Below are 72,089 nucleotides of genomic sequence, written 5' to 3'. Positions count from 1 at the left end.
TCTTCTAGTTCTCGGAATGTGCCTTTTTTGGGGCACAAGTTCCTTGAGTTATTTGGAAACTTGTGATGAAGTTGGTTTTTTGATTTTAGATGCCGATCCCAATGTCAAATTTTGACCCGATTTTGGTTCCATTTGTAATTATAGCAATATTGGTATTGTTGGTCTTATTTTGATGTGTTCATCTATAATTTGATAGAGTGGCATCGTTTGGAGGTGGCCAGAAAAGGAAAGACGCAAGTTTAGCGGTTCTGGTGCGGTTTCGTCTTTGAGGAAGTCTATGGCTTACTCTTGTTAGACTTGGCTTGGTTAGAATTGGTATATTTTGAGTAGTAATGCATGATTGGGATGACGATTTAGGTGTTGATATTCCATTGAGATTTTTGGAAACGATGATCATTGTTAGTGTCTAGTTTGGTGTTTAATTATTGGATCGTTAGTCTAAGTGATTTCTTGACTTGTTTATATCGTTTAGGGTCCTTAGAAGTTTCTCCTAGGAGATTTGAACTTACGATGCCTCTTTCCTGACTTGTTTGGTGTCGGTTGGTCACTTTTTATGATTTTTGGCTCATTTTTACGCCTTGGTTGCTTATGATATTTATATATTTTGTCCGAGGCCGTGCTTTTGGCACACCGGAGTCTCAGGTGAGTAATATATGGTCTTGACATACTACTTATATTGATTTGCCTCGCCGATGTTAAAGTCCCCTTTTAAAGAAAGAATTAAAAAAATGGAAGTTTCTATATTTTTGGTTGATGAATAAGTTTAATGATTTTAAGAAAATATCGGTGATATTTTAATGATGGCATTTCTTATTGAGAAGCTCGAGGCATGAATTTCGGGCGACCCATTGATATATATATTTTAGGTTATTATTATTATTATTATTATTATTATTATTATTATTATTATTATTAAGAAGAAGATCAAGGTGTGAATTTCGGGCGACTCGTTGATTCATATCTCGGGTTATTGTTATTATTATTATTATTATTATTATTATTATTAGTATTATTATTATTATTATTATTATTATTATTATTATTATTATTATTATTATTATTATTGAGAAGCTCAAGGCATGAATTCCGGGCGGCCCATGATACATATTCGGGTTACTTTTGTTACTACTACTATTGTGAAGCTCGAGACGTGAATTTTGGGCGCTTCATGAAACTTTTGGAGGATATTGAGATTGAGCTACGATTTTATATTTGTGTATTCTTTCAGTGTCTTATCAGTTGAGATTATTAAAGTGCTTACAAGATTTGTCGGGCTTACTTGAATACTGTATGATTATTCCTGCACCTTCTTTCTCCATGTTTGTAGTTGTGCTCATCTGGGTACCCCATATTTTGGTACTCATACTATACTTCTGCAACTTTTTGATATAGCTCCTAGTTCGACCACCCCCAGCGCTCACCTGATCATTCGTAGAGGTGCCAGACAATTTACATATATTGTCAGGTTTTGTACTTAGTAGCTCCTGTACAGATGATACTAGGCCCGGGGTTTGGTCTAATGTCAATTTGTCTTATCTTTTGGTCACTATCAAGCCTTTTGTATATTTTGTATCGTATTTACATATCTATACCTTAGCCCGACATTTCTTTGGTGATATTTTTTTCCTTCCGCCTTCTTATGTGATTAATTATTTAATTAGATTGAGATTTATTTTTCACTTGTCTTGGTTTGGCTTGCCTACTCTGGAGTTATAGTAGGCTCCATCATGGCCCGAATTCGGGTCGGGAAAAGTGACAAAGTCAAAGCCACAAGAAAGATAAAGGCCACAAAAATGCCATGTGATCGAGGAATCCGTCCAAGTTGGTGAGTCAAACAAGTGTCTTGCAAGTCTCAAAAGGTACCAACATACAATAAAAAATGACAAAAAGGTAAACAAGGTACCAACATAGATTCAAATATACCAGCAGGTAACAAGAGTACAAGTGCAAGTTTATACATGAACCTTGGTTTTTTAGAACATAAACAACTCTACCTCAGTTCAAATCATGGATCAATAAATGCGTCAATTTTCTCAAATAATTTTCTTTAGCTTGTACAAGAGTACAAATACCTTTAATACAAAATCAAAGCTCATTTAGCATTCAGAAATTTCAGCAGGTGAAACCGAACAATATAGATTTTAAAAGTGAGCTTAATTTGTACGATTCACACCAAATTCTCAAAATACTAAAACTAAACAGTTTGACTGCCTTGTGTTGTGGCTAGATTTTGAATAGGTAAACGACATAACTAGACTTCTCAGCCTTCATAAAAGTTGTAGATATATATTCTTAGGTTTGAAATAACGAAAAGTCATCTAAAAATATGTTTCCTAGAAAATTATATACTTAGAATACTAACAACGGTACATTGGGGATTCCTAAATCAAGAATCTGGATAGAACTTGACCTATATTGCATCCCCTTTTTCGAATCCATAACAGCAGAATTAAATTCTAACATAAACATAAGAGTTTTAGGTATGTTTTTTAGATTTCCAAATATATTTATCCACTAAAAAAAAGCTCGACACAGCAATGTATTCTAAAATTACTAATGACTACATAGTTTCAAAATGGATTTGATCACATACCAAGTGTATGGTGAGTCTTCGGTTTTTACTCTAAGGAACCAGCTTTTCTTGTGATTTTTTGTGAACTAAATGATTTTGATAGAGCTATATATGATTCTTAGCTTAAGGGAACCGACTTCCATTGAGAAAAGGTTTGATATACCTTAAAATAATAACATAACAAAGGCTTCCCAAAAGGATAAGGTGGCTGCCCAAGTTTTTTTAAAAAATAAAATAAATCACACCTTCTTTATTATTATTAGAGGGATATATATATATATATATATATATATATATATATATATATGTCATGATGTTTTACTAAACTACCCTAAGAGAAGTTTTTACAATACCGCCACGATTTAAGGAAATCAAGTTTTTCTCATGTATAAAAATTCAAGTCAAGGAATCGTGAAGTAGGAGTTTATCCTATCCTCAAGAATTGTCTACTTTAAATACAAATATTATCTTAAATAATTAGGAGTTTTACAATAGCTCACATAGTTTATGTCGGTCAGTGGTATCTCTCACTATGACTTATGATTCTCTCACTATGTTACGTTTTGACTTATGATTTTCCTACAAGTTTGCATTGACCATGTATTATGTTTTTGGTGATGTTTTAAATAATTTTTTACTATTTTTAGCTTGGTCATTGTATTATCATGATTTACGACATGCATTGTATATTCTCCATACTTAGTACATTCTATGTACTAACGCATACTTTTTTCTACATTGTCTCATAATGTAGGATCCGACTCTCATCCTCTCACATGCGGAGAGTTTGTGATCTACTCAGAGTTAGCTTTTGGTGAGTTCTCATTATTCGATGACAAACTCTTCATGTTATTTTCCTATTTTCAGACTTATGTTCTTTGATTATGTTCGGTGAACCAGGAGCTTGTACTATGCCCCGTCTAAAGTTAGTAGAGGCATGTTTAGACTATATGAGTATGTTTAAGTCATTTGGCCTTTATATTTGATTTCACCTATTTTTAAGATTCATTATATAGAGACTTTTCCACATTTTAAGTTAACTTCTATTTAATGCTTGAAATTGTCATGTTATGTAGAGGTTTGGTTAGAGTCCTATGGAATTCTAATTGATGTATCATGCCTAGATCCTAGCTTGGGTCATTACAATGGTTGTTCACACAAGGCTACCAATGAGTGCAAAATTTTATTGGCAACAAAGAGTGGAAAAAAACAGTTGATAGGTTCCCAAGAAAGGGGAACACCACTCAACCTTGGGTGAAGATGTGGTACTTGCCTCGGGCCGCAATATTAAATCAAGCACTTCTTAGGAGGAAACCCAATTTTTTTTAATTTTCTTTTTATTTATATTGTTTTGCTTTTTGGGTGTGTTTCTTTTAGTTCAGGAGTATAAAAGGATTCCAAGAGAGAAGGAAAACATTGAGTGTAGAGGTTATTAGCATTACACGGATGAAACGCTGGCTAGTGGTTGTATATTGCCAGCTCAAACACAGATTTTCCACCTAAATAGTGTCACAAGCCAAGAAAGACCCTAGACATAACATGTCAATAAGAATCTTGAAGTACTCCAACCAAATTCCTTAGCGTATATAGCATGATAAAACGTAATATAATTCAAAAGTAAACTTTTAAAGAATAAGATAGTCTGAAAACATGAAATCTCAATAAAAATATAGTTCGAAAAAATAGCCAAAATGAACTTAAACATACTTTTATAGTCTAGACATGCCTTTACTAAACTTTAGACGAGGCACAGGACAAGCCCTAGCTCACCGTACGTAATGAAGTACGTAAGTCTTGAACTTAAAAGAAAAAACATGACAAGTTTGCCCTCAAATAATGAGGACTCACCAAAATCTAACTCTGAGTAGATGTCCAACTAGACACGCTGATGGACGGGAGTGTTGTGACCTACATCATGAGACGATATAGGCAAAAATATGTGTTAGTACATGGAATGTGCTAAGTATGTGAGAAATAGATATAACATGAATAAATGGTTATAGTAGGCATGAACATGTGGTTCATGACCAATAAATATTTAAAAGCGTGAAATAAAACATGAAAACATATAATAAGGTCAATGCACCATAAAATATCATGAGCTTGTAAGAAAACATATTCATTTGTGGTATATGAACCGTAACATGCACTACAATCATATGAGCTATAACATGGAGTCTGCTGTAACTCCTACACTAAAAAAGGAGAGCCTACTTGCCAAGGTAGGCTCTATATCATTCATATTATGTGCTATATATGTATTCACTATCTAAGTCATTTAAGAAAACCTAGGGGGGAAACATAGTTAGGGACTAAATATTGCTACAAGAGACTCCCTTACCATACCCCCTGTGGTCCATAGAGCCTACCACAACCCTTAAGAATTCCCATCAAGTTAGTTCTTTCCCCACATGTTTGAAGCCATATTTATGAGATGGTATATGGTTCATAGATCTCTTCATGAGCCATAGAACCATCCTTCAACCTAAACTCAAAATTTTTCATTTTTCTCTAATCTTTCAATGATACACCTCTATGGAAAGTATGAGCTTGTACGATCCATACAAGGCTCCATCAAAACTCGCACCAACACATTTTACCTAAAAGTTTCCTTTTTTTGGCTTTTTAACTTTTAGGGTTTATAATATATCCTTCTTGGGAACATTCATCCTCGAATGGGACTTAAGCTAGTATAAATAGAGTAGGTAAAGAGATCTAACAAACCAACATAAATGCAACAACATATAAAAATGCATAAACCAAGTATTAATCAATCCCAAGCTAAAACATGACTTTAAAATTCATTTCATGAACATGCATGTGTATGAAAATATGAGAATGACTGAAATGCATGAATTCAATGGATTGACCATAAGAAGACTAAGTACCTCAAGATGAAATAGAGGGGAAAAGATTAGGATAACGCGATATCATATCGGCTTCAGCCTCCAATGTAGCACCCTCAACTAGTTGGTTCCTCCAATGTTCTTTCACGGATACAACTTCCTTATTCCTCAACTTCTGAACTTGACAATCTAAAATCTCAATTGGAACCTTCTCATAAGATAGACTCTCATCCACCCCAATGTTTTTAATGCCACAATAGAGGTAGGATCACCAACACACTTGTACTAACCCTCTATGTCATTTTTGAGTTTATGCTTTCATTTCATTATTTAGAGAATTTCTATAGAGACCTTAAGTCATTTATGACTTACTGCCACTAAATGTTTGGTTTTGTGGTCGTTAGTTTGGATTTTAGATTCATTTTCCTATTTTGGAGGTTTTAAAACTTGAAAATTTGATTTCAGACATAACATCAAGTAAACAACCTTAGAATGGAATTTTGATGGTTGCATCAGCTTTAAAATAGCCAAATTAGACTGGTAGCATGGTTGGCGTGAGTATCAATACTATCAATGCGAGTTTGGACTATTAGGTATTTTAGCCATTGAAATTTGACCTACATTTGACTTTAGTCAAAATTCATAAAAAACTTGCTCGATTGAAAATTCTGTCAGTGCAATTAGTTTTAAAATATCAAGTTTTATTTAGAATGACCTTTCATTCTCTTTTTGAGGCCTTCGATCTGATGCCGAGGCCTATTATGGAATTTATCTAAAAATTACATTTAGGTGTGGGACCCACATTTTAAAAAAATGGCCTCGTATGGATTTGCTTATTCAATTCTCAATAGTTTTAGATATTCTATGTACCCATCAGGCTTATGAGGGTCGCTTGGGTTTTTATTTAAACTTTTGCATGAGTGTACCTTCTAGGTTTAAGGGGGACCATTAGCTGTAGTTCACTTGTAGATTACCCAATTTAGTTCTTTCTACACCTTTGTGCATTACTTTACTTTAGACTTCGGTTCTTGACTTTTTGTTCTATTTTGTTCTTTCTTTTCTTATTGACTTTACTTTTCAAGCTCAATCGACCTATGATGCCTTAAGGTACCTGTTATTTTGGTACTCATACTACACTCTATATTAGTTTTTATGATACAAGACCGAGGCCTAGTTACCAGTTCTGATTTGGGCTAGCTGTAGTCTACTTCGATGGCATGGTGAGAATTTGGTGTTTTTTGATCTTTTTATCTCTATTTGTACATATTTGACTTTTTCTTTTGCTTTTTGAGGTAGTCTTTGTTTTAGTAGTCCACTTTTAGGACTTGTATCAGTATTTGGTAGTAGCTCTCTACTTTTGAATTTCAGGTTCTGGAAGGGAGGTTATATTTTGATGTATATATGTTATTTGATGGGCTTCCGCTTATTCTTATTTTTCCTATTATATTTTTAGTATTGTTTAGATCTACCCTTAATCCTATTAGTTGTAGTTTGGGGAAAAGGGTTAGCTTACCTACTGGAAGGTTATAGTAGGTTTCATCATGACTAGTGGTGACAGGTCATGACAAGTTAGTAGTAGAGCCCCAGGTTCACTAGTCTCACTTGTACAAAGCTAATGTCTTGTAGAGTCTTATGGATCAGTGTGGATATATCTGTGACTTATCATTAGGAGGCTACAAGATGTTGTTAGGGATATGTCCTCTTTTGTATCACTTTTGTGTAGTCTGTGTCTTGTTAGTTTTGTGAATCTGACTTGTTCCATTCTTTTTACAAGGATCGCTCACACGCGCAGTATTGTGGCCTGGAATAACTCACTTGAGACTGTTAATAGACACATATCTAGGGGTAGAGGCTAACCCCAAGGTCATGCCATAGCTACAATAATAGCCTTTAAGAGAGAGCAAACTCTAGAACAAGATAAGAGCCTCATATAGAGCCTTTATCATCAGCCTATGGGGTCGAGCCGTACCCATGTCGATTCAATAGGGTTAGCTTGCCTCGGTGACTCTAGAGGTTAAGCGGCTACTAGCCCCTGGCGCAGATCAAATGCTTGGGGTATTCCAGAATTTGTCCCCATTAAGGTTTTCTGTAGTGATAAGAGAGTATGGCCAAGAGTTTCTGATTACATATTAGGAGTAACTTTAGTCCTAGGGACTTATGGGGTCTAGAGGAGCTAACTCCACTGCTCACCAATTCTACTAGCCCACTAGAGAGTACTGGTGCTCGTATCTACACACTAGGATAGCTGGGTTACCACTAGTATCTTGGGATGAGTTTTTAGAGGCCTTTTTTGGCCAAGTACATACATAGAGCATCAACCACGGGCTTCATGATCAGTTCTCCAGATTAGAGCAGGGCTCCATGACCATCTCGAAGTATAACGCAAGGTTTTATGATCTTTCTTACTATTCCACCATGATATTTCCCATCAAGGAGGAGAAAGCCTGATGTTTTGTTCGTGGGCTCAAATTTAAGTTGAGAATAGAGACAAAGCTAATGGCTTCAGCAGGGTGATTTTTATTAATATGGTACATCATGCACCGAATATAGAGCATATTTATTGTTAGTTCTATGGGGATAGGGATAATAGGGACCACCACTAGGGAAGCTACAGCAAGTCTCGATCCAAGAACAGGGACTCCTATGATAGGTCTCACCCACAGTTCCATCATAGTCCATCTAGTTGGCCTGTTTAGGAAACATTTCCCACTTAAGAGGGTAGCCAACAGCGCACGGGTAGTCCTAGCACAGGCTAGAGTTCAAGAGGTTATAGCATATGTGCCGAGGCAGCATAAGTTGCTTGACAGCAACTAACCAACTCATGACTTGGAGTTGGAGGCAGTAGTTTTTGCACTTAAGATTTAGAGGCATTAGTTGTATGGAGTTTGTTGTGAGATCTACACTAATTACAGGAGCCTTTAGTATATTATGAGTTAGTGGGATCTTAATTCGAGGAAGCACCATTGGATTGAGATCCAGAAGGACTAACGGCCTCTCTATTCTATAACATCTGGGAAAGGCAAATATAGTAGTGGATGCCTTGAGTTAGAAGGCAGTTAGTATGGGTAGTTTATCCTTTATTTTTATTATGGAGAGACCTTTAGCTTTGGACATCCAATGCTTAGCCAATAAGATGATTCGAATTGATATTTTAGATTCCAGGCATGTTCTAGTCTATATAGGAGTTCAGTCATATCTATTAGAATAGATTTGTGGTCAACAGTTTGAAAATAAGGAGTTGGTAGCACTCCAAGATTGAGTTTTGAGAGGTGATGGCGGTCAAGCTGCCTTAGATCCACATAGGGTTTTGAGATTTGATGGTCACTTATGTGTTCTGAGAGTTAGGGGTTTAATTCAGTTGATCCTAGCGAGGAACATGAGTCCAAATACTTTACTCATTCGGGCACTGCTAATATGTATTGTGACTTATGACAGCATTACTAGTGGAGTGGTTTGAGAAGAGATATTGCAGAGTATATATCTATTTTTTGAGTTGTCAACAGTGACAGCGGAGCATTTGAGGCCTTGTGGAGAGTTTCAAAGATTACCCATTCCTGAGTAGAAATGGGAGGGTATTACCATAGACTTCATTATGGGGTTTCCTTGCTCTTCCAGAGGTGTTGATAGTAGTTGGTTCTTCATTGATCTATTGACCATATCAGCACACATCTTTTAGATTCATAATTCCTTTAGTACTGAAAGCTTGAATCATATTTGTATCTGAGAGGTGATTCGTCTTCATGGTGTTCCTATTTCTACATCTCAAACTAGGGCTCATAGTTCACATCTAGCTTTTGGAGGACTTTTCAGGAGGAGATGGGTACCCGTGTCGATCTTAGCACAGTTCTTCACCCGTAGACTGATGGTCAGTTAGAGAGTACTATTCAAGTTCTTGAGGATATGTTATGGGCCTATTTTTTGGACTTTGGAGTTAGTGGGACCAATGCTTGCATTGGGCAGAGTTTGCATAAACCAACAACTACCACCTTAGTATTCAGATAGCGCCGATTGAGGCTTTATATGGTAGACTTTTTCGCTCCCCGGTTTGTTGGTTTGAGTCTATGGAGCCCAGTCCATGTGTTACATACTTGATTTAGAAGGCCCTAGATAATGTGAGGGTGATTTAGGATAGTCTCAGAAAGGCTCATAGTAGACATTAGAGTTATGCAGATCATAGGCATCGACCGTTGAGATTTGTCATTGGTGACCAAGTATTCCTTCGAGTATCGCCCATGAAGAGAGTGATTAGATTTTGGAGGCGGGGCAAGTTAGCCCTAGATATATTAGGCCTTTTGAGATTTTGAAGATAGTTGGTGATGTTGCCTATGAGTTAGCCTTGCCTTTGGTATTCTCAGCTATTTATCCAGTTTTCAAAGTTTTGGTGCTGCACTGATATTTTCCAACTGAGACGTGTGGACTCTAGTATGGTTCAGTTGAGTTAGATGATCGTCATACCTTTATTGAGGATAGAATTGCCATCTTATCCAAAGATGTGAGGCGTTTGTGATCCAGAGTCATTCCTATAGTTAAGGTCCTCTGGAGGCATTTTCTAGTCGATATGGTTACCTGGGTGACCAAGTAAGAGCCAGATCAGTTCCCCGGCTTATTTGAGCCTTCAAGTACTTCTTGACTCTTACTTTTGCAGATGAAAGTTCTTTTACTAGAAGATGTTGTAATGATCCTCCAAGTCATTTTTGAGTTAATGCATTCATTTCATTGTTTAAACTATTATTATAGAGACCCCATGACATTTATGACTTTTTATCACCGATTGTTCAGTTTTCTGGTTGTTCATTTGGGTTTTAGACTAGTTTCCCTATTTTGGAGATTTTAAAATTTGAAAAGATGATTTTTTTTCATAACTTCAGGTAATTAACCTTAAAACAGAATTTTGACGCTTTTATCAGTTCTCTAATGGCCAAATTAGGCTAGTGGTATGGTCAGCACGTTATCAAGACTATCAGTGTGAGTTTGAATTATTAGGAGTTTTACCCTTTCAAATTTGGCCTCACTTTGACTTTAGTCAACATTCTTGGAAAACATGCTCAAATAAAAATTATGTCAATGCAGTTAGTTCTCAAATGTCGAGTTTAGTCTAGATCAACTTTTTATGTGTTTCACGAGTCTTCCAGGTCTAAACTCGATGCCCATTATAGAATTTGGCTAAAATGGCATTTGGTGTGGGACCCACTTTTTTGTTAAAATAACCTTGTATGGGGTAGCGTATCTCATTTGTGTACATGGGATTTCAAATGAACCCAAGCACCCCTTCGGAGACTTGGACAATACCAGATCTCAATATTGCAGTAGTTGTAGGTGCAAGGGTAATTTTCCCTTCACGTTTGTGGGCAAAGGGCCATATACGCAGAGGACAACTATATTGGTCTCCGCATTAGGGAGACCCTTGTCGCGTTCGCAAAAGTTTAGTGGCTTGCCTTCTGCGATAGACGGTGTTCTATCGCATGTGCGGAGGCTATGGCGTTTGCCTTCCACACTCGCGTAGGCCAACCTTTGATACCTCTGTGTTCGTGGAATGTTGTGGCCGCGTTAGCGAAGATAATATTCAGCATGGGGGTTTTTATAAAACCTGATGCATTTCATCTTGATCTCACCACTTCAAATATTCATGTCTTGAGTTTTAGAACTCTAAATTAAGTGATTCCAATTCCCATACTTTCGTAATCTTGGTGTCTACGTGAGTCATTAGTTGAGTAGTTTTAGGGAGGCTCCATTTGAGGTAAAATCCATCGAATACCTGATGTAATTGTTAAGTTTCAAGCTTCAAATTTTGATTTTCTTGCATGTCCTTGTTCCCGTTGATCTGAGCTCCAAATTATGTTCCAGTTTGGAGCACAAGTTCGGGGATGTAAATTGAATCCTTTCACGAAGTCAATTTTGCAATCACTATAGTAGGTCCCACATTTTTGTTTTTTACTTTGAAATTGGCCCATCTTTATTTTTAGTAATTTTAATGTCAAAATGGTTGTATTGACAATGTGTTCCTATTTTTGGTAGCATGGTAGTGTTCGAAGGCCGTTCCAAAAAGGAAAGCTCTGGTTCTTTGATTTTAGAGCCCGCATGATTGGCCTACAGGTAGGATACAACTTCATCTTCCTTAGATTGAGCTTGATTATGTAAATTTCTGTTGATTATTTGGAATTTTGGTGATTAGCTATTTAACCATACTTGGGTGTTTAGAAATCATTTCTTAGGTTTATTTTGGGGAATTTTGAGAACTTGTGACTATATGGCCTTGCATTATTGATTATCCTTATGATATGGTGTGTTTTAAGGCTCATTTGGTTAACTGTTTGAACATGTTTGGCCAAATTCTAGGCATAGACTAGTGTTTGCATTGTGCCATTAGGCCTTTCTTTTACTCCGACGTTGATTCTGATGGCTTAGCACCTTGTAGAATAGAATAGCATACTTGGTCTGTATATTGAGCCTTAGATTAGGCTTTGCCTTATCTTGATGACCTTCTACCCCTCTCCCTTTTCTTATGGATCATTCAGTGATTATTTGAGCTCTTTAGGCATCACTTGGCGATTCAGGATTGAGTTGGGTCAAGCTTTTAGTTATGGATTCATTAATTAATGTGGAAGGTGTTCCACGGTGACTTATGACCATAGCTTGACGTGGACACTCTCATTGGAAAACACTTTCAGAAATTCAATAACCACAAAAACTAACTCAAGAGTAGGGGCTTCAGAATTCGTATCTCTAACTCATACAATATGATAGATACAACTTTTAGAAATCATTTTCCAAGCATTAAGTACCAAGATGAATTGACCCTTAAACACAAAATTATTAACTTTTCAGTCTAAGACTGGCTCATTCGGAAACTAAAACTTAACCACTCGGGTTTTACAATCAATAGAAGCATAACATGCATGAAGCCAATCCATACCAAGAATAACATCAAAGTCAGTCATATCAAGCTCTACAAGTTCAACTAAGGTAATTTTATGGAAAACTATGATTGGACAATTTGTATAGACTCTTTTAGCAAAACTAAATCACCAACAAGAGTATAGACTGAAAAAGGCTCTAACAATATTTCATGACTAACATTTAATTTCAAGTCATCATAAGGAGTAACACTATATAGAGTATCACCCAGATATAACAATGCATAAATATCAAACTCAAAGACTCGTTACATACCATTCATCATATCGGAAGAATCCTTCAACTCCTGTGAGTCTGTAGAGCATAAAATCTATTTTAGCACTAACCACTACAAGAACCAAAAGTAGTACCATGTTGAGCCAGACTACTAGAAGTAATAGTCTGAGTTTGAGGACAACCACCTCTACCTCTAACAGCAACTGAAGAACAATTTCTCACTCAGTGACTTGTCTTGCCACACCCATAACAAACATCCAAACCCGCTAAAAATTTACTCCAATGGCTCTTCCCATACTTTTTACATGTGGGGGATAGTCTTACTACTACCTTGAGGCTTAGGGATAGACACCCTATACTTGTTGAACTTTGGGGCCTGGAATACTAGAAGAATCTTGACTGAAGAACTTTGGATGAAACTCTGAACAACAGCCATTCTCGGACTTTCTATGTGACTAGTCACCACCATCAATCCTTTCTCTCTGTGACTCCCTAGCTCTCTTCTTTAGTGTTTCCTTCTATATTTGTGCAATGTTTTTCATCAACCTTGATATGTCTATTTCTTTTATCAACATGGCGGTTCTACATTCTTTGAACACTAAGTCCAATACACCCGAGACAAACTTGGTCATACAAGCTCTAGAGTCGGCAATCATGAATGGATCATACTTTGATAATTGGGTGAACTTTAATGCATACTCTTTCATGCTCATGCTACCTTGCCTCAAGTTGATGAACTCTTGAATCTTGTCCTCCCTTAATTCAAGCGAGGAGAAACAGTCGAGAAAGGAATCTTTGAAATCATCTCAATCTTTGGGACCTGAATCTCTAGCTCTTTCATCCTTCCATTACTCAAATCAAATTTGGGCTACACCATTCAACTAATACGCGCCCAAGTATAGTTTCTCCACTAGGCTAAGTCCTATGATTTCCATAATCTTGTAGATACCTTCTATGGACTCTTGTAGATCCTCATCCTCCTTTGACACATGGAATTTTGGAGGGTTCACTAGAAGTCATGAACTCGACTAGCCACTAAACTCACATTTGGGTTCATGAGAGAAACCACTTCACGGTTGGCTTGTGACACCATAGCTTGGGCAAGCACTTGAAATGCCGCTCAAAACTCGGCATGTGTAACTTGTTTGGACAAGGGATCATTTGGAGCTTGTGGAGCTTGTTGCTACTCATTAACATTAGCATTAGCATTTCTTCGAACATAATCTCTTTGGGGAAGCACAATTCTGTAATCACAAAGAATAATTGTTAGAAGAAAAACTTAGAGAGTTCAACTCTATCACGTGACTTAAGAATGATGAAAGAAGTGAAGTATTCTAAATTCCTTATATCCTCCTATTTATAGATGTGGCGCGCTCCACACCCATAAATAAGACTCTACTTGATATGGCATGTCAAACACCCTAGGACTTTTGAATTGTGCTCTAATACCAAGTTTGTTATGACCCAAGCTAGACTCTAGACATGACACGGTGATTAAACTCCCAAAGGACTGCAACCAATACTCTTAGCATGCATAGCATGATAAAACATAATAAAATCCAAGAGTAAACTTTTAAAGTGGAAGATAGTCAAAATGGACTTAACATATTTTTATAGTTTAGACATGCCTCTAATAAACTTTAGAAGGAGCATAGGACAAATGTAATAAAGTAATGAAGACATTCCCTAGCTCACAAATGTAATGAAGTATATAAGTCTTGAATTTAAAAGAAATAACATAACATGTTCGCCCTCGAATAATAAGGACTCAACCAAATCTAACTCTGAGTAGATGTCCAACTTTCCACTTGGATAGACGGGAGCACCGTGACCTATATTAAGAACAATATAGGTAAAAGTATGTGTTAGTACATTCTATGTACTAAGTATGTGAGAAATATGCATAATATAAATAAACGGACATAGTAGGCATGAACATTTGATGCATGACCCATAAATCTTGAAAAGCATGAAATAAAACATGAAAAGATATAATAAGGTCAATGCACCATAAAACATTATTTAAGAGATTGTAAGAAAACATAACCATTTGTGGAATATGGACCGTAATCGACACTAAAATCATGTGAGCTATAACATAGAGTCTGGTGTAACTCCTACACCAAAAAAGAAGAGATTACTTACCAAGGTAGGTTCCATATCATTCATATCATGTGCTATATGTGGATTTACTAGCTAAGTCATTTAAGACAACCTATTGGGGCAACATAGTTAGGGACTAGAAATTGCTACTAGAGACTCATTTACCAAGCCTCCACCTCAAAGTCCTCTAGTTGCTAAACCAAATCCACACATTCATAAAATATCATAAGAGTAGCTCCTTAAATCATGATTTCATAACATAGTTCATATAGACACGTACCTTTTTAAGCATCTAAATCATGATTTTATTCATATTATGAGAAAATCTTTCACAATTCATTCATTTTTACTTGAAAATATACTTGAAGCAAATTCATAGCTTTTCATAAATCATTCGTAAAATCTTCATAAAATTTATGATCATAACTCATAGTTCATAGTTGAAAATCATATACATAATGCATGGGTCTATGTAAAATTAATTGAAGATCATGTATTGAGGTGAATTCATACATAATAAGATAGAACAACATCAATTGAATTGAAATTGGAATGACCCATGAAGAATTGACATGAAACCCTCATTGAATTGGGTGAAAATAACTTGGAGAATTGAGACCTTTTGGGAACCAATGGATGAATGGAATCCACTGGTGAATTCCCACATACTTGGGTAATCAAAGCCCTAATTTAATGGATATTGAACTTGTCTTAAAGCTTGAACCCTAACTTAACTTGAAGAAGAAGCTTTAGAGAGAATTCTTAGAGAGAAGATTTTAATTGGGATAGTTTTTGAGAGAATGAGTAGCTAATAAAGAGTTTAGGTAATTGTAGGTATAGGAAAATAGTCTAAAAATGTCCAAGCCTTGATATAAAATAGTGGGGAAAAGTGCGGAATGACCTTTAAAATTAACTAACGCACAAGTTCCAAAGATATCTTCTACGGTCCGTGGAACACCATACGGGCCTTAAAAGTCCTCGTGAAAAGCACCTCCTCAAAAAGTTTCTAAAGCCTTCCCTACACGATTGGGTATAGCTCGTGGAACCTCACATGGGCTGTATAACATTCTCTGAAGGTTCCCTTGGTCAGAATTCTTCCCAATTCTAGTGGTGTGGTATATGAACCCTCCTATAGTCTATATAACCCACCATAACCCACCATAGCCTATAGGACTTCCTATTAAGCCAGTTCCTTCCCCATATCTTTGAAGCCATCTTTACGAGATGGTCTATGGCTCGTAGACCTCTTTATGGGCCATAAAACCATCCGTCAACTTAAACTCATAATTTTCCCTTTTACTCTAACCTTCCTACGATAGTCCTCTACGAACTATATGAGTATGATATGTACAAGGCTCCATCAAAGCTTGCACCAGCACCTTTTTTCTAAAATTTTCCTTTGTTTGGATTTTTGACTTTGGGGATCTTATAGATAAAAAGAAAAATCTTGGAGGAATCAGCACTCTAATGGAAAAATGCTTGTGCAATATTGTTGTGACACTCCCTAAAATATTGTATGTGGTGTTTCAATTCTCGATGAAAATGATACTGGTTCTGTATTTTAGGCATAACATTTCATATGCTAGTCCAACTTAGGTGATTTAAATTTTTGAATAACCCCAACATCATTAACTAAAACTTTCATGAACACCATATCTTAAGTTTTAGAGTCTAAGTAGGTTAAATAAATTAATATTTGCAAGATATGGTGTTGTGATGAAATGGAGTATTTGTAGAAGAAATATCATATCTCACTGTAGGTTGATCCAAATCAGTTTATTCTTGAATGAAATGAAAGTATACTTCTATAGATACAATTTATATAAAGACACAAAATTCTAATGAGGAAGTTATCTTTTTCAAACGTAGTTCAGAAAAAGGATATTTTGTAAAATAAAGTTTTATCTCACCAACCATGAAAAGATCTAGATCCATCTGACATCACTCATGACATCAATAGCCTTCCATTTGACATCACCCATGACATCACAATCCTCCATTAAAACTTCAAGCTCATCCTTTATAATTATTTTTATTTATTATTAGGTCTCTCCTCCATACCTATTAATACCCACTTTATTTTCTTATTTTATTCATCAAAATTTCTCAAGAAATTCTTCTCTCTATACACTTCTTTACTCATTTATAAATATAGTTTTAGCTTTTAGTAGTGTGTAAATACTATTTCGGTGATTCTTATAATCTGGGTAGTACACAAAATGCTCCGGGGAGAAGAAAAGGCTAGGGGTTCAAAAGTGTTCATTGAGTTATTCAATTTGGAGTAATGCTTTGGATTCTATATATGTAAGGGTATTCATAGCATTGGATTGAGTTCATCCATGTACCAATATTTAAATTCATCACAATTGAGTTATATTTTAGTTTTACCTTAATTCTTGAATTCTAAAAGAGTTAATTCTTCTTCTATTGAGTAGATATATTTATGCATTAAGATTATTATTATTTTTACCTCTCATATTATTGAAATTGTTATTCGTGGCTATTTTCCCATGAATTCTAATTGATTTGTTGTTCATGCGCATTTTGAGTAAAGATGTTGGCTTTTAATATAAATTAACAGAAAGAGTGATTTGAATTAATATTACATAAGTATTTTATTGAGTTTTGAAAGAGCAAAAGCATTGAGTTTAAATAAATTTGATTTTTTGGGTTAAATGATGCTTTGAGTAAGATGTTTTGAAGTATAATGATTTGATGAATAGGTAATGATGATGATGATGCATTGAGATGAGTTTGATGTTTTATATTAAAGTTCAATGAGACTAGATGATGAGGTTAATATGAGAATATATTTTGGGAGTAGTATTGAGTACCGAGTTGGGTAAGAATTTAATTGACTCAAACCCCAGAACTACGTAGCCAGCATAGGATGGAGGCTATGCCTCTTAAGTCCCAAAAAGAGGACTTAAATGATTGGATCTAAGATAGTGATGTCCTTTACACTGGAAAGGTATTGGAAGAATATGGAAACAATATAATTGAGTAAACATTGCATATTATTATTTTTAAACTTGCATTACATATTGATGTTAAGATGATGTTCATTTCTGAGTTGAGTCTTCCTGAGAGGAGTTTCTTGCTATCTATCCTTACTTTCCTGCCATTTTACATACTCTTACATTCTATGTACTAACGTTGTTATACCTACATCATTTTATGATGCAGATATAGGTGTTAAAGATCCTCAACAGGCGCATCATTGAAGATCATTACTTTCCAACTATTTAGTGAGTCCTTCTTGTATTTGGAGGAACTCTTTATCCTTATATTATTGTTGAGTATTATGTTTCTTTTGAGGTAACCATGGACAAGTCATTAGCACCATCTGATAGTGGTAGAGGCTTCATAGACAGAATTTGATTATGTAATTGGAGTAGTTCTACTTTGAAACTACTTCTTCTAAGGAATATTTCTTTCTTTTGATATTAATGATGGTGAGCCCACATAATTATTCTTATTTTCATTTATGTCTTCCGTTGATGAAAAAATGAGTGATGAGACCAAGTAATTCTCTCAAAGTCTAAAGATGGTTTTTGAGTGCCGACCACACCTAGGGTACCCTCTCAGAGTGTGACAAACTTGATATCAGAACACAGAGTTCAAGAATCCTAGGATATCTATGAAGCTGTATCTAGTAGAGTCTTGTTTATGGGTGTGTCGTGCACCACACTTCTAAAATTAGGAGGCTATAGAACATTAGGAATTATTTCATTTCTTTCATAATCTGAGTTTGTGCGATAGAGTTTAACTCTATAAAACTTCCTTTCTAATTAGTGCATTTACACGTTGTAGACCATCCCTCCTAAAAGTACAGCCAGTCAGAGGAATGCTGCCAGCACTAAAGTTCCACAGTCATTGATGCCTCCACCAAAAACTAGGGGCCGACCATCAAGGTCTATTGAGGTACCCTAAATACCTACTGCTCAGACCACTCCTACTTTGAAGGTGGAATTCGGAGGAGCTATTGCCATACACACTCAAATAGTAGTTGCCCAGATGGGTAACCATAGTTCACCAACTCCTAGCTCTAGCGCTCAAGATCTATCTGCCACCATAAGGATTAGAGACTTTTTAAGGATGAATCCGCCAGTCTTCATAGGGTCTAAGGTTGAGGAGGATCCTCAAAATTTCATTGATGAGATATGGAAGATCTTGAAAGTGATGCATACTACCAAGGTTGATGGTGTTAAGTTGGTTTCCTGCCAGATCAAAGATGTGGAGAATATGTGGTATGACAAGTGGGAGCATAGTAATGGCGAGGATGCTGGACCAGCAGTTTAGGATGAGTTTGAAAGAACCTTCTTTGACCACTTCTTTCCTCAAGAGCTAAAGAAAACAAAAGTTGATGAATTTGTGAATCTCAAGATGAAGAGCATAACTATGAAAAAGTATAGTTTGAAGTCTATTCAGTTGTCCAAATATATCCCAGAAATGATTCCTCATATGAGGGCCAAGATGAGAAAGTTTGTCTCTGTCCTAGGCAAACAAATAAAGAAAGAATATAAGGCAATGCCAATGATTTATGTTACAAATTTTTCTAAATTGGTGGTGTATACTCAGCAGATTGAGGATGAAAAGAAAAAGGACTGAGAGGAACACTTAAGAAAGAAGGCTAAGTCTATTGGGCATGAGAACGAGCAAAAGCAAGGGAAGGGTAAAAAGTCCTTCTTTCACAAGAGGTCTTAAAATTATACACCTTCCTCAATAAGTGATTTTACACCTAATACCAAGTATGATCAAAGGATGCTAAGTCACCAGAACTTCCGAGATCAGGGTTCTCAGTCCCAAGTTAGTGTGGATCAAGGTTGTAGAGGAAAACCACTATGTGTTAGATGTGGGAAGATCCATTTGGAAGAGTGTTGAGAGGGCACCAATGTTTGCTATGGATGTGGAAAGATAGGTCACTTCCAGAATGAGTATCCTACAATGAGACAGTGAGATGTGGTAGTAGAGCTTAGTTTTCTTCCGTACCACCGCAACAGATGGGGGAATAAACCATGTGTATGCTATAGGTAGTCGCCAAGACCAAGAGAATGCACCTGATGTAGTTACTGTTATGCTCCGAGTCCTTTCTTTAAATGTGTATGCATTACTTGATCTGGGTGCTACGTTATCTTTTGTGACTCCTTACTTGGCTAATAAATTTGAGATCCTTTCTGAGTGTCTTCTTGAGCCTTTCAGCGTGTCTACTCCTGTTGGTGAGTCTATCTTAGTTGAGAGGGTCTATAGAGATTATATTATGTCAATCTATCATAGGGATACCATGGTTGACTTGGTTGAGTTGGACATGGTTGATTTTGATGTGATTGTTGGCATACAATTACTTTATGCTTGTTATGCATCAATTGATTGTACAACCTGAATTGTCAACTTTCAATTTCTGAATGATCCTATCTTAAAGTGGAAGGGGAGTTTTGTAGTGCCTAGGGGTAAATTTATTTTTTACCTTAAGGCCAAAAAGTTAATCTCCAAGAGATGTATATATCATATAGTCTGAGTCAAAAATATTAAAGATCAGGCTCCATCTCTTGAGTCAGTCCCCGTTGTAAATGAGTTTCCTGAAGTCTTTTATGAGGATCTACCTAAAATCCCTCCTGATAGAGAGATAGACTTTGTATTGATGTCCTTCCTGATACAAAACCTATCTCCATTCCTCTTTATAGAATGGCTCCCACTGAGTTAAAAAAGTTGAAATAATAGCTGAAAGACCTCCTAGACAAGGGATTTATTACACCAAGTGTATCACCTTGGGGCGCTCCTATCCTATTTGTATCTAAGAAAGACGGGTCCCTTAGAATGTGCATTGATTATCAGCAATTGAACAAAGTCACCATAAATAACAAGTATCCTTTCCCCGAGATAGATGATTTATTTGACCAACTTCAGGGTGCCACATGCTTCTCTAAGATATACCTCATATCACGCTATCATCAGTTGAAAGTAAGAGAATGTGACATCTCGAAGATGGATTTCTGAACCCACTATGATCATTTTTAATTTCTTATTATGTCTTTTGGATTGACTAACGCTCCTACAGCTTTTATGGAACTTATGAACTGGGTATTCAAGCCATACTTGGATATATTTGTGATTGTCTTCATCGATGATATTTTGGTCTATTCTAGAAGCAAGAGAGAGTGTGTTAACTACCTTAGGATTGTCCTACAAACTCTCAAAGAGAGGGAGTTGTATTCTAAGTTTTTTAAGTGTGAGTTTTGGCTTACGTCTGTAGTGTTCCTAGGCCATATTATATCTGATGATGGAATTCGAGTAGATAGTCAAAATATTGAGGAAGTTAAGAACTGGCCTAGACCCATCTCTCCAACTGACATAAAGAGTTTTTTGGGTTTGGCTGGTTACTACAGGAGGTTTGTTGAGGGATTTTTATCCATATCCTCACCATTGACTAAATTGACTCAGAAAAAGGCTAAGTTTCAATTGTCTGATTCTTGGGAGAAAAGCTTTCAAGGGTTCAAAGCTAGATTGACTACTTCTCTAGTGTTATCCCTACCTAAGGGAACAGATGGTTTTGTAATATATTGTGATGCTTCTAGAGTTTGGTTGGGATGTGTGCTGATGCAGAAAGGTAAGGCCATTGCCTACGCTTCCAAATAGCTTAAGACCTATGAGAGAAACTACACCACTCATGAAATTGAGTTGGCAGCTGTGGTATTTGCTCTTAAGATCTAGTGTCACTATCTTTATGGTGTACATGTTGATATATTCATAGACCATAAGATCTTACAGTATGTATTCAGTCAAAAGGAACTAAACTTGAGGCAGAGAAGATGGCTAGAGTTTCTCAAGGATTATGACATGAGCATTCTCTATCATCCATGTAAAGTAAATGTAGTTGCCGATGCTCTTAGCAGGTTAACCATAGGGAGTGTGGCCCATGTAGAAGAGGAAAAGAAGGAAATGGCAAAGGAACTGCATAGACTTACGTATTTGGGAGTTCAACTTATTGACTTTAGTGAGGGTGGTACAATAGTCCAGAATGGAGCTGAATCATCTCTAGTTGTAGAGGTAAAAGGAAAGCAAGATTAGGACCCCATTCTCCTTCAGCTGAAAGATGAGGTTCACAAGCAAAAGGTAATGGCTTTTGCCAAAGAGGGAGATGGAGTGTTGAGATATCAAAGGATATTATGTGTTCCAAGTATTGATGGCATTCGAGAGAAAATCATGGAAGAAGCCCATAATTCTAGGTGTTCCATAAATCCAGGTTTGATAAAGATATACCACAACTTGAGAGAAGTATACTGGTGGAGTGGAATAAAGAGAGATATAGCAGAGTTTGTGTCCAAGTACCCGAATTGCCAATAAGTTAAAGTTGAGCACCAAGGGCCTTGTGGAATAGCTCAAAATATAAAGATCCCAGAATGGAAGTAGGATATGATCAACATGTACTTCCTTACCGATTTACCACGAACCCACAAACAACATGACTCTATTTGGGTGATTATGAATAGGATGATCAAATTGGGTTATTTCTTATCGGTTAAGACTATGGATACCACAGAGGATTATGCTAGACTGTATCTTAGATATATTGTTAGACTGCATGGATTTCCTTTGTCTATCATCTCAGATAAGGGAGCTCAATTCATTGCTCAGTTTTGGAAGTCATTTTTGGAGGATTTGGTTTCAAGAGTGAACCTTAGTACTGTTTTTTATCCGCAGACAGACGGCCAGGCAGAGCATATGATACATACTTTGGAGGATATGTTGAAAGCCTTTGTTATCTACTTCAAAGGTAATTAGGATGATCATTTACCTCTTATTGAGTTTGCACACAATAATAGCTTCCATTTGAGTATTCAACTAGCTCCTTATAAAACACTACATGGGAGGAGATGTAGATCACCAATTGGTTGGTTCAAAGTTGGTGAAGATGAGTTGATTGGACTAGACATGGTTCACCAAGCTATGGATAAGGTGAAAACTATCTAAGAGAGGTTGAGGACTAGTTAGAGTCACCAGAAATCCTACACTAATGTTAGGAAGAGAGATTTAGAGTTCGAAGTATATGGTTGAGTATACTTAAAAGTTTCACCCATGAAGGGTGTCATGAGATTTGGAAACAAAGGAAAGCTTAGTCCCCGCTAGATTGGGCCTTATCAGATTGTGAACAGGGTTGGTAACGTAGCTTAAGAATTGGAGTTACCCCTAGAGTTAGAAGCTATTCATCCCGTGTTTCACATCTCTATGCTTAAAAAGTGTTTAGGATATCCTTTACTTGTTATCTCGACTAAGAGCATTAGGGTAAAAGAGAGTTTGAGTTATAAAAAGATTTCAGTTCAGATTCTTGATCGTCAAATTTGCATATTAAGAACTAAGGAAATGGTATCTGTCGAAGTCCTATGGCGAAATAAATTTATAGAAGAGGCTACATAGGAAGCTGAAGAAGATATAAAGGCTAAATATTCTCATCTATTCTTGCCTTCCGATGATGATGTTCAAGGTAATATTTCTTACTTCTACCTTTGAGTCAATGTGTATTCTTGAGTTTGAGTCATTGACTATTTGAGTATATGTTGTTTGAGAATTTGAGTATCGGAGTTTTTGAGAAATTGATGTCTTAGTGATATTCGTTCTTGATGTCTCCTAGTTTCATATTCATTCGAGGATGAATGATCCCAAGGGACAGATATTGTACCACTCCTAAAATGTTGTATGTGGTGTTTCAATTCTTGATAAAAATGATACTGCTTCTGTATTTTAGGCATCACTTTCCATACGCTGGTCCAAATTAGCTGATTTAAATTTATTAATAACCCCAACATTATTACCTAAAACTTTCATGATACCATATATTAAGATTCAGAGGCTAAGTAGATCAAATAAATTAATTTTTCCAACACATGGTGTTGTAATAAAATGGAGTGTTTGTAGAAAAAAAACATATCTTAATGTAGGTTGCTCCACATCAGCTGATTCTTGAATGACATAAAATTAGACTTCTAGATCTACAATTCATATGATTAAATCCTAATGAGGAAGTTATCTTGTTCAAACGCAGCTCCGAAAAAGGGTATTCAGTTGAATGAAGGTTTATCTCACCAACCATGGAAAGATCTAGCTAGATATATTTGACACCACCCATGACATCAATAGTCCTCCATTTGACATCACAATCCTTCATTGAAATTTCAATATCATCCTTTGTAATTATTTTTATTTATTGTTAGGTCCCTGTTTCACACCTATAAATACCCACCTTATTTTCTTATTTTATTCATCAAACTTTCTCAAGCAACTCTTCTCTCTAGACACTTTTTTATTCATTCTCAAATATAGTTTTAGTTTTTAGTAGTGTGGAAATACTATTCTGGCGATTCTTATACTCTGAGTAGTACATAAAATGCTCCGACGAGGAGAAAAGGCTAGGGGTTCAAGAGTGTTTATTGAGTTCTTTAATTCGGAGTAATGCTTCGGATTCCAGGTATATAAGGCTATTCATAGCATTAGATTGAGTTCATCCATGCGCCCAATAGTTAAATTCATCATAATTAAGTTTAGTTTTACCTTAATTCTTGAATTTTAAATGTGTTAATTCTTCTTCTATTGAGTTAGATATATTTATGCATTGAGATTATTATTATTTTATCTCTAATATTATTAGAATTTTTGTTTGTGGCTACTTTCCCATGAACCCTAATTGAATTGATGTTCATGCGTGTTTTGAGTAAAGATGTTGGCTTTCAATATGCATTGACAAAAGAGTGATTTGAATTAATATTATATAAGTATTTTATTAAGTTTTGAAAGAGAAAAAGCATTGAGTTTAAATGAATTTGATTATTTGGGTTAAATGATGTTTTGAGTAAGATATTTTGAAGTATAATGATTTGATGAAGAGGTGATGATGATGATGATGATGCATTGAGATGAGTTTGATATTTTAAATTAAAGTCCAATGAGACTAGATGATGAGGTTAATATGAGAACATGTTTTGGTAGTACTATTGAGTACCAAGTTGTGTAAGAATTTAATTGACTCAAACCTCAGAACTACGTAGCCAGCGTAGGATGGAGGTTATGCCTCTTAAGTCCCAAAAAGAGGACTTTGATAATTGGATCCAAGATGGTGATGTCATTTACCCTGGCAAGGTATTGGATGGATGTGGTAATGACATCGCGTCATTGTATCATCACTAGCTCATAAGTGATTGTTGTCAGTTAGAGAAACTCCCAACTGAGTAAGCATTGCTTATTATTATATTTAAAATTGCATTACATATTGATGTTGTGATGACATTGAGTTCTGAGATGAGTCTTCCTAAGAGGATTTTCTTGCTATCTGTACTTACTTTCCTTCCATTTTACATACTCGTATATTCCATGTACTGACGCCAGTTGACCTGCATCATTTTATAAAATAGATACAAGTGTTAGAGATCCTGATCTCAACAGGCGCATCATTGAAGATCATTACTTTCCAGCTATTTGATGAGTCTTTCTTGTATTCAGAAGAACTCTTTATCCTTTTATTACTATTAAGTATTATGTTTCTTTTGAGGTAGCCATGGACATGTCATTGGCATCGTCTGATAGTGTTAGAGGCTTCGTAGATAGAGTTTGATTATGTAATTGGAGTAGTTCTCTTTTGAAACTACTTCTTCTAAGGATTATTTCTTTCCTTTGTTGTTGATGATGGCGAGCTCACATAAGTATTCTTATTTTCACTTATGTCTTCCACTGATGAAAAAGTGAGTGATGAGACCAAGTGCTTCTCTCGGAGGCTAGAGATGGTTTTTGAGTGCCAGTCACGCCTAAGGTACCCTCTCGGGGCGTGATAAACTTGATATCAGAACACAGAGTTCAAGAGTCTTAGGGTGTCTGTGAAGCCGTGTCTAGTAGAGTCATTCTTATGGGTTGTCGTGCACCATATTTATAATCAGGAGGCTATAGGACATTAGGCTATAAGACACAAGACGCTTTTGGGAACAAAGGGAATGTAGATAATTTCCCATGATTGTCCTTAGTAATAATACATGGGGTGGAAGTTGATGTCATCCCAAAGAGATTATTTTATTATACTAGAAGGAACAATAGGAGCTACAGAAGTGTATGCCAAAAAGATTGCCAGCAAGAGTGATGAGTTTCTATGGGTGGTATGAACATTCTGGGATAGGTCTCTACTGTTAAATGTAAGGGGCAAGAGATATCTGACCAAGATTTATTGTTCAGAGCCAAGGTATGGCTAGAATTTATTTGCACCTGAATCATGTCATCTAAGAATGATCAGTGTACCCCATGAGGTTAGGATTCTTATTTTCTTATATAATAACAGGTGTTCACAACAACTTTGGGATGATTATCATCATACAACTACGTCGAAAATCCTATCAACACAACCATTCCATGCCTTACCCTATGTTAATAAGTCAACTTTGTGACCAAGCCGTCTATACAGTACCTCCTACATATGAGTTAGTACCCATTGAAGGAGTGATACACATAAATAAGAAGAGGGATGTTGATGCCCCACCTATGAAGAGGAAAAGAATACAAACCAACCCAAATACTGAAGACCTGGGACATACTTCAGGTAGAGAGGAGAAGCAACACCCAAATTCGAGCACCTCTCAAAAGCTGGTGGATTCCACCTACCACAATTGGAATCAACTAAATCTGTTGGTTGAAGAACTACCTAAGATGTGGGAGAGGGTGGCAAAAGACACTATTAAGGGTTAGTAAATTTAGTAGACAGATTGAGCTTGAGAGTAGGGATTCTCGAAGGAGAAGTTTCACAAATGTGAGCAGCTAGCAAATCACCCATGCAAGATCTGTCTGATAAAGTGGACAAAGTCTTTGCTTACTCTCCTTTTCCCTTTCTAGGCACCCGACTTACTATAAGGATGGGCATCAATGTCAGAAAAGAGAAGAGCGAGGAGGAGGAGTCAAGTGAAGTTCCATTATTGTGAGGTGGAGAAAGTTCTCGCACACCTAGAGAGGTGTGATTGTTTCTGTTTACCCACCCCCTCCCCCAAATGAACATAAAAGCATTGTGGACAATGACATTTCTAAGTTTGGGGGTATTTTTTATTAAATTATTAATCTTATTTTGAGCCCTTCTCGAGTAACTCAAATATTTGGAGGTCCTTGGTGGACCTTTTTGACAATGTGTTTTGAGCCCCTTAGGGATTATATTTTTGGGGTCTTTTTCAAGATGTAAGTTTTTAAGTCCTTCGTTGGCTTTATATTAAGTGTTGTTTTTTTAATATATGCATGCTCATTTTGTGGTAGACTTTAGATGTTTTGTTGTACTTATGATTTGCGCTTAGTGCCTTTCTATGGGCCTTGTTCTCACAATAAACTTATGGCGCATGATTCAAAATCTTCTCGGTAAGTAGTACCATATCAAATAAACTCTAACAATTTTCTTAATACCGCAAATTTTTTTTAAGGAGTAAAATATTTTATTTTAATTTTCTTTTGGACTTCTTAAGTCCTTTTGTGTTGAGCCGAGCTGGTGTTTTCCAATGATAAATTGTGAGATGACTTTCTTATAAAAAATACCAAATTTTAATATTTAATTGAGCCTTTTGTCTCACCTCATACATGAGGGACCACCAAAAATATTTGTGATTGCCAAAGGTATGATTTTTCAAATGATTCTTTTTTGGAAAAAGCAAATTGAAAGGCAATCTCTTGTTATTGTTCATAAATTTTCATTTGGATTCATGATTTACAACCAGGGATATCCTCATTGTAGTTTGTCAAAATTCATGTGATTCAATTGATTTGATAATAGCTTGTTAATTTGATAGTTTGAAATGCCTTCTGCGAAAAGGATTTCATTCATTCTTGTAATATACGCGTTGTCTAGAACTTACCCCAAAATGTACTTTAAGGTGAAATTATGGATATGGCATCGCTTGAAAGATGAACCGAGGCCCTTTTTGAATAAGTCACTCTATCCCAAAATTTCCTTCCAAATGACATAATTCTAGTTAGCTCCTTTTGAGCCTAAATTGAATTCTTTGACCACATTTTAGCATACATTGAATCAATATAACTCTTTCTATTGATATCCTCATACCTCCTCATGTGCAAAAAATTGTGAAATAGGCTAAAATCTTATGTTTGAGGGAGGGGAACGGAGAAAAGATGAATGATGAAAATATAGGCAAAAGCCTAAGTTTGTGCAAAAAGGAAAACAAAGAGTTGTGAACTAAAGAAACATAGAGCACCATAGGTTTAATAAAAGATTCTTGAAAATAAATTATATAATACAAGAAAGAAGCAAAAATGAATGGGTTCCAGCTCAAAGTATAGACATACCTTAAGTGGAAAGAGAAAAAGAGAAGTTGAAATTAGTGATCATCATGAAGAAGGAAAAATAAGATGTGAGCGGATGCTAACAATAAAGAATGAAGGTATAGTCTTTTCAATCTACATTACTGGCGATCTACATATAGGGCAAGCCTATAGAGCAATGTGTATATACTTGAATTTATTTGTCAGAGTTGGCACTTTTCTTCCATAATTTATAATCCTCTCAAATCAGATTCATAATTGTGATAGGATTCTCTTTTGTGTGAGTGGCATTGCATCCTTCATGCAAATAGCGACTTCTTAATTTCAATTGAGTTGCATGAATGTGATAAGCTCGCATGAATATTTATGCAAACTAAGAAGGTTGATGACATTGACTTGAGATTCTTTGAACTTGTGCTTAAAGAGAAGATTGTCCCAAGATGATATTTTAAAAGAGTTTTTTTAACCTTTGCCTAACGAATAGTGTTGGAACCAAAAATGAGTGGTGCATGTCGTAGAGTCATGTTGTTTATGTCTTTTATTTTTATTTGTTTATTATGAGTCAAGTATATGATTGTGAAAATCTCATATTGTGTGCAACTTAGCTTGAATCCTATGCTTAGTAAATATTTAGCTTGAGGACAAGCAATAGTTCAAGTTTGGAGATTTGATGAGTTGGTATTTTACCAACTCATTAGACTCAAATTCTTGAATTATTGTCATACTTTAATGAAACTGGAAGGGATTTTAGGCCTTAGTTCTCGATTTGGAGGTAAAAACCATTGAAGCGCATTGATAAAGAAATATGCGCCTCATAGAAGTTGACAGGTGTCTTGCTGGCTGGCTGGAGCAAGTTGAAATAGTGTTTGCGCTATAATTGGTGCAGCATAATAGATGATCGGCGGTTCATCGGTTCCAGAGAAGAATATCTTGGAAGCACTGAAGGTTGAAGTGTGACAGCGACTGATAGCTTACAATAGTGGATTGGTAGTTCATCGATCCAGCGCAAGTCTTGATGTGGAAGTTGATGGACCAAAATGCATTTATAGAAATTGGTGCTTCCTTTGGAAAGTTTCAACAGACCAAAATAGGGATTTGTACAATTATGTACCATTAGTACCATTATTCTCTCTATTCAATTTTGTCTAATTGTACAGAATAGAGAGAAGTTTCTATAGTGAGAAATAGAAGCTGCATCTTCACACTTAATAACTCTTAGCTGAGTGAGAAAGAAACCTCCAATAGTGTATACTCCAAGGCTTGGATTCATATTTTCTTCATCATTTTATCTTGTAATAAATATTTTCTTTATGGGTATTTTCTTTATTCTCTATTTTATGAGTAGATAAATCCATAGCTAGATGTGTATATGTGCTTGATGGGGGTGTAAAACCCCGAATGGATTTTGATTAATCTTTTCTAAAATTTATTGTATGACATGGATCTATTGTTGTCTTGAAGTTTTAACTTAAAAATCAGTGATTGCAAATATTGATTGAGTTTTCTAACTCATTTTGTCTTGGAAAAGTAAAATAGAGTTGGGTAAGAGTCAATAGTGACGACTTGTTGAAATTATTCTATGGGTTTGAGCTAGGGATGGGATAACCCGAGTGATTTCTCATTTAATAATATGAGTTAGGGATAGTTCATCTACTCAAACAATGTTTGGTGTTTTGTTTGAAAGGGTCTTGGTGTTCAGAAGAAACCAAGGGACATACGCTTGATAGTTTGAGAGAATATCAAAGTGTAGCCTAAATCAAACGCTATCCATCTACAAATCTGTTTTTCTAAGGTCAATCTTAACCTATTCGAGCTGAAATCCTAATCGCTATGCACACACTCTAATCCTGCCCAATCATAGTTTGTAAAATTATTGTTAATTCTCTATTTTTGACTCTTGATCGTGATAAATCATAGTTTTTAGCTAAACGCCTAATTTTATATATTATTATTAGTTGAGAAATATAATTTCTAGTTTGTTTGAATTATCGAATTAATTAAACAATAATCTCATATACAAGTTCTTAAGGTTTGACCCTGACCTAATCAGTTGAGTATTGTTTTGCAAATGATCGCCTATGCTCTGAAATATGAGACATAATTCAGCATTCATCATGTTGTTATTTAAATTATTTAGGAATTGTTGATTATCGGGAAGAATGACACATTTTTTACCAACTTCTTCTAGATTTTCTTCTTGCATGTTATTATCATCTAACTCAACTCTATTAGTGACTTGCTCATTTGAAGAACATCCTCCCATATTTTTTTATTCGAGATTTTTATTATTTGTTAAATATCTATCAAGGGCTCCTTTTGGAATTTAATTACTTATTCAAGTTTTCTCTTTTTATCTCTTTTTGTTTAACCAAATCATATTTTTAGTTGACATATTTAAATTGAACAAATTTTAATAATAACTATGTCATGCCCCGAGCCTATATCCTGGATGTGGTCGGTACTCAAAAATCATTGTTGATTCCAAGCGAATCACTTGGCCCGTCTAACATACTCAGCGGAAGACTCAAACTTAACATACGAGTAACATCAAGAGGGCATCTAGAAAAGTCTAATCAATTTTTAAATAATAACTTGAAGTATCATTTCTGATATAAGTTAACTATCATAAATCCAATAGTAAAAGTCATAGTTTTGGAAACAGGCTCTGTAAGACTCAACATGACTCCACTCTACTAAGTCTATAAAGCCTCTATTAACTACTACAAAGGTGCCCAGACAAGCCCATAACTACCTCAATGAAATAAAAAAATAAATGACATCAAACTGATACCGAAGGAGTTCCTCAAAATGCAAAGAGGTCTCACCCAAAAGCTATGGAAGATAGATCCTCAGCGTTGCTTCTGTTGATAATCTCTAATATATGTATCTGCATCATAAAATGATGCAGGTCGAATGATGTCAGTACATAGAATATATGAATATGTAAAATGGCAAAAGAAAACTTACATCAGGATACTCAACTCAAGAACTCAACTCTGAAAATATCTCAAGTCAAATAAGCATGCATTATAATAAAAGACAATGCTTTGAATGTACAGGAATTAGTAATGCAACTCAATATATGAAAATATAATACTTTACTTCTTGGGGAGTTTCTCTAACTTCTTGGGGAGTTTCTCTAACCGACAACCATTACTTATGAGTTAGTGATGATGCAACGAAGCGATGTCATTGCCACATCCGTCCAATACTTTTCCAAGTAAGGGATGTCACATCATCTCTAGATTCATATAAAAAGTCATCTTTTGGGACAGTGAGGAGTCGCCCGAATGAATGGAACGATCCTATCCTATGCTAGCTACATAGTTTATGGAGATTAAGTCATTTAATTCTTACCCAAGTCGGTGCTCAATACTACTCCCAAAATATTATTGTGCTCATATACATATACATCAACTGAGTGAAATACTCAAAATACATCTCATTTAATATTATTGGACTTTTACATCAATTGACATCATCTTCTCTCATCATCATCTTTTCTTTTACATATAAGTAATATTCATCTCATCAAGTGCATTCAAACTATACATAGACTTCTCAAAAATCACATTTAAAAATGAATTATAACTCATGCTTGAAAAGAGATATCAAAAGAATTCTTCAACTTAATCTTGTACTCAACTAATCAATATTTTAACATGCATAAATCATCATTCTTTTAACAATGCATAAAATACGTCAATGCAAAACTCAACTAGGGTTTATGTGTGTCTGTATATATATATATATATATATATATATACATACACACACATAATAACTCAATTGAATTTATATAGATAACTCAAGAATTCACTTTAATGGAATTGGAAAGACTTTATGAATATATAGGGCACGAGAAAAAACTTAGTCCTATGTTCGAATAGCCTTACATACCTGGGACAAAGATTATCTCTTCAAAAATTTAAAACCTCACTCGAAAACCTTGAACCCTAGCTCTTCTTCTTCTCCCCAATCTTTTCTCTCAAAAGTTCTAAGTGCTAATGAGAGGAAAAACCCTATTGGGTATGATAAGGGACTGAACTTTGGTCCTAAAACAGATTGGGTTAAGTTGAGAAAAAGTGGGAAAAGACCAAACTAACCCTCATTAAACTTTTGGACGTCTCCTAGACGAAAGATCACCACGGCTCGTGAAGCTCACCCCGATCTGTGGTGATGGTTTTGATGATGAAGGTGAGTTGTTCTAGGGGGACGTGGCCACCACGAACCATGGTCCCTGTCGTGGTTCTTACTACACTTCAAGGGTCTTGAAGGTCAATTCCACGGAAGGTACTACGGTATGTGGTCCCTCTCATGAACTTCTCTCTTGCTTCCTGGCACCTATACGACCCCTCGCCAGGGCCGTGAAGATTAGTATGGACAGTGACGTGTCTCGTGGTCCATATCTAGTGTAAATTTTCTATGATTTCCATTTTAAACTCTGCTTCTCAACTTTTCAACTTTCGGGGCCTTTCAAACTAAAACAAGAATATAACTTTCAAAAAAAATATAAAATAAAGTTAGAATAATAAAATATAGCTTAAAATTTGATAAGTTGATATAACAATATCAAAATAGTATTGTATTACTTTAATATAATGATTGGTTGTTGGATTGTTTCACTTCTCAAAATTTTGAATAAGACACAAAATGGAAGATTTTATTCTTTTGTAACTGATAAGCAATAGTAACACAACAATTTTTATAGAGGAGAGTTCAATGTTAAGAATAAAAAATAATAAATAAAGAATAAAAAAGATGAATATAAGGTAAATAATAATATAGGCTCAAATTATTAAAATATAAATAAGGAACTACAATTTTCCACATAAAAAAACTATATCCAAAAATTATTTCATTCCCCTAGGAAAGTGGAAACTAGAAGTACATATAATTATTTTTTTAATAATATGTATAAGTATTTTTTTTAAAGAATGGATCCCCAAAAATATATGGATACAGTTACATATTTTTTTAAACTAGTTTCTCAAAACGTGCGTCGCACGTGTTTGTCAAGTCGTGAAGTAAAGCAAAGTTTAGAATATATAATTTAGAACTAAAAAATTAATTTATAAATTTACGTGAATCAATGCATTGTGATTTGTCTATTACAATCAAGACAATTGAATATCATCTGAACCGATAATATTGGATAGTCTGACCCATTTTTACTGAATCAAATAATGATATCCAACAATGCAGATGAACAAACAAATTAATGTTTAATTAGATTTAAGTGATATTTTGTTACTCCTATTATATTTTTATTATTACATAGAAATATATAGTAAAATGTGTCTTACCTACTACTTACTTATATATGATATTCTTGGTAATAACTTTTCTTTTACTTTGTATGTTGAAATATCTCTAATTCTAAATAGTAAAAATCAGAGTATTACCAAATTTGTGATGAAAGAAATCCAAGTAACATGTTAAAAAAGTACAAGACAAAGTTACTTCGGGTGCAATATTAAATCAAAAAATAACAACATAAAACTCCCCTTAATATTATTGTCCAAATTATGTTAAGTGAATTTCAAGTATTTTTCACAAAATAAATTCATTCATAGCAGCAAAATCAATAATATGATAAGACAATGCTCACAATAGGACGTTTAAAAGATGATACTACAAGAATTTTAATGTAACGACCCATTAGATCTTTTTGAGAACTAGAACTTTTTATTTCATAAAAGACACATCTCATAAATTTTTAATATATATTTTAGACTATTCGATAACCATTGTTATTTAGTTGAGGGGATAAATTTAAATAGCTAATTTAATTAGTAGGCTAAATTGCTAATTTATTTAATATCCTATATCACTTTATTATTTAAAATAAAGTAAAATAGGGTTTGATATATCTTTTGTCAACTGCTATGCAGGAAAGGAGAAGGGAGCGTTGCTTCAGGTATCATCCCACGCCTAAATCTTTTCTATACGAATATAGGTGGTCACATTATTATCAATATTATGTTGGATAAATGGGAATGGTGTTTTGCATGTGTGTTACTGGAGTATTGCAATGGTGACGACTAGCAATTTGCTAAGGAAATAGTTGCCAATGATGGATTAATGATTATCCATCATTGTCTAATGATTGGTAGGATTAAAATTTGGGTTAGATAGTGATTGCCTTAAAATACTTTATAGGAATATAGGTGTATGGCCGAGTTCTGCATAATTTCATTTTTGTCTTTTTCTTTTCTATTTTGTGGTTGTAATATATATTAGTATAGATAATTAAATATTAGGTGTATTGTATTATATGAATATCATTAGAGTTATGATATTGGAGGAATTGAGGTTTAATGAGTTTTAGGGAATTGATTATAGAGTTGGTGAGTTTTGGGTCTAGCCTAGACATATAGAAATATGGATGTCTACGAACTCATTTGCTTACGAATATTGTATACTTGATAGATTAGAAACGTGAGGCATTGAAGAAAGGAAAGGCATTGGTGGATTAGCTTGCTTTACTTCGGTTCTTCGGTTGAGGTAGGTTATTATTTATTTTATATCATAGATAGACTCTTAATAGTGATTGATAGTCATTGAGTAATGTGTGAAGTTTACTATGCATTTAATTGTTGTGGTTTGGATGGTTGGTATGTTGTTGTGATTGGTCTGAAATCCCAAGACCGTGAAATCTATAATCTTGAACTTGGCCTATCAAAATGGTGCCTTAAATAAAAAAGGCTTGATGAAATATTAATAATGAAGATGAATGTAATAACAAAAAATGATAAATTAATTATATTTGATCGATTGTTATGAGCCGACACGGTATATTTGGATCGAGTGTCACATTTTGGCATTGTATATTATGATCGGGTGTCACATTCTGGCACGGTAATATTAAAGGAAAACAAATTAAAATGACTTAATGCTATCCAATTTCCAATAACACATTTTCCAAATAAGCATGATGTGGAGGCCTGAGTCCTCATGTGTAATCTTAATATTGTTGACTGGTTATGTAATTGTTCATTGTGTTGTCACTTGATCTTGATCTTGTTGGTTGTCACCTGTTAAGTTCTATGGTTTATTTTTTACTATTACTTTATGCATATTGATTTCTATTTTGAGTCGGTCGATGATACCTACTCAATACATGTTGTTCCGTACTGACCCCTACTTGTATTTTTCTTTGTTTCATTTTATGGAGTGCAGCAAGTGTTCCATCGACTTGGACTCAACCTCAGCTATAGCCAGTGTCCAGCACATCATGTTCCAAGGTGAGCTATTCCTTCTAGCTCGTGTTGAATTCTCTCGATCATGGCATGATGTCCTTTATTTTTAGACACATTAAGTTATTTATTTATTCTGTTGTTTGATATTTTTAGACTTAGTATTTTAAAATTAGATGTCCTTGAAGTGATGACTTTCAGGTTTTGGGAAAACGTATCTAATAGACATTAGTGGTTTTATTATTTCTTACTTTCATAAATACAGCTTCCATGTTATTGTTATACTTTATAAGTTGGGGTTTGCATCGTTGGCTCTCCCACGTAGGAGGTTAAGTGTGGTTGTCACTCATGGACCATTTTGAATTATGACAAACTTGGTATCAGATCCTTAGGTTTGATGATCTCATCACACAATGACAAATCTAGTAGAGCATTGCGGAACGGCATGGAGACGTCTTTACTTTTCTTTGAGAGGCTACGGGACTTTAGGAAAACTCAATTCCTTCTTTCTTTCGTGCTATTACTTGAATCTAATTGGTATCTAGGTGATACAAATTGGTATCTGACCTTCTTCACTTTTTTTTGGTAGAGGGTTAGAACTAGAGCAACAGCAACATCTGAGCCAGCCAGTGGGGCTATAGCCAAAGAAGGAGTAGCAAAAATACTTTATAGGAATATAGGTGTATGGTTGAGTTCTACATATTGGAATTAGATTTTGCATAATTTCATTTTGTCTTTTTCTTTTCTATTTTGTGGTTGAATATATATTAGTATATGTAATTAAATATTAGGTGTATTGTATTATATGAATATCATTAGAGTTATGATATTAGAGGAATTGATGCTTAACCCTATGCTTGAGTTCTAGGGAATTGATTATAGAGTTAATTGTTTTTGGGTCTAGACTAGACATATAGTGTCACACCCCGGGAGGGTACCCTAGACGTGACCGGCACTCGAAAGCCATTTCTGACCTTCAAGCGAACCACCTGATTCAGTCACACTATCATTCAATCACATTCACTCAAAGGAGGGTTCAATCATAACATATTTTTCACAATAGGGGGGCGAAGGCCAAACATTAACAACTCAACAAAACAAGTATAATAGGACTCCTCAAGATAAAAGTCCAACCTCCCCACACTCTAGTCTATGAAGCCTCTATCAAAGTCTAGGAGGTGCCAATGACAAGCCCATGGCTACCAACAATCAAAATAAGGAGACAAAACAAAACTATACAGGGAGCTTAAGCTCCTTCGGAACTAGGAGGACTCACCAAGTAGCTGGAAGTTTGTGGATAATCAATGGTGCGCCGGTTGATGATCTCTGGTACCTATCTCTGCATCATGAAATGATGCAGGCCAAATGGCGTCAGTACGTGGATTGTACGAGTATGTAAAATAGACGGATGAAATAAATATCAAGAAAACATCAATATCAATTCAGGATCTCAAATCATATATATATATATAACAACTCACTCAAGTGTCCTAAGTCTAATAAGAAATGGTTTAGACAGGACCAATCACAAGCCACTCGACTTAACTGACTCAGAGTACTATCAAGACCTAAATGGGAGTTTCTCTTATCCGACAACCATCACCTATGAGCCAGTGATAGTACAACAATCAGACATTGTTGCCACGTCCGTCCATACCTTGCCAGGGCATGAACGCCTCCCTAATCATGGATACCATCGATTAGACAAATCCTATCATTTCAGGATAATAAAATGGGAAACATCCAACTTTAACGGTTTGATCCCACGGGAAGCATCCGACTTTAATGGTTTCATCCCTACCTACGTTGGCGGCGTAGTTTTTGGGGTTTGAGTATGGACTATAATCTTACCTGCTTCGGTGCTCGATACTCCTCTCATGACTCCATACTCATAAGACTCCCTCCAATCATCTCAAACAAGCCCTCACGGCTAGTTTCATGTGGGACATTGCCAACTCATCAACTCTTATTCTCATTTCAACTCAATTAAGTCATAATGGCAAGTCCCATTTAGGACCTCGTCCATTCATCAATTCTATCCTCCAATCAACTCAATCAAGCCTCATTTAGATAAGCATTTATAACCTCTCCTTAGGACTCATCACAACTCTAAGGCTTTAACTCAACAATTCAAGTAGAATAGCACATTCAAGAAAATTGACTTATGCAACATAATCACATGGTTAAATAGATCAACAAAACATAATAACAAGTCATCTCCATTAACTCATACTAACATGAAGGTTTTAAGAACTTCTTAGCTCAACAACATCAACACCAATAAGGTCAAATTAATAGGAGACAAAACTCATTCAAACATAAACCATACCAAGAAACTCCATTCTCATGGACCTCTAACCTCAAAGCAAGAGTAGGGCACATGGTTGACTCAACCCATGTTTTGGATAGCCTTACATACCTTAAAATAGATTTTTGAAGGAACCTTATTGTTGGGTCTTCAATGGAAACTTGAAGTCTTGAAGCTCTTGGAACAACTCCTTGTTGGAAAATGAGAGGAAGAAGATGAAGAGAGAATTTTCTAGGGATTTTAGAGAGAGAGTGTGGGACTGAAAATGATCCCCAAAACGTCCCAAGGCTGATACATATATAATTTGGGACAACTCCCAAATTGCCCTTTCTCCAAAATTCTGAAAAATAGGCTAAAAACGTTCCTAGCGCGATAGTGGCGCGTCGCGCTATTGCAGCGCCAGGCCGATTACGCCTAAAGACCTGCACAACTTTTAGTGGTGCACCGCGCCAAGGACCAAACTACTGAGGCATGTTTTTGGCGCGATAGTGGCGCGTCGCGCCATTACAGCGCCAAGGCCATATTTTCTAGGTTCTGGAAATTTGTCTTGAAAACCCTGCACACCTCGCAGTGGCGCGCCGCGCCAGGGGCCAAACTACTGAGGCTTGTTCCTGGCGCGATAGTGGCACGTCGCGCCACTATGGCACCAAGCCCAGTTTTCCAGCAATTGCAACCCAGGCCTGAAATCCCTGCCGTGCTAGTTTATCTTAGGATCGCCATATCTTTTGACTCCAAACTCTAAAAATTACATTCTTGGCGGCGTTGGAAAGAAGACTCGATGACCTTTAATTTAATAGATCATGGGCCACTCAGATTGTCATCTTTCAAAAGATAGGGTCGTTAGAAGTCAACCCCTTTAAACGAACCCATCCTAAAACTTAGCCACGATGAATCTTTTGGACTTAGCTCGGTCCTAGGGGTCCTTCGTGACCCCACATCACCTCCAACACTCTTCAATTACTCAGGGACTCATCTCAACTCAAGCATGTACTTCACAATAATGAGTTCGACCCTACATGTATACAAGAAAAGTCCAAATCTTAGGGAAATCTTTTGGAGGGTATTACAATATCTCCCCTTTGGGATCATTCATCCTCGAATGACGAGTAAACCAAGAATGGAAATCGAGGTACAAATCACAATCAGAATTCAGTCAATCAACCAATCAATTTCTCAAACAATTTACCAATCAAACTCATAATGCGCAAACAAATTCAAGTCAAGGAAATGGACATTATCTTCAACATTCTCGTCGGTAGGCATGAATAGATATGGATATTTAGATTTCATGTCTTCCTCCGCTTCCCATGTGGCTTCCTCAACAAATTGATTTCTCCATAGGACTTTAACTGAGGCAATCTCTTTGTTCCTCAATTTATGGATTTGGCAATCAAGAATTTGGACCGAAACCTCTTCATAGGATAAGCTATCCTTAACTCCAATACATTTAACATCGAAACGTGGAATACCGGATGAATAGAGGCTAGCTCTGAGGGTAACTCCAACTCATAGGCAACACTCCCAATCTGCCTCGCAATCTGGTAAGGACCAATATATTGAGGACTAAGCTTCCCCTTCTTTCCAAATCTCATGACGCCCTTCATGGGTGATACTTTCAAGTATATCCAATCACCCACCTCAAACTCCAAGTCTCTCCTCCTCACATCGGTGTAAGATTTTTGGCGGCTTTGGGCTATCTTTAGCCTATCTTGAATAACTCTCACCTTCTCCATGGCTTGGTGAACAAAATCAGGCTCAATCAACTCAACTTCACTAACCTCAAACCATCCAATTGGTGATCTACACCTCCTCCCATACAAAGCTTCATAAGGAGCCATTTGAATGCTTGCATAATAGCTATTATTATATGCAAACTCTATGAGAGGTAAGTGATCATACCAATTTCCTTTGAAGTCAAGCACACAAGCTCTCAACATATCCTCCAACATCTGAATGGTGCGCTCCGCTTGGCCATCTGTCTGGGGATAAAAGGTTGTACTAAGGTTCACCTTTGACCCCAGTCCCTTCTGAAAAGATTTTTAGAATTAGGAAGTGAATTAAGCTCCTCTGTCTGAGATGATGGACAAGGGGACTCCATGCAGTCTGACGATCTCTTGTATATATAATTTTGCATAATCCTCTGCGGTGTCAGTAGCCTTAATTTCCAAGAAGTGAGCTAATTTTGTCATTCTATCCACAATCATCCAAATCGAGTCATGTTGTTTTCGGGACCTTAGCAAACCCATAATAAAGTCCATGTTGATCATCTCCTACTTCTATTCCGGAATTTCTATGTTTTGAGCTAAACCACATGGCCTTTGATGCTCGACTTTCACCTGTTGGCAATTTGGGCACTTAGAAACAAACTCCGCAATATCTCTCTTCATCCCACTTCACCAATATATTTCCCTCAAATCATGATATATTTTTATAGAGCCTGGATGAATAGAGTATCTAGAACTATGCACTTTGGCTATAATCCTCTCTCGAACATCATCGACATTAGGCACGCACAATCTATTTTGATACTTCAACATACTATCCCCCCCTTTGGTAAAAACCATTACCTCTTATTTGTGAACAACTCCCTTCAATTAGAGAAAGACGGGATCTTGGTCTTGCTTCTCTTTTACCTCTATCACAAGTGAGGATGCAGACCCATCTTGAACATTAACTCCACCTTCATTGTTCTTTTCAAGACCAACTCCCAATCGATCTAATCTGTGCACCTCTCTAGACAATTCTTTCCTTCCCTTCTCTATATGGGCAGTTCTACCCATAGACAACCTACTAAGAGCATCAGCAACAACATTTGCTTTACCCGGATGGTAGAGGATGCTCATGTCATAGTCTTTGAGTAGCTCGAGCCATCTTCTTTGCCTCAGGTTGAGTTACTTCTGGCTGAAAACATATTATAAGCTCTTTTGATCGGTGAATACATCATCATGCACTCCATACAAGTAGTGGTGCCAGATTTTAAGCGCAAATACCACAGCTGCCAGCTCAAGGTCATGGGTTGGGTAATTTCTCTCATGAGCCTTAAGCTGTCTTGAAGCATAGGCTATCACCTTCCCCCTTTGCATCAACACACAACCCAAACTAGTTCTGGATGCATCATAGTAGACCACAAAGCCCTTTGTTCCATCGAGCAAGGTCAGAACAGGAGCAATGGTTAGCTTGGCCTTTAGTTTTTGGAAACTCTCCTCACAAGCATCAGACCATTAGAACTTGGCCTTCTTTTGGGTCAGCTTAGTCAATGGTGATGATATGGATGAGAATCCCTCAATAAACCTTCGATAATAGCCAGCCAAACCCAAGAATCTCCTTATCTCTATCGGGGATGTGGGTCTGGGCCAATTTTTCACAGCTTCAATCTTCTGAGCGTCAACCTGAATAACATCTCCAGATATGATGTGGCCTAAGAAAGCCACTGATGCAAGCCAAAATTCACATTTGGAGAACTTTGCATACAATACATGCTCTCTCAAAGTTTGTAAGACGACTCTAAGATGATAGGCATGCTCCTATTTATTCTTGGAGTAGACCAGAATATCATCTATGAATACAATCACAAATATATCAAGATATGGTTTAAACACTTGGTTCATGAGATTCATAAAAGCTGTGAGGGCATTAGTCAACCCAAAGGACATGACCAAAAACTCAAAGTATCCATACCAAGTTCGAAAAGCGGTCTTCGGAATATCACACTCCCTCACCTTCAACTGATGGTAGCCGGATCTTAGGTCTATCTTTGAAAAACAAGTGGTACCCTGAAGTTGGTCGAATAAGTCATCTATTCTGGGGAGAGGGTACTTATTTTTTATGGTGACCTTGTTTAGCTTCCTATAATCGATGCACATTCTAAGGGACCCATCTTTCTTTCGCACAAATAGGACCGGAGCACCCCACGGTGAGACACTCGGCCTAATAAATCCCTTATCTAACAAGTCCTTCAACTGCTCATTCAACTCTTTCAACTCAGCCAGAGCCATCCTATATGGAGGGATTGAGATAGGCTGGGTATCAAGGAGAACATCAATCCCAAAGTTGATCTCCCTATCAGGAGGGACTCCGGGCAGGTCTTCAGGAAAGACTTCAGGAAACTCATTGACAATCGGGACCGACTCGAGGGATGGAGACTCAACATTGTCGTCTTCCACTCAGACAATGTAATAGATACACCCTTTAGAGATTAGCTTCCTGGCCCTAAGGTAAGAAATAAACTTACCCCTAGGCATAACAGGACTACCCTTCCACTCTATGACAGCCTCATTCGGGAATTTGAACTTGACAATCTGAGTTCTATAATTAATAGAGGCATAGCAGACATAAAGCCAGTCCATGCCAAGGATCACATCAAAATCAACCATGTCTAACTCAACCAAGTCAGCCAAGGTATCTCTGTGATGAATTGACACAGTGCAACCTCTATAGACTCTCTCAGCTAAGACAGAATCACCGACTGGAGTAGCTACACTGAAGGGCTCAAGAAGACATTCAAGAATTTTATTGAATTTACTAGCCTCGTAAGGAGTCACAAAAGATAGGGTGGCACTCGGATCCATCAATACATAACAATCAAGAGAAGAGACTCGTATCATACCCATTACGACGTTTGGAGAGTTCTCCTGATCTTGACGACTACCCATGGAATATAGGAAGTTTGTACCTCCACTCGTACTTGAAGTAGTACCCCTCTGATTACCTCTAGTCGGCGGTGCAGTGGAAGAATGCTGGACTCTATTTCCCCCTATTAGACACTCCCTCTGGAAATGGTCCATTTGGCCGCATTTATAAAAACCAACCCTTCCCGCTCTGCATTCTCCCAAGTGCAGCCTACCACACTTGCTGTATGATGGCTTCCCTCTCGAGCCTTGACTTACGCTGGCCTGGGATTGAGATCCCTGGGGTCTGAGATTTTGCCGACTCTATCCCTGCCAATCATACCTGTTCTACGGCATAGATGCGCTGGCGGTGGATGAGGCATAGTTGGAAGGCCTCTTCTGGAAGAAGGACCTGTTGCCCTTGTTTTTCCTCCGTTCATTCTCATGGCCAGCTGATTTTACCTTCTTGCTCGGATGCTCCTCTCTGTCTTTTCTCTTCTCATCCTCCACCTGTTGAGCATACACCATTAATCTGGAAATATCCATATCCGAGATCAATAATGCTGCTTTGCATTTCCTCTTTACATGCCTCCCTAATCCGGAGATGAACTTCCTCATCTTTGACCTCACATCTGGGATCATTTCTGGAGCATATCTGGACAGCTGGATAAACTTCAGGCCATACTTCTTAACTGTCATACCCTCTTGTTTCAGATTCACAAATTTCTCCACTTTCGCTTCCCTCAATTCTCGGGGAAAGAAGTGGTCAAGAAAGGTTCCCTCAAATTCATCCTACCTAGCAGGTTCAGCATCCTCACCCCTACCTTGCTCCCATTAGTTATACCAGATGTTTGCCACATCCTTGAGTTGATAAGATACCAACTCAACCCCCTCAATTTCCGTAGCATGCATAGCTTTCAGGATTTTTCACATCTCATCAATAAAATTTTAGGGGTCTTCATCAACCTTAGAACCCGTGAATGTCGGCGGATTCATTCTCAGAAAGTCTCTAATTTTGGTAGTAGCAGATGGCTCTTGGGAACTAGAGCTAAGAGTTGGCGAACTCTGGTTACCATTTTGGGCGGCTACTAGTTGAGTGAGTATGGCAATCGCTCCTCTAAAAACTACTTCCGAAGTTGGTGCAGGTGGAGTAGTAGGCATTTGAGGTGCCTCCGCATACCTCGCCATTCGTCCTCTAACCCTCGATGGGCGTGCCTCTGACTGTGGCATCTCTGCGTTATCAGCATTCCTCTAGCTAGCAGTATGTTTAGGAGGCATTATCTGTAACGTATAAACGCACGAATTAGTAAGGAAGTTTATAGAGTTTAACTTTATCGCACGAATTTAGATTATGAAAGAAGTAAAATAATTCCTAATGTCTTATACCCACCTGATTATAAGTGTGGTGCACAACACACCCATAAGCAAGACTCTACTAGACACGACTTCATAGACTCCCAAGGACTCTTGAACTCTAGGCTCTGATACCATATTTTTCACGCCCCGGGAGGGTACCCTAGATGTGACCGGCACTCAAAAGTCATTTCTGACCTTCAAGCGAATCACCTGATTCAGTCAAACTATCATTCAATCACATTCACTCAAAGGAGGGTTAAATCATAACATACTTTTCACAATAGGGGGCGAAGGCCAAACATTAACAACTCAACAAAACAAGTATAATAGGACTCCTCAAGGTAACAGTCTAACCTCCCCACACTCTAGTCTATGAAGCCTCAATCAAAGTCTAAAAGGTGCCAATGACAAGCCCATGGCTACCAACAATCAAAATAAGGAGACAAAACAAAACTATACAGGGAGCTCAAGATCCTCTGGAACTAGGAGGACTCACCAAGTAGCTAGAAGTGTGTGGATAATCAATGGTGCATCGGTTGATGATCTCTGGTACCTGTCTCTGCATCATTAAACGATGTAGGCCAAATGGCGTCAGTACGTGAAATGTACGAGTATGTAAAATGGCCGAATGAAACAAACATCAAGAAAACATCAGTATCAACTCAGGATCTCAACTCATATATATATATATATAACAACTCACTCAAGTGTCCTAAGTCTAACAAGAAATGGTTTAGACGGGACAAATCACAAGCCACTCGACTCAACTGACTCGGAGTACTATCAAGACCTAAATGGGAGTTTCTCTTATTCGATAACTATCACCTATGATCCAGTGATAGTACAACAATCAGACGTTGTTGCCACATCCGTCCATACCTTGTCATGGCATGAACGCCTCCCTAATCATGGATACCATTGATTAGTCAAGTCCTATCATTTCAGGACAATAAAATGGGAAATATCCGACTTTAACGGTTTGATCCCACGGGAAGCATCCGGCTTTAACGGTTCCATCCCTACCTACATTGGCGGTGTAGTTTCTGGGGTTCGAGTATGGACTATACTCTTACCTGCTTTGGTGCTCGATACTCCTCCCATGATTCCATGCTCATAAGACTCCCTCCAATCATCTCAAACAAGCCCTCACGGCTAGTTTCATGTAGGACATTGCCAACTCATCAACTCTTATTCTCATTTCAACTCAATTAAGTCATAATGGCAAGTCCCATTTAGGACCTCGTCCACTCATCAATTCTATCCTCCAATCAAATCAATCAAGCCTCATTTAGATAAGCATTTATAACCTCTCCTTAGGACTCATCACAACTCTAAGGCTTTAACTCAACAATTCAAGTAGAATAGCACATTCAAGAAAATTGACTTATGCATATAATCACATGGTTAAATAGATCAACAAAACATAATAATAAGTCATCTCCATTAACTCATACTAACATGAAGGTTTTAAGAACTTCTTAGCTCAACAACATCAACACCAATAAGGTCATATTAATAGGAGACAAAACTCATTCAAACATAAACCATACCAAGAAACTCCATTCTCATGGACCTCTAACCTCAAAGCAAGAGTAGGGCACATGGTTGACTCAACCCATGTTTTGGATAGCCATACATACCTTAAAATAGATTTTTGAAGGAACCTTGTTGTTGGGTCTTCAATGGAAACTTGAAGTCTTGAAGCTCTTGGAACAACTCCTTATTGGAAATAGAGAGGAAGAAGAAGAAAATGAAGAGAGAATTTTCTAGGGCTTTTAGAGAGAGAGTGTGGGACTGAAAATGATCCCCAAAACGTCCCAAGGCTGATACATATATAATTTGGGACAACTCCCAAATTGCCCTTTCTCTAAAATTCTGAAAAATAGGCTAAAAACGTTCCTGGTGCAATAATGGCGTGTCGCGCCATTGCAGCGTCAAGCCGATTACGCCTAAAAACCTGCACAACTTTTAGTGGCGTGCCGTGCCAAGGACCAAACTACTGAGGCATGTTTTTGGCGCGATAGTGGCGCGTCGCGCCCTTACAGTGCCAAGGCCATATTTTCTGGGTTCTGGAAATTTGGCTTGAAAACCCTGCACACCTCGCAGTGGCGCGCCGCACCAGGAGCCAAACTACTGAGGCTTGTTCCTGGCGCAATAGTGGCGTGTCGCACCACTTTGGCGCCAAGCCCAATTTTCCAGCAATTACAAACCAGGCATGAAATCCCTGTTGTGCTAGTTTGTCTTAAGATCGCCATATCTTTTGACTCCAAACTCCAAAATTTACATTCTTGGCGGCGTTGGAAAGAAGACTCGACGACCTTTAATTTAATTGATCGTGGGCCACCCACATTGTCATCTTTCAAAAGATAGGGTTGTTAGAAGTCGAACCCTTTAAACGAACCCATCCTAAAACTTATCCACAACGGATCTTTTGGACTTAGCTCGGTCCTAGGGGTCCTTCGTGACCCACATCACCTCCAACACTCTTCAATTACTTAGGGATTCATCTCAACTCAAGCATGTACTTCACAATAATGAGTTCGACCCTATACGTATATAAGAAAGGTCTGAATCTTAGGGAAATATTTTGGGGGGTGTTACATATAGTAATATGGATGTCTACGAACTTATTTGCTTACGAATATTGTATACTTGATATATTGGAAATGTCAGGCATTGAAGAAAGGAAAGGCATTGGTGGATTAGTTTGCTTTACTTCGGTTGTTCGGTTGAGGTAGGTTATAATTTATTCTATATCATAGATTGACTCTTAATAGTGATTGATAGTCATTGAGTAATGTGTGAAGTTTACTATGCATTTAACTATTGTGGTTTGGATGATTGGTAAGTTATTGTGATTAGTATGAAATTCCAAGACCGTGAAATCGATAATCTTGAACTTGGCCTATCAAAATGGTGCCTTGAATAAAGAAAGTTTGATGAAATATTGTTAATGAATAAAAATATAATAATAAAGAATGATAAATTAATTATATTTGGATCGGGTGTCATGTTCCAGCACGGTATATTTGGATTGGGTGTCACATTCCGGCACAATAAAATTAAAGGAAAATAAATTAAAATGACTTAATTCTATCCAATCTCCAATAACTCATTTTCCAAAAAAGCGTGATGTGGAGGCCTGAGTCCTCATGTGTGATCTTAATATATTTGAATGGTTATGTAATTATTCATTGTGTTGTCACTTGATCTTGATGTTGTTGGTTGTCACCTGTTAAGTACAATGGTTGATTTTCTACTATTACTTTATGCATATTAATTTATATTTTGAGTCGGCCGATGATACCTACTCAGTACATATTGTCCCGTACTGATCCCTACTTGTATTTTTCTTTGTTTTGTTTTGTGGAGTACAGCGAGTGTTTTATCGACTTCGACTCGACCTCAGCTCTAGCTAGTGTCCAGCACATCAGGTTTCAGGGTGAGCTATTCCTTCTAGCTCTTGTTGAATTCTCTCGGGCATGTCATGATGTCCTTTGTTTTTGGACACATTAAGTTATTTATTTATTCTGGTGTTTGATATTTTCAGATTTAGTATTTTAGAATTAGATGTCCTTGAAGTGATGACTTTCAGGTTTTGGGAAAACGTATCTAATAGACTTTAGTGGTTTTATTATTTCTTACTCTCATAAATTGAGCTTCCGCATTATTGTTATACTTTATAAGTTGGGGTTTGCATCGTTTGTTCTCCAATGTAGGAGGTTAAGTGGGGGTACCACTCATGGCTCATTTTGGGTCGTGACATTTAATTACCCATTTAAAAAAGTTATAGTCAAATAGTTTCCAGATACATCATAATATAATCAACTATTACGCATTAAAATGTGCAATTTATAGAAACTGCACCTGCATAAATGAATCTTTTTTCTCTGTCAATATTGATTATGTACATAAATAATAAAACATTCTCTAAGGTTACATTCACAAATTACAGCAAGCTGCATTAGAAAATCAAAGATAACAGTGAAATAGAGAAAGCTAAGAGTTCAAAATAATCCGAACTCACTTAAAATTTGATTATCTCCAAATTATAATCATTTAAAATGCATCTCAGTTCAATAACAAATTAAAGAGTTATACCCAAAAGGTCACTCAACCATGAGAATTTATGTAACAAGGTTATTAGACTTTATTTTGTATCAATAAAATCACTCAACTAAATAAATTATTATAAAAAATAATCTAATTAAAATGGCAAAATACATAAATTTTTTGCGCAATTACACCTAAAATCATTCATCATTATTTTGAAGAACTTATGTTGATTGAAAAACTCTTCCCAATACTTTTATTTTTCAAGCACTCTGCATCTCTCAAATTGTAGTTATTTTCTTTACATAACTTATAATTTATATATATATATATATATCCCTTTCGATTGTACAATAACTCTAATAAAAAAATATAGTCTAACTCATCCCGATCATTTTCTTTTTCTTTTGTGTTTTCATGTTCCAACTGGTTGACATCAATCTACCAAAGGTGATCACCAAACGATAGCAACTATTCAGAAGAGGTAAATAGGTGTATCATGTAAGTATATATCTATTTTTAGGTTTTAAAATTAAAGTATTTAGACAAATAATATAAAGAATATTTAGGTAATTTAATTTTTAAGTTTTGGAGTTCATGCTTTTAAGATAATATAGATAGATAGATAAATAATATATATAAGTACTTTTTTTTGCCCGTTTCATTTTACTTATTTTTTTGTTACACTGAATAAACTAACTAAATAAAAATATTATGATTGTTCTTAAAAACGCAACTTAAATTTTGTGGGAAAAGAATCCATATTTTTAAAAACATCACTGCAAACTATCAAAAATCTCTTCATGAATATGTCCTTTATTTTACTGAGTAGACTGAAGCCTGTACTTAGGGTGTGTTTGGTATGTAGGAAAAGGTTTTCCATGGAAAAGGTTTTCCTCGAAAAGGTTTTTTTGGAAAACAAGTTGGTTTCTAACTTATTTTTTTATGTTTGGTTGGTGAGCGACAAATATTTTCCGAAAAATATTTTCTACTATTTGGTTAGTGAATGAAAATATTTTTTAGAAAATATCTTTTATTTTTGGCTAGAGAGTAGAAAATATTTTTTAGGAAAATAGTTTCTGACATAAAAATCAACCCAAGTAATTGACTCGGGATCCAACTCCGACACCTAATGTGGGACCCAACTCAACTTTCAACCCAAGATTCGACTTTCAAATTTAGACTCGATCTTGACTTTTGAACCGAAATTCGGCCACACTCGACTGCAAACCTAACTTTCAAATAATTTGGTATTTCTTTTAAAAAAAATTAATTATTTTTTGGGAGTGGGGTGGTGGTGGGGGTTGGGGGCTGGCATGGGGGTCGGGGGGGTTAGGGGAAAGAATGAAATTTTTAAAACTTAAAATATTTTTTAAAAACAATTTTTATTTTTTTTATGGGGGGAGGGGGGCTGGTGGGGATGGGGTGAGGGGGTTGGGATACAAAAAATTAAGTTTTCAAAATTTGAAATATTTTAAAAAATAAAAATTAATTTTTTTTTTTGTGTGTGTGGGGAGGGGGGTGATGGGGTGGCGGGCTGGTAAGGGGGTCGGGTAGGGATGGTGTAAAAAAATGAAATTTTTAAAATTTGAAATATTTTTTCAAAATAAATTTTTAATTTTTTTTTGTGGGGCGGGGGGAAGGGGTGAGGGTGGGGGCTAGTAGAGTGGAGGGGTGGAGGTGGGTCAAAAAGTGAAATTTTTAAATTTTGAAATATTTTTTCCAAAAAATAATATTTTTTTTTTGGTGTGTGTGTGTGGGGGGGGGGGGGGGGTCAGGAATGAAATGGAGTAAAAAAGATAATATTTTTAAAAATAATTTTTTTCGGGGGAGGGGGTTATGGTAGGGGTGAGACAAGTAGAAAACATTGTAATTTGAGATTGAAGGAAAGTTTTGGAAAATGTTTTTCATAGTGTTTGGAAGGAAGTCATTTTTCTTAGTTTTGAGAAAAATAAATTAATTTGAAAAACATTTTTCAAAACATTCAACCCAACCAAACATAAGAAAATTGAAAAATTTCCTTGTACCAAACACACTCTTAATGACGATCCTGAGGAGCTAGTAATACGTACAAGAAGATTAGAAAAAATATATAAATATGTCCCACCTAGATCAAACATGCAATTAGGGAACTATGAACTCATAATTTTAAAATATAATGAATACATTACTAAAAACTATTAAGTTTGAATCAATAAAATTTAAGTTCTGAATCATTCACTATTGCTTTCCATTACTCATTAAGGATCTTAAGAAAAGTTTAACTTAAATACGAAGACAAGTAGCTGAATCTGTCCTTTCGTTTTTCATTTTATTTTACAACTTTGTACTATAATGTGCTTGATTCACTGCCCGGTATGGTATTTGGGATGAAAAGAAAAATTTGATGATTAGCCAACATGTAAAAACTTTTGAAGGAAATCATGCTGACTGATCAGTTTGTATAGTGGTTTTAGTTATGACAGATTTGAATTTATAGATGACCAAAAGGCATTGCTTCATAAAAAAAAAAAAAAAATCGTATGTTAGCCCATATATTATGAGTTAGTCTTTTGAGGAGGGACAAATTTAAGGTATCTCACGTTCAAAAGGTGAAAGTTACTGAAATGAGAATGTTGAGATGGATGTGTGGGCATACCAGGAGCGACAAGATTAAAAATGAGGCTATTCGGGACAAGGTAGGAGTGGCTTCGGTGGAAGACAAGATGCGGGAAATGCGACTGAGATGGTTTGGGCACGTGAAGAGAAGAGACACACATGCCCCAGTGCGGAGGTGTGAGAGGTTGGCCATGGATGGTTTCAGAAGAGGTAGGGGTAGGCCGAAGAAATATTGGGGAGAGGTGATTAGACAGGACATGGCGCACTTACAACTTACCGAGGACATGACCTTAGATAGGAGGGTGTGGAGGACCCACATTAGGGTAGAAAGCTAGTCCATAGTCTCGTTATTATTCATTTTTAGTAGGCGTATTAGCGTACTATAATTTCTTGTGGTCTGCTTTCTGTTATAATCTATTACTTCCTGTACTTTGATTGCTCTGTTTTATCTGAGTTGCTGTTGTTATTTGCTAAGCTTTGAACTTCTTATCCTTATCCGACTTCTCTTATGATTTTTCTGAGCCGAGGGTCTTTCGGAAACAGCCGTCCTACCTTGGTAGGAGTCAGGTCTGCGTACACTTTACCCTCCCCAGACCCCACGTGTGGGATTTCACTGGGTTGTTGTTGTTGTTGTATATTTTTAACACTAAAGTCATTATACTTCATACATTACACTCCTTCTGTTTCAACAATTTGAATTACATCAAAACTCTCATTCAAACTTCATGTATGAGAATTTTAAACAAGAATTCAAAACCTAAAATGAATTCAAGTGGAGGTTCTTTCTCTGGGTGTGAGGAATAGCACGCAAAAGACAGCCTAGAAAGACAAAGATAAGATTTCAACACAAAAGGTGAGGTAATGGCTAGGGAATTGGGGGCAAGTATATTTGTTTGTCTTGTTTTGACTTGACACAAAAATTATAATTTAAGAAAGTAAAGATTTTTTGAATATTGTGCTTCTTAGTTAAAGACATGTCAAATGTACCAAAACATCATTTAATCTTGTTGTCTTAACTATTTCATGTGAACTATGAAAATTAAGGAGTTGCTAAAAAGGGAATTAGAGACATTCTCTTTTAAACAGATTAAAAAACAAAGTAGGGCAAACAAATTGAAATGGAGAGAGTAATTTTAAAATTCCTTAAATTATTTTAGTAATTTTTTAGATAATATATTCTCCATTGAAAATAATGGTACAAGTAAGACCATCCACCGCATGCATTATTTTTGAAGTCACGTAAAAAAGTTTTTCTTGATCAGATCATGCAATTGTTGCTAAAAGGGAGCCAAATTACATGCATTTCATGCCTTTTTTAAGTTTAATATTCTCCCATCTCCAAAGTAGGTTAATGAAAATTACATTACCCATTGTTATCCATATATCCTTCTTTCTCTTTGGTACTTGCAAATCTTAATATTGTTTGTTTATCAAAAAATGGGACGGCCTCCTTGTTGTGACAAAGCAAATGTAAAAAGAGGACCTTGGACAGCTGAGGAAGATGCAAAAATCCTTGCTTATGTAGCCACTCATGGAATTGGCAACTGGACCTTGGTCCCTCAAAAAGCAGGTATGACTACCTAATTAAATCTCTCAAATGTAGGAAAATTTTCAACAAATACAAAGTTATAAAATTTAAATTTTTAATCTGATTCTAACATGTATTTCTCAAAGTGTTAATAATTGGTGTAAATTTTATTGTATGAAAATGGGAAGGTCTGAATAGGTGTGGAAAAAGCTGTAGACTGAGATGGACCAATTATCTACGTCCTGATCTTAAGCATGACAACTTCACACCTCAAGAAGAAGACTGCATCCTTGAGCTTCACAAAACCATAGGTAGCAGGTTAGTTTTATTTTACCCTCTAAAAGATTTAAATATCTAGGGGTGTAATAATATGAACATTTTATAATCAGACTATTGACCGCAAGGACATTTTTAAATCAAACTATTAAATAAGGACATTTTTGTTCAATTTCACTTAGTTCAACAACATTTTTAACCCTTTTTTTTCATTTTAAGGGAGGCCACTAGACCTCATGTTATTCAAATCAACAAAGGGGTGTATATGTATGAAATAATTTCTTTCCCCAGAGTGTTTTCTACAAAATAAGTTATTTTTTGGTGTTTAATTGTATGACTTCCCTCACTTTTGTGTGGAAGTCAATTTTTCTTTCATATTTATCTCAATTTTTAACATTCACTTAATTCAACACATAAGTGTAACTCAAAATTTGTCAAAAGACTTAAACCATTTGCTAATATTACTACTATTTATCTTTAATATATATGTTTTTTTCTAGCTAATACTTTTTACTCACCGACAAACACTGTAAAACAATTTGATCTTGATGTTTAACAAGGCATGATTTTGCATTTTTAAGGTGGTCTTTAATAGCAAAGCAATTACCTGGGAGAACAGACAATGATGTCAAAAATTACTGGAACACAAAGCTGAAGAAAAAGCTAGTGACCATGGGAGTTGATCCAGTAACACATAAACCTTTTGCTCAGGTCTTTGCTGAGTATGGTAAAATTAGTGGGATCCCAATTCAAAATGCAAGAAATCATATCCAATTTTCCAACAATACCACTGAAAAAAAAGGGGTCTTTATGGAATCAAAGCAATTTCCATTCTCAAATGGAACTCCCCATGATAAGTTTGTTAACAACATTATGAATGACCAGTTGCAAGAAAACTACATATGGGATTCTGAGGAGACTCTTCAAACACATAGTTTTAGTGAAGTCCCCCCACTGATTTCGTCAACAACTTCTTGTAATCCCACACTATACAGCTATCCTTCTTTCTCTTCTGTGCAATCTCAGGTTCCGTCTTCTTCGTCTATGTGTACTTGGAATGAGTTTATACTTGGAGACTCTTTTACATCATCAAGTGCAGAGAAAAGACAGGGGACACTTTTGTCGAAAGATATGTCAAACTCACTTCAGAAGGAGAATCCTACTTGTGGGGAAGTTACTAAAGTTGAGCAAGTGCAACCTGTTGAAGAAGCCACTTGTTCCTCTGCAATGGATTCGTTCGTGGACACTATCTTGGCTCGTGACAAGCAAATTCTAATGGATTTTCCACCACTTCTAGATGTATACCTCGATTATTGACTCTTGATATACGTGGTGTTGTGATTTTTCTAGCTGGAATAATGTCACGAGGAGTCCTTAATTTGCTTAGCCAGTTTTCAGTTCCTTGGCTTTTTGTCTAACAGTTACCATATGAGGTTTTCCCTTTCCTTTTTGTCACAGACAAAGCAATGTTGGCCCTTTTAAGAATGAATGCCACTGCAACATTCAGCATTAACACTTCCAAATCTAAAAATTCTGACCACAGTTCTAAATTTTTAATGATGACTGGTTGTTAAGGCAGACAAAGGTATGTGTATTCATGAATTAATCACATGGTCTACCTGCATCAAGTTCATAAATCATAACAAAAGAATATGACGTAAAGAATCTTAGCTATTGATGAATGATGTTAGGTTTAGTCAACAGTCATATGCTGATATGAAAGTAGTCGAATCAATAAATGTCCAGAAGGATGGTAAATCGATGCAGTCCAATGAATAGCATTTAGTATTTACTCATTGATGTGGTCTATGAAGTTTGAGCTCTCTTGTAGATAGTTAAAATTGTTATAAAAAATTTGTTGAATCCACGCAAATGTACTAAACTAGATGTTGCAACAACTGCTTTACAGTTGTTGAATTGTAAGGACCTTACATCAGTTATGAAGAGATTAAAAATCCAACTTGACCAACTCAACTTTACTCCTCCACACCAGAAATTCATCGGAGCAAGTGCTGAAGAAAACTTTCATCTATTCACTTTCTTGCAAGATTGTATACCAAAGTACTTAAACCAGAATAACTATGACCGAAAAAGAGTTGCCAACTGGTGCAAATTATGACCTTATTATGTAATTATGTCAAAAAATAAGGTTCACCTTGTTGAACCGTGTATTTTCTGTGTAGTTAATTCAGAAGCCTAACTGCTGGTAATTGGTGTAGTCTATCTCTTTCAATCTAATACAGCACAACATGTTTTCTGGCAAGTCCTCCGCCTTATTTCCCTGCACCAAATTTACAAAGAATGTCATATCAGCCATTGAGAGCAAGCTGAATTCACCTCGGAATCTCTAATATATATCTACCTGAATTGTCAGACCAAAATCAACGGTGACGTTCTTTAATCAGTCTTTAAAGGATTCCAATCCTTTTCTGGCAATGTAACTGAATCTATGAATGTCCAAATCAATTTCAAAATAGTTTTTCCCCTGCGAAAATAACCACAACAAAAGATTTCGGTATTAACATCAAGGATATATGTTAACCACCCCTAAGTTCAAAAATTTTAAAGTGAAAAAAGTTTATTTTCGTGTAACCATTCGTAAGTTGAAAAAATTTTAAGTGACAAAAACTAGTTCAGTCAATTCGGTAGAAAAATAGCAAGTTGGATATCCATTTGAGAAACTGACTCGTGGACTGAGTGTTCACATATATCCAAAGAGTAGAAGAAAACAATTGTTCTCCACCAGTATTTTTTCAGATTAACTTTACCAAATAAAATTCGTGTTGAGGACGCGAGAGCACAGGATTTTCATTGTAAGCATTCATGAGCTTCTTCTCAGCTGCACTTAAATGAAGTTCCTCTATGTTTACGACTCGGGCCAAGAATTTCAATCTGTCTCTGAAGGGTACATTTTTATCTACTGCAAAACCTCTGATCTTCTCTGTTTCATGACCAATTAACCTCTCTCTTGCAAATACCAAGTCAAAAGAATAATTAGTCAGCAACTTATTCAAAACAACCAAAATCATTAAGTAAACACTAACAATAAATATACCTAACTACAGGAGCAAATAATTTTTAAAAATAATCAACAGAAATTCACCACTGTACCTGGATATTTTCTTGAAAATGGACTGGAAGTTCTTTTGAGTAATTTTCTGAAAGCCTGAAGTAGAAAACAAAACTCATCCCTTCACCATTATGTTCATTTTGGAAGATTGTGGGTGGGTACAACGGTATCTGAAATGAGAAAACAGTCAATCATTAGTACCAAGACATCTGTTGAGCTTCTTCTTCTAATTTGGTTTCTAATTCTATTTGAAAAATGATTGAGTTATAATCCTATTTAGAGTTGGTTTTGGGTTTAGAAAAAAGTATCACTCTATAAATAGGATGATTTGAGAGAATTATGCAATTGCTCATTAGTAGTGTCTGTGAGAGACATTAGGCACGTAAGAGAGGTTTTTGAGAGACCTTTCAACAAGAGAGAAGAGAGAAGAAAAAGAGTGTTTTCTACAGCAATTTTGCCTCTCCAACCAGAAATCTTCGAATTGCATTTGCCGATTCATTAACCGTTGGATCGGGCTGAAATTTTTACTGAGTGTTTCTAACATCTTAGTATACATAGTCACGATTTCAATCCTCGCTAAAGCAATTGGGTCTGATCGGGATCTAAAGGCACACAATTCTTGATCTTTTTAGAATTCTGAAGGACATCGATCTTTCGTCTATTGAGGTTTAGTAAGGGGGCGGAGCTTCTTTAAGCAATGATCTTATCTATGTCATTTCTCTTGGCGCGATAGAGAATGATCTATTACGTGCAAACAATGGAAATTCAACAATAAGAGTCCGATCTTCTCCTCTCCAAGTCTCAGCTTCAGGCTCCCACTGAAAAACATATGAAAACGGCAAGGCAAGAAAATGCATGAACGTATTGGAGGCCTCCTTCATGTACTTTTTCATAGAAATTTTGAAAAAACCTTGTTTCAGAGTTTCTCGTAAATCGAGGGGTCAAGAGCCTAATCAGTCTCTAACTGCTACCAACAGTCTTTCTTTCGAAATTATCTGAACGGGTCGATCCTCTGAAATACAGAAAGAAAAACCACAATTGGAGCAAAGAATGTCGCTCGTTCGGAAGGATCTCATAATTCAATTATCCCAAACAAAAGAGCTCAAACTCAATTTTTTTAGTTCCAGTGAGAAAGTCTTGTTTGATTTGAACGGTGGAGATCGGATTTGGAGGTCAGCAACATCTCAGTTTAGTTCCGAACAGTAGCTCTATTTTGAATGATTTTCTTTCTATTACTTTTGTTGATATAACTATTGCTTCTTCTTTCTTGACAATTATTGCGTAGTCATTTAGGAGAATATTTATAACCCTCTTATTGTTATATTGGAGCAATTCGGATTTCGAAGATTTTGTGGTTGTTACCTTCGATTTGAAGGGTTTTTCCACGTTAAATTTGGTGTTATTTATTTTATCTTTTTTTGGATTTGCGCCCCTCCGTCATAACAAGTGGTATCAGAGCTTTGGTTGTCTGTCAAAGATTTTTTGATTGAGGGTAATATGAGCAAGATGGTCTATTTAAATGGTAGTAACTACAATATATGGAAGAGCAAGATGAAAGATTTACTGTTCGTGAAAAAGATGCATCTTTCCATTTTTGTTGCTCATAAATCCGAGAATGTGACAGATGAAAATTGGAATTTTGAGCACCAACAAGTATGTGGATATATAAGGCAATGAGTTAAAGATAATGTTCATAACCATATTGTGAATGAGACACATGCTATAACATTGTGGGAAAAGTTGGAGACGCTTTACGCTTCAAAAACTGGCAATAACAAGTTATTTTTACTAAAACAATTGATGACCTTTAAATACAAGGAGGTCAGTCTTATTCTTGATCACATAAATGATTTTCAAGGTGTTCTTGATCAGTTGTCAGGAATGAGTGTCAATTTTGATGATGAAATACAAGAGCTTTGGCTTTTTAATACTCTACCAGATTCTTGGAAAACTCTTCGACTTTCTTTAATAAATTCTGCTCCCAGTGGTAAGGTTATTATGGAATATGCAAAAAGTGGTATGTTAAATGAAGAAGTCAGAATAAGATCTCAAGGCACATCCTCACATTCAGGCGTTCTCTTTACAGAAGATCGAGGAAGAGGTAAAACAAGAGGTTCGAGAAGTAGAGGTAAAAGTAAAAGCAAGTCAAGATTTAAGTATCAAAATATTTCATGTCATCATTGTGGAAAGAAAGGACATATTAAAAGATTTTGCAATAAGTTGAAGCAAGACGTTAGAGAAGGAAAGAAAGAAGAAAATAATGGAGATAGTGTTGTTGTTGTTATCTAAGATGACCTTTTCTTTGCTTGTGATAAAAACGTCATCAATTTTGTATCTCAAAATAAAAGTTGGATAGTAGATTCTGGAGCTACATCGTATGTCACACCGAGGAAAGACTTATTTTCATCTTATACTCCTGTTAATTTCGGCGTGTTAAATATGGATAATGCTGGTGAGGTTAAGGTACTTGGTGTCGGCACGGTTTGTTTGAAGACCAATCTTAGTACAACATTAGTCCTTCAGAATGTCAAGCACGCTCCAGACATTCTTTTGAATTTGATCTCTCTAGGACAACTAGATGATGATGGCTACCATAATAACTTGTTCAATGGCCAATGAAAGCTCACCAAAGGCTCATTGATTGTAGCTCACGGAAGAAAGAATTCAAATTTATACGTGACACAAGAATCAATTCTTGGAGACTCTATAAATTTAGTAGAAAGTGAGACTTTATCAGAATTATGGCATAAGAGACTCAGTCATATGAGCGAGAGGGGGATCACATGTTTGGCTAAGAAGAATTTGCTTGCTGGTGTGAAACAAGAAAGGTGAAAAGATTTGTTCATTGCTTAGTTGGAAAACATAAAAGAGTTTCTTTTCACAGTTATCCTCTTTCAAGAAAGTCTGAACTATTGGATCTAGTACACTCTGACTTGTATGGTCCTTTTAAAGTAAAATTAAAAGGTAGTGCACTTTACTTTGCAACTTTCATTGATGATCATTCTCGCAAGTTGTGGGTATATCCTTTAAAATCCAAAGATCAAGTACATAATGTGTTTAAGGAGTTTCAAGCCTTATCTGAGAGACAAACTGGAAAGAAATTAAAATGTATTCGCACCGACAATAGTAGTGAGTATATTGGTCCCTTTGATAACTACTGCAAAGGCAAGGAATTCATCATCAGAAAACTCCTCCCAAGACACCTCAATTGAATGGCTTGGCAGAAAAGATGAATATAACTCTTGTTAAGAGAGTTAGATGCGTGCTTTTAGAGGCTAAACTTCTAAATTCCTTTTGGGAAAAAGCACTTAACATTGTTCTTATGTTATTAATTTGTCTCTAACTGTTGCTTTGGATGGTGATATTTCTATGATCACTTGAAAGTTTTTGGGTGTAAAGCTTGTGTGCATGTTCCAAAAGATGAGAGATCAAAACTGGACGTTAAAACCAAACAGTGCATCTTCATTGGTTATGGTCAAGATGAGTTTGGATATCGCTTTTATGATCCAATTGATAAGAAGTTTATCAGAAGTCGTGATGGTGTTCTTTGAAGACCAAATAATTAAAAATATTAACAAGACTGAGAAAACAGATTGTCAGATTAATGAGAGCTTAGTTGATGTTGATCCAATTCCTCGTACTGACACATCTTTTGCACATGAAGGAATCCAAGATACTAATGTTTATGGGGATCAAGATCAAAATGATCATCGGAGTGTAGAACTTGAAGATGCTCCTAGTAATGATGTTATGGTTGATCATCTACCAACTCATATTCAAATGACTACTCCAGATACTCGAGAAACCTCTTGTAGAAGATTTACTAGGGAGAAGCTAAAGTTAACACGTTATTCTCCTAATGAGTATATACTTTTGACTGACATGGGAGACCCTGAAGATTATGATGAAGTCATTATAGATACTCATAGAGATAAGTGGATAGAAGCCATGGAAGATGAGATGAAGTCACTTCATGAGAATGGAACAAATGAGTTAGTGGAGTTACCAAAAGGTAAGAAAGCTTTGACAAATAAATGGATCTTCAGATTAAAGCAAGAGCAACATACATCTGCACCTAGGTATAAAGCGAGGTTAGTTGTCAATATTTTTGGCCAGAGAAAAGGAGTTGACTTTGCTGAAATTTTCTCTCCTGTTGTGAAAATGTCTTCTATTTGCATGGTTTTAGGCTTAGCTGCAAGTTTAGATTTAGAGGTTGAGTAGATGGATGTCAAGACTGCTTTTCTTCATGGTGATTTAGAAGAAGAAATTTACATAGAGCAGCCTGAAGGTTTCGTGGTTACAGGAAAAGAAAACTATATCTGCAAATTGAGAAAGAGCTTGTATGACTTGAAACAAGCTCCAAGGAAGTGGTACTTAAAGTTTGAATTTGTCATCGAAAATCAAAGATACAAGAAAAATTCTTCAGATCATTGTATATTCTTTTAGAAGTTCTCTGATGATGATTTTATTATCTTACTACTTTATGTGGATGATATGCTGATTGTTGGCAGAAATAAATGTAGAATTGTATTCCTTAATAAGGAGTTGAGCAAATCATATGCAATGAAGGACTTGTGGCCAACAACGAAAATTTTAGGCATACAAATTCATCGAGATAGAAAGAAGAAGGAGTTATCATTATTCCAAAAGCAGTACATTGAGAAGGTACTCAAGAGATTCAATATGACAGAAGCAAAAGTGGTTAGTACTCCTCTTGCTAAACACTTTAAGTTGAGTACTATCTAGAGTCCATCTACTAATGAAGAGAAGAAGGAGATGTCATGTATTCCATACTCTTCTGCAGTTGGTAGTTTGATGTATGCTATGGTTTGCACTAGACCAGATATTGCACATGTTATTGGTACTGTTAGCAGATTTCTTTCTAATCCTGGAAAGAAACACTGGAATGTAGTGAAATGGATACTAAGATATTTGAAGGAAACTTCAGATATGGAGTTATGCTTTGGTAGTGGCAAGTCCAAACTTGTATGCTACATAGACTCTGATTTGGGAGGCAATCTTGACAATTCAAAATCCACTTCTGGTTATTTGATCACTTTTGTAGGGGAAGTTATTTCCTGGCAATCTAGACTACAGAAATGCATAGCTCTATCCACCACAGAAGCCAAATATATTGCTATCACTGAAGGTGCCAAAGAATTACTTTGGATGAAGGAATTTATGAAATATCTTGACTTTGAGAAGTCAAGGTTCGTCTTATTCTATGATAATCAGAGTGCTATTTATCTCACCAAGCAATCCACCTTTCATTCTAAGTTCAAGCATATTAGTAAAAAGTATCATTGGATTAGAATGGCCGTGGAAGAGAAATTATTTGAGGTTGAGAAGATACACACTGATGACAATCCTTCAGATATGCTTACAAAAGTGGTGATCGCAGAAAAACAAGAGCTTTATAGAACAGCGACATGCATGAAACTTGTCAAGAGTTCTTCCACTTGAAGTCTATTTAGCCCCTTGGCTGGAGGGGGAGTTTGTTGGGATATGGCCTATGTTCCATCCAAAGGCCTATGGCGTAATCCTATTTATTAAAGGATTCGAATAATTCTCCTAATTTGGTTCCTAATTCTATTTGGAAGAAAAGGATTGGAATTATAATCCTATTTGGAGTTGATTTTGGGTTTAGAAAAAAGTATCACTCTATAAATAGGATGATTTGAGAGAATTATGCAATTGCTCATTGGTAGTGAATGTGAGAGACATTAGGAACATAAGAGAGGTTTTTGAGAGAGCTTTCAACAAGAGAGAAGAGAGGAGAAAAGGGTATTTTCCGCAGCAGTTTTGCCTGTCCGATCAGAAACCTTCGAATTACGTTTGCGAATTCATTAATCGTTGGATCGGGCTGAAATATTTACTGAGTGTTCTTACTTCTTAGCGTTTGATTTGAACGGTGAAGATCGGATTTGGAGGTCAGTAACATCCAGTTTAGGTCCCGAACAGTAGCTCTGTTTTGGATAATTCTCTTCCTATTACTTTTGTTGGTATAGCTATTGCTTCTTCTTGCTGGGCAATTGTTGTGTAGCCATTTAGGAGAATATTTGTACTCTTATTGTTATAGTGGAGAAATTCGGATTTCGAAGATCCCGTGGTTGTTACCTTCGATTTGAAGGGTTTTTCCACGTTAAATTTGGTGTTATTTATTTTCTCTATTTTCGGGTTTGCATCCTTCCGTCATAACAACATCCTCCAAAAAAAAAACATTTCTCTGCTTCTAAATCCTATTACTAATGGAATCCAAATGGTCTCTGGATTGATCAAATGATCCTTTCAATTGGTTAGAAAAAATTACTTAAACAATTAAAATCTTGTGAAATTATATTGAATATTTGACAACACATTAGGAACCTTGCTAGAAACCTAATCCTTGTTATCAAATGTACATTGCCTAACCAAATCTAATACGGGTGGATTCATCCCCTACTTTTTCTTAATCGTTTTGTTGTTTCATTATCAACTTTTGTATAATGTAAGTTGATTGAAGACATTTTATTTAATTTACAATTTCAGTGGATCTTCACTCGTATAGTTCCAAAAGCTTGACCATGGCATAGACGTATCAATCCAATCTTTACAATCTGGCAGGGATCTTAGTTTCTGAAGATGAGTGAACATTCTTTCACAGCTTGTTGAACAAAAGAATGATGATCTATACAAAAGTGTGAGAAAAGTCTGGATATACCTGAAGATTTACAACAAGGATGGGAGGAACTACACCAGATGAACCAACCGTTGGAAGTTCCACAAAACGTGCAATATGATCAATTTTCCGTGCTGATAAGAATACATCAATCCCAAAAGGATAAAATGCAGCATAGTTTGGAGCAAACTCTTTCTTTTTATCCCTGCAAAAGAATTTAGAGTTACTAAACTTGATATTCAACTGAACAATAGTAACACCATGAATTTAATAGGAGTAAAAAAAATGCACTAGAGTTGACAGTGTGGTACGAAATTTCTTACCTAAAGTATTTTTTACCACGAACTCTAAAAGTATTTGACTCGATAGATGACCAAGAGTTGGATAGTTTAATCTGCAGCGGACTGCATGGAATTTGAGAACCAGCAATTGGTTTCCGCGTGAAGGCCTTTGGTGACACTGAAGATGGAATACCAGTAATTTATGTTGATAACAAAGAAAGTGAAGATTTAACATCAAAATATCCTCTGGAAATTCACATATAGCTAGTACTCTCTGCAGCATTGCTATAGTCAATACGTGTACAGTGCAGTCCCTTTGTCAGAACTTGTTAGCCCTCTTAATTGCATCAATAATGTTACACTGATGTCTGGTGGCTTAATATACTATAGCATAAATTCAAGATAAATTGTCTTTTTGAAATGATTCATAAAGCATCTTAGCGTAAATTTGGTATTATTGAAGTCATCTTTCAGAAAACCGGTCGCATTTAGCAAACTGAATAGTATTTTGATGATTTTCATTGGTACAAAAAGTTGATAATCTCTAACCGCTGGTTTAAACAGTGATATAAAGAGTTAATATAATTGTGAAGATCAGCGCGAAAGTGAAGAGGGAAGTCATTTTCTCGATGATCTATCTTTTGGAAAACATATTAGTGGTATATGCAAAGAGAAGTAATCAATTACATACTTACATGATACAGAATTTGAATACCCTTCTCTCTACGTAAATGATAATATTTTGGTTAGAGATGATTTCCTTCTGGTGCCCGTTGAGCTAATTGGGATTGCAGATTTTCTCTTTTCATGACGAATTCCTTCAGCTTTAGCAGTATTTTTATCGATGTATCGGCTAGACATTTTGTCAATATGACCTGGACCCGTCATTTTCTTTTCAGGATTATTGGATTTTATCTGAGGATCTGTCGTAGATTTTCCTTTTACAGAAGCTTCTTTGACGGCATTTGGCTCCATGCTTGCAAATGATTCTTCATGTTCTCCAGGTGGATCAAGAGCAGTATTACCACTGTTACAAATAATATCATAAAACCTCGGAGAAATCATGTTTGAAAAAGATCCACTGCCACTCTGTGAAAAGACTGAATATTTCCATTATTTTTAATTAATCAGAAAAAAAAAGAAAAGAACAAGGGATGCAACACGAGGGAAAAGACACAAAAGCAATGACTAGAAATGTTTAATGACTCGGCTGAATTACCATCTTGAGAGCTATGAAAATCATTGTCGCTGTCCGATTCAATCATCACCTCTGGATCAAATTCTGTATTATTACCTGTTTAGGCCAAAAAGAACACTTTTGAGTCATATACCAATCTAGCCAATTTTTACAGAATATGAAAGAACACCATGCTTTTGTCTATGTACCAGCAGCTTCATAATTCTTCCAAGAAATGGTCTCAAGATATTCCAATAGTCAAGTCTATAAAAGCAACAAGTAAGACTTCTAACGTGTAATTAACAAATAGAAACACAATTAAAAATTCATTATCAACAATTTTTAAGTTATTAACTTTTCTTTGAGCTAGTAAAAAAAATCAATGCCTTGGTGCGTCAACTGAAGCACAATCAATATATATAGCTGTCTTGAAAAGGAAATCAGCTAATTTTCTTATGATTGTGAGTTTCATGCCAACTTGCGCACGATACTGGGTAATAACTAAAGGTTAACACATATTCGAAGAGAAAACAAGCTGAAAATTACACCATTGGATGAAGTTTTGGAGCAAGAAAGATTCTTAGAAGCAGAGGGTTCAATCTTGTTGAACTTGTGAGATACAGACTTCCTCCCTAATTGATATTTCTTCTTACGTAATCCTCTCATTCCAATGAACCTTTTTGGTTTTGATCCACATGTTCCCATTCCCCTTAGCTCAATTTACAAATAACTACTGATCAGATTAAAATAGATATTGCAGAACTTGAGTCTAATTATATGATCAATTATCTCCAGCAACAATAAAATGTGCAATCCCAAAAGCCTAGAGATCAGGATGAAGATAATATTGGAGTTGATGTTAGTTTATTTAACTTTCCTTTTTAATTTGCAAATGTTCTAATTGACAACTTCATGAGTGGCATCGTTTAATAGGTTGGCCAAATTGGAATGGATAAATTTTTTCGAGGACAAAATTCTTCGACCGTCCATATGACTTTGTTGTGTACCAAAATTCCTGCGCAGTTCCGTGTTTCTTTATAATTCTTGCCACCTAGAATTTCAATATCAAAATATGATACCTTGTTGATCACATGTCTTTAAACTTCACTTTCTTAACAACCTTGAAGAATATAGCCAAATCCATCAAATTAAGAAAAGAATAATTTGCATATAAAAGGAGTCTCTTTATACGAGTTTCAGTAATTATCATATCTGATTTTTTATATTAAATCAGATAATTTAACTTTAATAGTTAAAATGAAGTATGGATATTGATAAGGTTTCAGTGTATGTAGGGTAAATTACCTAGGTATGCTATATTAAGAAATTGCCATTAAAAAATTTCAAAGCTTTGAATTTATTATTTGGGTTTTACGAATCTGTGATTAGTTTTGATTGGTTGTAATTTTAAGGGGATTGGTTAAGTTTAGAATTGATTTTAGGAATAGAAATTAGATGAAGCTCAAAGAAGACGAAGGTTTCAGAAGTATACTAAAATTGTATTAGATTTGTTTCATTATTGTATTAAAACTATGAACAATACATTTATAATACATATTGCAGACATATCCCCTTCTTAGTAATACCAACCAAAATAATTTAGGTGACACACTTATAATATATTTATAATACAAGTACAATACATTTTTAATATATATTGCAAAAATCACTCATTTTCTTAGTGCTACAAATCAAAATAATTTATAAGACACATATAATACATACCTTATTCATGAACAATACATTTATAATACATACTGCACACTTCACTCCCTTCTTAGTGATACCACCCAAAATAATTTAGATAACACATTTATAACACATTTATAATACAGGCACAATACATTTTTAATACATATTGCAAACATCACTCTTTTTTTTAGTGATACAAGCTAAATAATTTATAAGACACAAATGATACATGTTTTATTCATGAACAGTACATTTATAAATATATTGCAGACTTAACTCCCTTCTTAGTGATACCAACCAAAATAATTTTGGTAACACACTTATAATACATTTTTAATGCACATTGCAAACATAATTCCTTTTTTTAGTGATACAAGCTAAATAATTTATAAGACACATATGATACATGTTTTATTCATTAACAATACATTTATAATACAAATTGCATACATCATTTTCTTTTTAGTGATACCAACTAGAATAATTTATAACACACTTATAATATAATATAATACAAGCACAATACATTTTAAATACATATTGCTGACAACATTTCAATTTTAATTCAATCTTCAAAAGTTCATAGCTTCATATCTTCAAATCCTCATATTTTCATACCTTCATATCTTCATATGTTCAAATCTTCATATCTTCAAACTATCATATCTTTAAATTTTCATATCTTCATATATTCATATCTTCAGACCTTCATATATCAAATCTTCATATATTTAAATTTTTATATCTTCAAATTTTTAAATATTCATTGGGTATGAACATAATTGTTAAAATAACTATCACTAGAATGGAAATCCCCGCCAAAGCGAAAGAAGCAAATAAGAAACTGACCGCTTTTCTAGCAAACTGAATCAACCCTATTTTTTGACCTATGAAAATAGCCCTAACTTCTCTATGGATGAGAATGTAAATCCTAGTTCTTCGGCCTTTGATAAAAGCACATCCTTCTCCACAACGTTGAGAGATCAAGACAGAGTGTAGACAGAGAAAAAAATAAGAGAGAAAAAAGTGCGAGAAAGAGAAAGAATGAGAGTGAGAAAAAAAGAGCAAGAGAAAAAGAATGAGAGACATAAAATACATAATATTGTAATACATTGTTATAGATGGTAATAATTAAAAGATTATATTTAAATATAGTAATTATTTATTAAAAGAGACTCACTCAAGTAATTTTATCATGTATATATGCAAAGTTTTCATTAAGAAATTTGTCTAATTTAAGATTTTATATGTTTCTTTTGGTTTAAAACAGGCCCCATATGAGCATTAGTAATTGTATGGGCTATGTTCTGGTTCGATAGATTACTATTAAAAATCGATACTTGCCTAACATACATTGTTCCTGAAAAGTTTGTACATACTTCTTTTGATACAAACACCAGAGAAACTACAAAAATATTGAGGACTCCATAAATTTGTCTTATTGCTTCTTTCTTAGCAAGCATGTCTTTCACTTAATTCTGCTCCGTAAACATGTGCACCAATGTTGTTGCTTCCAACTTTTGCATTAATGATCTGCCTTCAAAGACTAAGTTATTATATAGAAACTGAACATGTTCTAGAATATAAAGGACTTTCATTGAAGCAATATCGATTTCTAGAGGGAGGGGCTCTCTTTCAGCTGCCAATTGCAGACCTCTAGTAAGAACTTGCAATTCAGACATTATAGAGGTAGGGTGGGGGTGACATTTCCATAAATCCCATGACTCAATCCCCTCTATGGTTCCTAATGACTCCTTCTAGACCTCCAAACCCTGGATTATGAGTCATAGAACCATCAAGGTTCAACTTTTACCTCCTCAACGCTAGGGGCTCCTACCTAATTTGAATGGAGAAATTCCTAACTTTGGGGTTGAACATCCTGTTGGAAATCAAATAATGTTCATTAGCTTGAGCAATGGTATTGATGATAGAGTTAGACTCTTTATGACCCAATTTCTCAAATCATGATGGCATCTACTATAATCCAACCAGTAGGTAAGTTGGCTCTATCCCGAAACTGCAAGTAATAGGAGTAAGGATAGAAACTAAACCAGAAATAAATGATTAATAGAAATTTTATGAGAAAAGCGGAAGCATGCCAAAAAATATATACAAATAAAGGATCCCTCCCAGAACCTAGAAGTCACATATACAAAGTTACTAAAAAAATAAATAAAAGTCCCAAAAGTGAATCATAAAAATAAAGACTTGTCTCAAAAAGCAAAATACTAGTCATTATATATAGAAGGAGACATGTATAGTCCAGGACGCCATGTACTCACCCTCGTCTTTGAATCAGACTGTAGTAGGCTTGATCTCAGCCTTGGTAGCTGGTGCTCGGACTTGCATCATGAAAATAGATGCAAAGTGTAGTATGAATACCAAAACAACAGGTACCTAGTAGGCATCATAGGCTGACTAAGCAGGAAAAGTAAAAGTAATATAAAATGCTAAAATTTAAACACAAAAAGAATCAAAAGGCGGGAAACTAATAAAAATGCACATGAGTGTACTAAAAACACAAAGAAAGAGAGTATATCTAACTAAACCTCACCGGTCCCTGATAATCCCGGAGGGTGCAATCATGCGTAAGTGCAAGTGAAACCCGAGCGGACCTCCATAAGACGGATAGGTACATAGAAGAACTAAGGATCACTAAGATAATCTAAAGATGCTTTCCATATTACCACGATCCTTTATGGACTTGAACCAAATCAACTAAATTTTAGAGACTTAATCACCACAATATAGGAGCTAAGGACTTGAAACGAAGGGAAGAAGGAGTCGAGGACTTTAACCAAGGTAGAGGATACGCCAAGGTCTCGAACCATGGTGAAAGATAGCCAAGAATTCTAATCGAGGCTAAAGGTAGCCAAGGACTCTAACCAAGGCTAAAGGCAACCAAGGAATCTAACCGAGGTTGGAGATAGCCGAGGAATCTAACCAAGGCTGTAGGTAGCCAAGGAATCTAACCAAGGCTAATAATCGATGTATGGACTTAAATCGTAACCTGGAGAAGTGAATCGGGGACTTTAACTGCGAATAGAGGCGAATTAACTAGATTTAGCATCAACAACCAGGCGAACGTCAAGGGGAGAACCCAAATCGAGTGCCATTAATAAATCACTCCAAGCCCGAATCAAATCCAACCTGAATTGACAAACGACTTTCATAACCAGAAGAAAGTACACCGGAACCGACAGAATGGGGGAATTATGGAATTGAGGTCTCAAGAGTTGGGTTACTGCTGATGTGAGGCTAAAATATAATTTTTTAATAATTAGTTGCCTCACATTTAATATTTTTATCTGTCGTTTTTGAGTAGAAATTTTATGGATTGTACTAAATTAGGTATTTTCTTTGTAGGATTACTTTGATAATAAAATAAAGAAATTTGAAGCTAAAATGAATTAAAAATGAAAGATTAAAGAACGAAAATCAAGCAGATAGTTTAATGGATTAAATTGAATATTATATTATATTTATATAGTATTCAAATGTTTGCCGAATTTGCAATGAAATTCAAATTGCAATTGTTGCCTTCTGCCATGTGGCAATATCCGAAGGCAACTCAATGTTTTGAAGCGGCGCAGCACTGTGCACACGCGTACAGTCCAATTTTCTTTCGGTCTTTGGTTTCTCAGCTAGTTTTGAATTCAGTTATTTTATTTAGGGTTTTCTACGTCTATTAATAGTCCATAAAAATAGTTCTTTCATAACTAACACACAACTCACAATTAACTTTTAACCTAGGACTTAGATTTTTATAGCTTGGAAATTTTTAAAGAACCATCGTGAAGATCAGAGAAAATTGATTTATTCTTTTCTTCTGTATGTAAATTTTCTTCAAGATTTTGAATTTATTCTATCTAATTTCTAAGTTCATAATTAAGATTTTGTCTATAATTTCTAAATTGTGATTTTCAAATTATGAGTAGTTAAATTCGTAACTAGGGTTGTGGGAACCATGATGGCTTAATTAAATAGGCAATCGTAGGATTGATATTCTTAATTTATATTTTCATGTATTGGGATTTCTTCATTCAAAAGTCTTTCTTAGTGCGTGCACATATTAAGAACCTGCCTGTATTCATTGCTTGCATGGAAGGGAGGTAGTGGTTAGAAAAAGAATATCACAATAGAAATTCGAAGAGTCTAGCTTCGAAAGAAGTGATAAACTTGGTCTAAGTTATTTGAGACCGAGAGGACATAGTACTCTAGGATCCAGGGCGAGGGTTAGAAAAGTATACATTCTGACACCGGAAGGAGATGAATGAGATACGTCTAAGAAGGACCGAGAGGTGAATTAGATGTTACATAACTCTTTAGATTTTCCATGCAATACATTGAATCGATATCATGAATACGAATTGTCTATTAAGCTATATGTCATGGGGATCATAACCCTAGTCTAGTCTTCATATTGTTTGCAACCTAAGTACTATTTGCTTGTCATTACATTGCTATTTGTTCTTAAATCAAATCCAAGAGCCCCATTTTACTTTATGTACTTTTATCTTCGGGAAGTAGAAACTACAATTAAAAAGTAATTTCTAATAGACTTGTTTCAACCTATTCCCTATGGGATCGACCCCGACTCTTAGTTGGTTAAATATATCGCTAACGATCATCTATATTTCATTTGAGAGGTATACTTAAACGTTATCAACTACCTAGCTAAGTCTCCGACTATGAGACTCAAGTCTCCTATATTAGTCTAGAGGGAGCTAAGCTGTCTAAATAGACGCCGAAGAGATTCTAAGGCCTAATGGCTCCAAATATGCAAGTCTATGGCAATCACTAGTCTACTCCTAGACTAATGCCAAACATGCCCCAATAATAAACACAAGTCATATACAAGTCACACCACAAGGTAAGGATGATCAACTAAAGCAACCAACATGCTATTAGTGCCCGAAATACCCGAAAAAGGCCTATCACATGGATTCGAAGAAGCTAAACATGACTGACTAGAAACCCACCCCAAATTCACACAAATCAACATACATTTACATATTCATACTCAGTCTAAGGAGAGGGAAGTAGTAGCCTACCTTTAGGTTGATTACACACCCTCTAATTCAAGTTTTTAGAGCTTTTCCCTTCCGTACGACCTCGGAACGTTGCCATGCTATTATAAATAGAGTCACATTCTTAGAACGATCGTTTAGACACCAAAAAGACACAAAATGAAGATGAAATAATGTTGGAGTCTAAAATGAGAATGTGGGACCAGTGCTGGAAATTCCAGAATTAACTCCGAGAAAAGGTACTAATTAGATCTCCAAAATTGTTCCCAAAAAAAAAATACAATTCAAGGCTCAGAATAGCCCAAACTCGAGACATGCAATTTTTCAATATTAAAATTAAGAGAATTCAACCATGACAGCAACTAGAAGCATAAAATTACCTTAAATGAAGGTTTCCCAACACTTTCCAAACATTCCATCATGTTTCCACGATAATTCCCCACAATCCAGGCTTTGAATCACCCAAAATATAGCTAAGACGAGAGAACAATCAAGTTTTGAAGTTTCTAACAATGGCTGGAATAAGACAACCTTTAGTGATTTAATTTACTGTAAAGGCCGCATCGGCAACCCTGATGCCGCAGGTGCGACACTATCGGTGTGGAGGAAGTTCTGCTAGTGTGGAGGTCTACTGAGAAGCAGCTCCATAGGAGCAACTTAGGAACTCACGAATATAGGTCGCCGTGATGATCAAGTCTCCGCAGGCGCGAGGCCTATGAGCCTAGTCAACTCCGCCGGAGTAGGCCTCCACCAAGCAGGGGAGACTTCGTAAGAGCGACCCAAGACCCCATAGGAGCAGCTACACTAGCAGGAGTTGCACCAACACTTGGAGTTAATACCCCATGTCTTCGCCTGGGTCCTCAGAATTCGTTCGGAACCCCATGCGCACAAATAAAATATGCTACCCCACCAAATTCAACTTTCCAGATTCAATGGTGCAGTCAAAATTCCCATCCGCGATTATCTTAATAGAAAGTAGGTCCCACACCCAAGTATTATTTTTAGCCAATTCTACAAAGAGCCTTATGACTAGACCTGAATCTTTAGGAAGCGCACAAAAGGTCATTCTAGACCTAGCCATTAGTATGCGAGTGAAACGTTGCACTAAGGTTGACACGGGTGACCAACTACTCTTGAAAAGTCCTCTAAAAGCTATAAGTGAACTGTGAACCCCAGTCTGAAATGATAGATACAGGCATACTATGACGATGAACCACCTCCCTTTTATAGATATGAGCCAACCTCTTGGCTCTAAATGAAGACGGAATAGAAAGAAAGTGTGCCGATATGGTCAATTGATCAATGATGACCCAAATGTTATCAATACAACCTTCTATAAAGTCCATGGTGATACTCTCCCACTTCTACTCCAAAATGGGAAATCTATGAAACTCACCACTATTGCTCAAATGCTTTGCCTTCACCTATTGAAAACACAAACAACGAGACACATACTCTGCAATGTCTCTCCTCATATCGCTCCACCAGTACTGCTACCTCAAGTCACAATACATCTTAGTTGTTCCTGGATGGATATAATATCTTGAATTATGGGCTTTACTAAGGATAAACTAAATCAAACCCCCAACTCTCAAAACATAAAAGCAGCCGTCAAACCTCAACATACCATCTGAATCTAATATACCCTGACTAGCATCACCTACCAATACTCTATCTATGAGTTCCACCCAAAGACTTATCCTCGAATAAATAACCACGAATTCAATATAACAGAGATGGCTGAACTCCCATGAAGGCTAACACTCACCTGAAATCTAAAATATCAAGCCGAATAATCTTGTTGGCCAAGGACTGGATGTCCAAAGCCAAAGGTAGATCCAAAATAGAAAGAAAGTCTAGACTACCTATACTCATCGCCTTTTGGCTCAAGGTATCCGCTACTACATTCGCCTTGCCTGGATGGTAGAGAATAAAGAGATCATAGGCCTTCAGAAGCTCAATACAATGGCACTGCCTCGAATTAAGGTCCTTTTGGATCATAATATACTGAAGAATCCTCTAATCAATGTAGATCTCACAACAAACTCTATACAGGTAGTACATCCAGATGTTAAGCGCAAAAACTACTGCCACCAACTTCAAGTCTGAGTGGGGTAATTTCTCTCATGCAAATTAAGCTGCCTTGATGCATGAGCTATGACCTGGACCTGCTGTATCAAAACCCAACCCAAACTAACATCGGATGCATCACAATATACCATGAAGCCCTCACCCTCAATTGGAAGAGTCAATATTAGAGCGATGGTTAGAAAATCCTTTAGCTTCAGAAAGCTTATCTCACACTCCTCCGACCACTCAA

The 72,089-nt window shown here is 36.0% G+C and overlaps 1 protein-coding gene and 1 pseudogene across 1 annotated transcript; one reads left to right on the top strand and one right to left on the bottom strand.

The window, feature by feature from the left end:
• The first annotated feature begins 51,405 nt into the window (after window positions 1-51,405).
• LOC129894745 (transcription factor MYB35) lies at window positions 51,406-53,178 on the top strand. Its single transcript, XM_055970398.1, has 4 exons — window positions 51,406-51,627; window positions 51,774-51,903; window positions 52,443-52,954; window positions 53,054-53,178. The coding sequence occupies exons 1-4, from the start codon at window positions 51,495-51,497 to the stop codon at window positions 53,176-53,178; spliced, it is 900 nt and encodes a 299-aa protein (XP_055826373.1). The 5' UTR covers window positions 51,406-51,494.
• A 696-nt stretch (window positions 53,179-53,874) lies between these two features.
• Window positions 53,875-63,978, bottom strand: LOC129896620 (uncharacterized; annotated as a pseudogene).
• Window positions 63,979-72,089: the final 8,111 nt, after the last annotated feature.

This window comes from Solanum dulcamara, chromosome 7, assembly GCF_947179165.1.
Source record: "Solanum dulcamara chromosome 7, daSolDulc1.2, whole genome shotgun sequence".
Taxonomy (NCBI): Eukaryota; Viridiplantae; Streptophyta; class Magnoliopsida; order Solanales; family Solanaceae; genus Solanum; species Solanum dulcamara.
The sequence above is the reverse complement of the archived record's forward strand: the minus strand, read 5'-3'. Positions and strand labels throughout refer to the sequence as shown.

Excerpts from the sequence above, each read along its gene's own strand:
- LOC129894745 (XM_055970398.1), top strand. The coding sequence starts at position 51,495 with ATGGGACGGCCTCCTTGTTGTGACAAAGCAAATGTAAAAAGAGGACCT. Across the intron at positions 51,904-52,442 it reads CACAAAACCATAGGTAGCAG|GTGGTCTTTAATAGCAAAGC; the intron begins GTTAGTTTTATT and ends TGCATTTTTAAG. Across the intron at positions 52,955-53,053 it reads AGACTCTTTTACATCATCAA|TGCAACCTGTTGAAGAAGCC; the intron begins GTGCAGAGAAAA and ends AAGTTGAGCAAG.